At 42.8% G+C, this 58,008-nt stretch overlaps 2 protein-coding genes across 2 annotated transcripts; one reads left to right on the forward strand and one right to left on the reverse strand.

The window, feature by feature from the left end:
* Positions 1 to 13,859: 13,859 nt before the first annotated feature.
* Positions 13,860 to 18,226, forward strand: IL6 (interleukin 6). Its single transcript, XM_088457383.1, has 5 exons — positions 13,860 to 13,872; positions 14,938 to 15,131; positions 16,465 to 16,578; positions 16,875 to 17,018; positions 18,050 to 18,226. The coding sequence occupies exons 1-5, from the start codon at positions 13,860 to 13,862 to the stop codon at positions 18,224 to 18,226; spliced, it is 642 nt and encodes a 213-aa protein (XP_088313509.1).
* A 2,911-nt stretch (positions 18,227 to 21,137) lies between these two features.
* TOMM7 (translocase of outer mitochondrial membrane 7) lies at positions 21,138 to 43,869 on the reverse strand. The gene is made up of 3 exons (XM_088457357.1): positions 43,621 to 43,869; positions 30,281 to 30,329; positions 21,138 to 21,522 (listed from the first exon to the last, which is right to left on the reverse strand). The coding sequence occupies exons 1-3, from the start codon at positions 43,721 to 43,723 to the stop codon at positions 21,507 to 21,509; spliced, it is 168 nt and encodes a 55-aa protein (XP_088313483.1). The 5' UTR covers positions 43,724 to 43,869; the 3' UTR covers positions 21,138 to 21,506.
* Positions 43,870 to 58,008: the final 14,139 nt, after the last annotated feature.

Consider the following 58,008-nt stretch of genomic DNA (forward strand, 5'->3'; position numbering starts at 1 on the left):
CCTCAAATTAAATCTGACAGTCTGCAGTTAAAGCACATCTTGTTTGTTTCATTTCAAAGCCATTGTGGTGGTGAATAGAAGCTAAAATCTGAAAATTCTGTCAATGTCCCAATATTTATGCACCTGACTGTATATCCTTGCTTATATTAGCATCAATAGGTAATCCACCTTCCACCTATATTAGCATCAATAGGTAATCCACCTTCCGCCTATATTAGCATCAATAGGTAATCCACCTTCCGCCTATATTAGCATCAATATGTAATCCACCTCCTGTCTCACATGTGTAATGTAAACAAGGCGTTTAGGCCTAGTGTATATCAGGCTCAAATGGTATATGGTTTTATCACCTATTGTTAGAAATCATGTATCGAGCTGCACTATATCTCCTCATTCCCTCTCACCGTGTCATGGTATCATAGTTCAGAATAACATTTTCACAACATGTTCAACATAAACAACAAGGCGAGTCGGATGCTGTAGCCGCCGATATACGTTTCCCTGCATGGCAGTTTTATCAAGGCCCTTACTTACTGAAAAAGTATTTATTAAGTTAATTATGTCTCACACATAAGGACAGCGGCGAAATTGCCGTAATTAGCCATATCCCTACGAATAATATATAGTGCGACAAGATCAGCCATAGTAGGGTTACTCCATACTTGCCTACTTTTGAAAATGCATTTCAGGGAAATTGTGAAAGCAACACCTATAGGCGCGTGTTACAGTGGACGTGTACTGATACATCTGAGAGGCGCGTCATAATACTGACTTACATCCACATGTAATTGAGCCTCAAAGCAGTTAGTAAGATCTATTTGTTGATGAAAACACACTGATACTTTCAGAAAATGCATGTAGCCATAGGGATCATTGTGCCTTATAACCAATGCAGGGAAATGATAGTAATGATCCTATATGAATGTATATATCTCTGGGGGGTTTTATATAACAGCTTCATAATGGGGGTAAGCAGGGGCACCAAGAGGGGGGGGCGGGTACTGTTTACACAGGCCCGGGCTTCCTGAGGGGACCGGCGGGGGCCATGGTCCAGCGCCGCCCCCCCTCCCTTCTCTCTGTGCTGAGCTGCAGTGGGAGACAGCTCGTGGCAGTCTCCTTTGCCTCCTTTGTCTGTGGGGGGGAGCAATCACACTGATCGCGCCCCCCCTGGCTTTGCGCTGGGCTGAGGGGCTTACAGCGCCCCCCTCCCCAGCGTGCAGCGGCACTGCAAAAGTTTATTTTTTCTCGAGGGGGTGTGTGGCCACGTCTCCCGTGATTAGGCCACGCCCCCTCTGTACCTGGGCCCGCCAGGGCTCTCTACGGCCCTGGGGGTAAGGTGCAATCAAGGATATTGCTAGAGTCTTCAGGGAGTCAGGGAGATTGCTACTATTTCAGGGAGTGTCTCTGACAATCAGGGAGAGTTGGCAAGTATGTGTTACTGTGCATAGAGATAGTACGGTACTGTATAAACAATACGTGGTATATTTTACAGTGGTGATGCTGTACCTCATCTCTGCACAGAAATAAGGTGAGAGGTATAAATAAAGCCAAGCAAGTCCTGGTAGTGAGATCGATCCATTACCAGAAATACGATCTTTGAATATGAGAAATACTGGGAATTTCATCTCGTTCATCCTCATGTTCTGAGAACGTTACACATTTAATTACCTTTTGGATTATCCTACATATTAGACAGAATAACAACTTTGATAAAGTAATATCTCTTAACTAATAACATAAGTGGTATACTGTTTAGTAAGGGAGCACTAGTGCCTTATTATTTTGATATACAAGTGTCATGGTATGACATAACCTTAAACTTTGAAATAAATCATCACAACTGTGAATATAGAGGAAAAGCAAAAAACAATATTGAGATAAGTGACAACGAGACGAGTGGACTTCATATTTTATTGTATAACTCTGTATTAACAAATTTGAATAATAATAAAAAATGTTTTGTCAGATTATGTCTATATTTCCCTGGTGATATGAATATAATTTTTAAAAGTAATAAATAAAAGTTATATTTAAAAATTGTAACATTATTGTGAGCCAGCAAAAAAGACAATCTGTTTCTTTTCTTTTAAAGTGTGCATCCACATTTCTCTACTGAAACCTTTTCATTCACACCTCAAGTTTCATCAACCCAAGCTGTCTCCCTGGTCTGTTCTTAATAAACAGTAATACAAGGCTGCTGGTATCTTGGACTCCCAGAAACATAATGTATATGTACAGCATGTCCCACAATGGAAAGGTTATGTCCCGGCTGAATGTACCAGTAGGAGTGATGTTACGGGTTCTTCCCCTAAAGCCTATATCCGCCACCTTCAGCACAATACTCCTGGACAGTTATGGAGCATGTCTTTGTTATGGTGGGTACATGTTTGCCTGCTGTATCTTTACTTCTCTGTTAATTAACATTGCTGAGCTGACCACTCCCTATGGCACTTTACCTGGCTCCTCTCTGGCTACTGTATCTGACACCTAGGGGTATATTTATTAAAGTGCGGGTTTTTAGAAGTGGAGTGGTTGCCCATAGCAACCAATCAGATACTACCCATCATTTATCTAGCACTTTCTAGGGTATGCAGTCGGGAAGCCGGCGGACTTAATCCTGACAGCCGGCTTCCCGACTGCTTAATCCCGGCGAGGGTTAAATGACAGGCGCCTAAATCTAGACGCCTGTCATTTTACCAATGCCGGGAGACCGGCACCCGGCATCCCGGTCAAAGTGACGCCGGGCGCCGAGCGCGGACAGTCACGGGGGGGGAGGGTTAGGTTAGGGGCGCCCGGGGGGGACTTAGGGTTAGGCAACCCTAAGTAGGAGGTTAGGGTTAGGTTAGGGGGAGGGAGGGTTAGGGTTAGGCACCCCCGGGGGGGACTTAGGGTTAGGCACCCCCCCGGGGGACTTAGGTTTAAGCGGCGGGGATGGGGGGGGTTAGGTTTAAGCACTTAGAGGGGGGATTAGGGTTAGGCACTGGGGGGGAAGGTTAGGGTTAGGCACCCCTAAGGGAGGGTTAGGGGGTAGAATAGGTTAGTGAATACTTACCTGGGGACGATCAGGATTTTCATCATTGTCGGGCTGCCGCTGTCGGGATATGAGCCGCCGGGCAGGGGTCCGGCGGTAAATCATACTGATTCCCCTTCTAGAAGATAATAGCTAGAATCTGAGTGGCTGCTATGGGCAACAACACCAGTTCTAAAAACCTGCACTTTAGTAAATATACCCCTTGATCCTGGATGCCAACCTTTCTGCATGAGATGAACTTTCTGCTATCTCCTGCCTCTCATTCTTCTACACGGTTCCTTGGAAGTTCCTTATCAGAAGTTGCTAAAAAATGTTGAATCTCCATACTTACACCCACACTGATTTTGAAAAGCGTTAGGCTGGCCACTGACTTCAGCTCTGAACACAGTGTATTTTGTAATTCTATTAACCCAGAGACTTGTTTCTCCATCTCAATAATCTCTGAGACATAACCTAAAGCTGGGTACACACTACATGATATGTACTCAGCACGACATCACCAGCGACGGGACTGTCCATGTGGCAAGTACATACACGCTTGCCGCTGCCGGGTCCAGCAGGGGGGCCTACATGTCATGCTGCATTCTGTATGTCATCATTAGCAACATCCCCCGTCGGCCCTGCAGTAGGCCGACGGGCGATGTCATTAGCGACCTGCAGCAGCACGTATAAATCACGGGTACAACATATCTTCTTGTGTGTATCCAGCTTACTCTGCATGTTTCAGTTGTACTACAGATCTAACGTATTCACTTTTCTTAGAAGCTACTCAGCCTAAAGGATCCTCCTGGTCCCAGTCTTTTTGGGTAGATTTTGGAAGCCGTGGTTTGTCATAGAATCGGCGGCTTTGACTGATGGATTTAAAATGGTAACTATAATAAATACTAAACAAGCCTGATTTAGCGTTTATTACAGTTGCCATTGATCAGAGCTTTGATAAAATCTACCCCTCTGTCCCACACGTTTACTCAGTTGCTAGAAGACATTGATTTGTAATTTACCTTTATCCTTAGCTACTTTTACATTTTAACACATTTTGAAAGTGTCGTATCTTATCTGGCTTGGTGAAACAAACAGCTATTTGGAATGCATGTTCATGAATTAAAATAGCTGGGTACATACCTAACGATTTTCTGTGCAACCAACCAACTAGTTGATTGGTTGGAATGAAAATCTGGTAACGTATGGGAGGGAGTAAATGATAATCAGCAATTTGCTTCTTAATGCCAGAAAACAGATGAAAATGGTCGTTCAGACAAGTTTGTTAAATGTTTGTCAATCATATCATACCAGATTTTCATTCCAACCAATCACCTAGGATGGATGGTTGGACAGAAAATCTTTAGGTGTGTACCCAGCTTAATTGTATTCAGCACATTTTCAGACTTCTGATGTTTTACAGAATGACATTCTCAGAAACAATGCTCAATCGAAGATTATTTGAACACATCTGATAACACAACGCCAATCTTTGCTAGAAATCTGCAAAAACTATAGTAACACTTTAAATGTGTTAAATATAAACATGACGGAAATGATTACTGTGAATGTAATAATAAACTCTTCCCAAAACTGGTGTCAAAGCAAAAAACATGATGACTTAATAGCCAGTAAGGCAGACATGGAACTCTGAGGGGAAATCTACACATTCTCATTGGGGGATAACTTTGGAAGAAGTTCATTAGCCAAAATGTTTTGCACAAACACAGAAATATACAACATACAAACAGTACAATCAATAGACTTGTCAAAAGGGAATACGACCATCACAAAATCAAAAAAGTGTCAAGTAAAAGGAAACTTTGGATAGGACACCGTCTTTATAAATACAAACCAAAAATAAGGAAGGGGTGTTGTAGTATATTAAATTGTATTCTCAAGTGCTCATATAAATGTTTATATAACATAGGCTGATGTACATAAACGGATAAACAGGCATAGAGGCAAAGAGGTGGCAGTTGGAGAGAAAGGTTGGGTCAAGAAATGGTTTCTTTAGGATTGGTGAGATGAGCAGATGCTTAATGAGGGATTCAGTATGATTTACCGCTGGTTCAAATCCAGACAGCGCGAGCCTGGCAGGGGTGAAAATGCCGATCGTCCTAGGGAAGAATTTGCTAACCTAATTTTACCCCCTAACCCTCCCTTAGGGGTGCCTAACCCTAACTTCCCCAAGTGCCTAACCCTAACCCCCCCTTCTCCTAGCCTAAACCTAACCTCCCGGGGGGGTTGCCTAACCCTAAGTTCCCCCCGGGAACCCTAAACCTAACGCTCCTCTCCGCGCGGCTGGCCGCGCCCGGCGCCTGGCTAACCTTCGACTGGTAAGCCGGGTGTCGGGCTCCCGGTGTAGGGAAAATTATGCCTGTCATTTAACCCTTTGCACGGGATTAGACAGTCGGGAAGACGGCGGTCGGGATTCCGTCCATCGGCTTCCCGACTGCTTCCCTTAATGAGTATGGGAAAGTAATGGAGCGTACACACGGTCAGATTTGTCAGACTTGTCAGATTTGTCAGATGAACGACTGAACGATTAAACGATTTGAACGATTTGGACGATTTGACCAAAGTTTTGAACGATTTGAACGATTGAACGATTTTTGACTGCATTAAAATGAATGGAATCGTCCAAGTCTGACTGCAAACCCATCAGATGTCAGATATCGTTATCTGACAAACGGGAACGCGCATCGTTGATCGTCCATCGTCCAGGCATGTCAGATATGAACGATTTTCCATCAGATATGAACGACTGAACGATTTTTAAATCGTTATCGTCCATATCTGAAGAAAAAATCTGATCGTGTGTATGCACCAATATGGAGCGTACACACGGTCAGATTTGTCAGACTTGTCAGATTTGTCAGATGAACGACTGAACGATTAAACGATTTGAACGATTTTACCAAAGTTTTGAACGATTTGAACGATTGAACGATTTTTGACTGCATTAAAATGAATGGAATCGTCCAAGTCTGACTGCAAACACATCAGATGTCAGATATCGTTATCTGACAAACGGGAACGCACATCGTTGATCGTCCATCGTTCAGGCATGTCAGATATGAACGATTTTCCTTCAGATATGAACGACTGAACGATTTTTAAATCGTTATCGTTCATATCTGAAGGAAAAATCTGATCGTGTGTATGCACCATTACAGTGGAAGGAGACAGGATGAGCAGGGAAGCTAGAAGTATGCAGTAGGGGGAGAAGGTAAGATGGTATAGGGTAGAGAGGTTGGGGGAGAAGGTGATGAGTGCAGAGACTTTATCCTGTTACTGGTAAGTATAAAATGTATGGATGGTGGAGTGCAGGAGAGGGTGTTTGGGTGGGGTGAGGGCAGTCTGCATTAGATATTTAATTGAATAAATGTCCATTTTGGTTTTTTTTTAAGCAGGTGACATATTCATGGGCTGTGGAAATGGAAGTGTGAGGTGATACATTTAGGTAAAGAAGTGAGTTGAATGTGGCTATGAGGCACTGATAGTAAGTAGGGTGAGTGGATATTAGACAAGTGTAGTCGGTATGAACTGGTAGTGTAACAAGAGGAACAAGGGGAAGGTTTGGGTTATGTATGTAAGAAACAACAACCTGGCACTGGGCAGTGTAATATCTGAAAGCATATGCAGATATGTGGTAACACATGTGACATGAAGAATACATTGTAAGACACATGGCATTAAAGAACATTGTATAACATAACACACGTATGGTTACGTTGAACAATCCATTAACTAAACATTTGTTATTAGTCCTGCCAGGCAAGGCTTTTTTTATTTTAATATCCAGGTCTGGCACTCCGGGTATAGCACAACATTGGAGCAATATGTCGTACAGGAATGTGAGGTAGTACTTTGGCAAGTTTAAAGTCTGTTTGGTGTTTCATGGTTGGGGTTTGGAACACCAAAGATATTATGGGGTGGCTTGGGCTGGAAGTAAGTGTGGTGTTGTAAAAAGAAGCAGCCTGATCAGGGTAGGACAGGATAGTTGAGAAGTGGATTTGACAAGAGCATGTAGGTGTGCATATGGATTTGTGATTGAAGGAAAGCATAAATTGAATTTGTTGGAAGGAGTGCGCTGCCTCCCTCAAGCATCATGTAGGAGGAGCTTAGCCTGCGGTCAGTAGGACCGGCGCTGCTCAGTTGGGAGGAGCCCGTTGCCTGAAATGCGCTGTTGCGCATGCGCGGCATCTCCGCACGTCTTTGCCCCACAGCGTCCGTGAGGACAGGACGGACTCCAGAGGCTTCCACCAGAGTACATTCCAGTACAGCTAGTAACAATAACCACAAGTACCCTCATATACCACCACCATTCTACAGAGGGACTTTGGGGCTTTCATCCCCTGGTTCATTCGCCCAGCTCACACCCGGCGCACTACAAGATTGACTACTGCTGTTGCACATGTGATATCCCTGTGTCTTATGTCACTTGCTCTTCTGCCAGGTTACAATACATATAAGAACTGGTTATGCTGTACCACATGTGGACTAGCTGACACCAACACCAACACCTGCGTTACACAAATTATAGCATCAGCATATTGGCCAATACATGTGTACCTGGGTTTAACGCCATATCTGGAGGACTACTGCACCAGGAACAATCCGCTACGCATATTTGTGACAGTACGCACTGCTATTGCTATCTGCTGTCACCCTACACTTTGCTAATACACTTGAGGGTGAAGGGAAAGAGATTGTAGTAGGTGAATAGGAAAGTTAAGTTGGTTTCTCTTAAAAAATATATTTTTTTATTGATTACAAAAAAAAATCTGTTTATAAATACCAAGAAAAGTTAGTATGTATAATTGGATATAATACGTGACAGAGATACTTCTCATGTGTTTCTTGTTTGTCTTCTAGAATACTGTACCTGGCGGTAGCACATTCATGCATCAGATCACACCAAGGTATGGAGAATATTAATGCAATAGCAATGAAATAGATCAATACAATACTAGTTTTGGTGCAGGGCAATTGGTAAACTTTTGGAGAAACTAAAGATGGAGCAGTAGTGGGAAAAGATGTGGTCTACCACAATGGGTTAAAGAAGAAGTCCCATTAAACAATGTAATGTGGGCAAAATCATATCAGTAATGTATTCACCAAAATGTTAAGCAAAATAAATCCACTGATATGTAATCTACATACTTAATGAAATCTTCCCATCCACAATTTCCTTAAAACATGATTGTATTGTGGAGAATTCAATAAATTATTGGAGTCAATACTGAAACCACCTGTGCACGAGCATGGGTATCTAGCATTGTTAGGAGGCCAACATGATTATGGACAGTGCATTTACTTTTATACAAGTATAATAACTTACCATTCATATCTATTTTTCAGGTCCTTAACATCCACGACCACCTAGGCCGTTTGTCCTGGACGATAGATCAGGAGGAGATCATCCTGACTCCTGTTGAGCCAGTAGAGCCTGCAGATGGCAGTGGTGATTATGGAAAATCACAACAGCAGCAGATCCCTCCACAGCCCATAACCATACCTCAACGCACCCCAACACTAGAAGAGATGGCACAGTCCCTGGACACCTTTAGACAATTCCATTTAACATTCATGAATACACAAACTCAACAGATGAACGCGATCATCCACCAAATTAGAAAATTAACAAATTACACCAGAATGGCCCATAATATTGATATGCGCCTGCTAGACGTCAGTCAGGCATGGCTCCCAGCACATTAGGGATTGCTTAGAGCCTATAGAAGGCTACCTTCAGGTCCTGCCACTATGACTCACAACTGGGGAATGAGATATATGTACGTCACAATTTCTTCATTGCACATAACACTTGAGTTAAATGACTTGAGAAAGTGGCTTGTGTAATCCCCAACATCCTAGAGCACACAGACTGAAAAGAGCCTGTTGCACAAAAGCGCAGGGCACACATGCAGCCCAAGCACTGCATAGTTACTGCTAGACAAAGGTTCCAAATCATCTATCACCTGCTCATATAAGTTCATGTGGTTTGTGCGGTTCAAGCTAAAAAGCTGAACCACCTCATGGTCTGAGAGGGAGTCCAGGTCCATCCTCGCTCTATAGGTTCGTATGGCAGGTACCCTGATGGGGACCTGGATCTGGTGATGTTCCTGTGCACTCCCCCTGCGCAGCTCATCCATAGTGACAATCCCACACAAATACAGCTCATAAGAACTCAGCACAAACGCCATTGCTACACCCACACAGGTGAAATGGATGTAGGTGTGGTTTATATAAGGGTATAATTAGTAAAAATTGTGTTCTTTATGTTCACACGCCTCAGATGTTGAATTACAATTAGTGTCACACGGAACTCGCCTATCTGAAGCTGGTCTATTTTTTTCTGATTTTTTTGGTAATAATTTTAAGTAAATTTTAAACTTGCACCTTATTACATTTAAACGGGAAAACATCTGGATGCAAGTTTGCCCCATGCAAGTAGTGAAAATGCGAGTTTGCATGTCCTCGCAGCAGTGGCGTCCATCCCCGCGGTGACACCCGCAAAAAAGTGGTGTGGTCTCGTGAGTAGGGGTGTGGCCTGAACCCCCGTTTTAGTCACTCCGGGGGTGCAAAAGTTGCGGACTGCCCCTGGGGACCGTTCTGTGTACAGTGCCGGCTCCCTCACCGTGTCAGGAGCCGAGTGCTGCACATAATGTTACAGGGTGCGGCCCGCACCCCTCTTGTGACACCACTGTCTTGCAGCGTCTTATATGTTTGAGTTCCTAAAATATGCACGTTTTGTAAAAAAAAAATGGCACCATTTCAGAACTCGCACCCTATTACATTTAGCCCATCATATCAATACGCCCAGCACTGAGCTAGAAACATGAATGGAACTAACATGTTTAAACCCTGTAGACTTGACTGAATTAAGAACCAAATCTTGTATTTTGCCCATCCTCAATATATATAAATCTATATAAAATTGCTCATTCGTATGTATATTTGCAATAAACCAGAGAACTGCTGAACCGATTTTGATCGGGTTTTATTTGAAATGTTCTTTGAGATCTATACATACACACTAATCCTTTCTCCTCATCAGGAAGCCATTACAGAGATAACTTACTGTACTGGACTTCTTCCAGCAGCAGTTCCTTGTGTAATCTGGGGTGGGGCGGAGCTTGTAGGTAATATAATGTGATTACTAATCTGACATAACTCAGGCTCCACCTCCCAGTTCAGGATTGGCCAATAGAACATTGTGTCCTTTCTCCTCAGCACGTGAGTGGACACAGGGTGAATCCGGCCCCACCCCTACCAATGGGATTGGAGGTGTGTACCTCCCGTAATCCGCTATCCCCAGTCCGGGTGATGTCTGGGAGGTGTCAATGAGAGTCCTGGGGACGGAAGCGGGAGAGAGTGTACCCCACGGTAAATGTAAGCAGCCTCAGCGGGAGCAGGTGGACAGGGAGCTGGCTCTAGGCTGCCCTCTGTGAGTTGTGTGGTTGACATGGTGACCTGAGCTGCTGGCAAAGCTTCCCATGTGATCCCGGGATACACATGTGGGTTCCATGCATGTTTTATTTGTGCAGCATGTATGTTCCATGTACAATGGAACATATATGTTTTGTGTGTTTTTGTGTACAGTGTGGCACATGTATTTTCTCTGGGCAGCAGGTGTGATCTATGTATGTTCTTTGTGGGGACCATGTTACTGTGTTCTCTGAGTTCCATGTATGTTCTATATGTGCAGCAGGTGTGTTCTGTGTGGGACTCATGTATGTTGTCTACTGGGTCTATGTATGTATGTGCCCTATATGTTTTGTGTAGGACCCATGTGTGCTCTCTGCAGGATCAGTTTGATGCATGTTCTGTGTGCGCAGCAGGTGTGCTCAGTGTGCGTTCCATGTACAGAGTGGGTTCCAGGAGCCCAGGAGAGAAAAACAAGTTATGACTCCTGGGGTGTTACCTTGATATGTGAAAGTGACACACTTCAGTACTTGTGCATGTGAACTAATTGTGGAGCACCTATGTAATGTAGTTTACTTACTATTACTTATATTTATTATACAGGCCCAGCACATTACACAGTGCTCCACATACAGACAGGGACAAAACGCTTGAGAAATGTCCCAATGAGGGCCCCCCGACACCATCTCCGTTGTCATGTCTACTGGTGCCATGACTGTAGGATGAAATTGCTTTCGGGGTGGGTGAGATCATTGCCCTCCATGTACCTGGTGAGCCGAGATGGGAGTAACCTCGCTCCGAAATTATCAGCTCTACTTGTCATTTGATCCCACATGGGTGCAATTCCCCTCCCCCCTTCCTCCCCACGTATCAGGTGAGCCAATATAGATCCCCCTGCATCATTGAATAAAATTAATAATCACTCAGCAACGACAGGTAGACACTGCTAGTATACATCTCCAAATCAGGTGGCACTCTGGAGACTTAATTAAGTACATTTAAAGTGGTCCTTCATTGCATATTTCCAATGTTTCAGGAGTCACCCCATCGTCAGGGACAAAAAAGCTAATCAAATCCATACAATCCAAATACTCAATTACCCCCAACCTAATCTAATTAGCGCTGAAGCTTACTCATCAGCGCTAATTAGAGTAGGATGGGGGTATTTAAGTATTTGGATTGTATGGATTTGATTAGCTTTTGTCCCTGATGACAGAGTGACTCCCGAAAACTTTGTAAATATGGAACAAATATACTTGGTAAATTCTCCAGAGTGCCATACGGTTTGGATTTATGTCTATGGGCTGTTTGCATATCCTGGGAAGGTACCAGAGCATTTGAATAATGGTTGCAGATGGAGTGCCAAAGAACGACAGACACTGTTGTAGTGTAAACCATAATTAGAACTGTAAATATATTAATTCTTCATATAAATTATAAGACTATTATAGGTCACATAAAAGTTGCACGACTATATAATAATTTCACTTGTCCATTATTATTAAGTCAGCTACAGTATACAGCACTTTCATGTTATACAGTACTTTACTGACCACCTATGTAATGACCCATATCCATCATGCACAGTGGGCCTAATTCAGAGCCGGACGCTCTGACCAGAGCGCTCGCTCTGAATTAGGGACCTCCTACCTCAACTTGGAGCGGCCTCCTGGCCGCTTGCATAGCTGTGGGTCGCGATGGTCAAGACCATCGCGACTATCGGGCTTGCGACGAGACCCTGCAGTAGGGTCTCGGTGACCGCAAGCCCTGGAGTGATTTTGGCTCTATCAGAGCCAAAATTACTCCCACTGACAACACTAGTGATGTCAGTGGGGCCGGACCCAGACGGTAGGCGTTCCCATGGGAACGCCTCCGTCTTGCAGCCACGCCCCCGGCACGCCCACCAAAGGGGGCGTGCTGTCAATCAACATCGACAGCACGCCCCCTTTGGTGCGAGACCCATAACGACGGCTACCCCGTCGTTATTCGGGTCGCGCGCATGCGCACGACGGAGCTCCCTCCGTCGTGCGCATGCGCACTAGGGCACCATCAACTCGTTTGTGAGCGCTCAGCGCTCGCGAGCGGGTCAGAATCAGGCCCAGTGTCCCCCACCCTCCTCTCTGCTAGTACTTAACCATTCACAATGTTGCCTGCCTAATAATATATGCAGTACCCTACCATAAGGACACACACACATACACAATAGGGAATTATATCAGAAGCCAATTAAAATAAATATATATACACTGTAGGCTTACCATGTCATCCATTTAATTCAGGACACGTGACTTACCCAAGTTCTGTGGATAAAACCAGGTGAAATGGAGTCTTGGAGTCAGCCAGCCACAAATTCTGTGTCAGTGGCGTCCCTACCCGTGATGTCACCTTGCTGCGAGGAGGGATGCTGTGCGCGCGGTATAGCGGCATGCCGCCAAAAAGGGGGCGCAGCCTCGCAGGCAGGGCGTGATCACGTGCGAAGGGGCATGGCCTCACGGCTGAACTCCTGTGGTCTCATCACCGAGCTTATTACTGGGGGGCAGGGGGGTTCCGGAGGTGCAGACTGCCCTGTGTGCAGTGCCGGCAGGCTCCCTCGCGGTGTCAGGAGCCGAGCACTGCACTTCCGGCTCCTGTCACTGAGGGGGAGTCTGCACCTTGGTGTCACCCCTCAGCGGGTGCTGCCAGCACCCCCCTTGTGACGCCACTATTCTGTGTAATTCATATGTGTCCCGAATTAAAGGAATTATATGGCAAGTATATATATCCATATCTATCTATATGTATATATGATTGATAGATAGATAGATAGATAGACACACACATACAAAATAATCCCATCATTGTAATTTTGTATTGGCAGAAAGTAATTTTTTTATTTCATTTTTTTATATTCTGTACAAACCACTTTATATTCCGCCATCACAAATTGAACTTGACTTAATATTTTTTATATTTGTCATCCAGATCACATAATTGAACTGTTTGTATCTTCTCAATAAATCGTGTAACACCACTTACATAACTCACTGTAGCGTGTCCTTTTTACTATTTGTACCTTTACTGGAAAAAGACTCACGAGTAGAGAAAGTAAATGTTCTTCCCCTCTTGTATTTTTAATGCATATCAATAAAAAATAATGTTTTAATGAAACAATAAAATTTCAATCAAAAGAGCGCCCCAACAGAAAGTTTCCTACAGAAACTCATAGTACTAGCACTCTAATATTCATTAATCATTACACAATAGTTTAAAAATAGGTACTGCCCCTTTTTTTTTTCATGCAATAGATGGATTTTCCCCGTTTACAATCTCAATAAATACATGTTGAGAGACATGGAAGTCATTCAATCATCTGCAACGCTCTCTGGGGCTCATCCACTGAACAGTGTTGTAAAGAGAAAAGGAAACAGCAGGAGTCATGACTGGTACAAGTAAGTGAGAACCGACTGACTGACTGAGACTTTTCTGCTCTGACATCCTGTGGTGTAGCTACAGCTCTGCTACTCCTGCTTAATGCATTACATAACAGGCACTGCAGACACATTTTAACCCTATAGGCTAAGTGTTTAGAATCTATTCCTTTATTTCAGAGTTTCTCAAACCATTACAGTTCACATTTTAAGGATATCTATGCTTGAGTCCAGATGGTTAAATCAAATTGACTGAGGTACTACTTGAGTCATCTGTGTTCAGGCATCCCTGGACTGTAATGGCTGTAATTCGGTGTTTATAGGACATGAACATGACTTACACATTAAGATGAGTTGGTTACAGTTTATTCCTATAGACAGACTTTCTAGAACAATGAGAGAGTTAGGCCAGGTACCAACTATTATTTAAAGATGGGTACATACCAGACGTGACCCACCGACTGATTTGGCGAGCTATACACACTTAGCAATCTGGCCAGACAACACAACTGGACGGACATTTAACTTTGCCCGCCCAGTTGTGATGTCAGTGTCGGCTGTCCAGTGTACAGGTCTGTCAGCGGGTCGCCAATACACATACATATGCACCAATATATCTGCAAGACATAATGGCATCGGCTGAGCAGCAGAGCCAACCTGAAATGTCTGTGAACGACGTTGTTCACATAAATAGCGCCTGTAGACATGGTTAGATGCACTTAGCGATATGTCGTTAATCGGCTGTACAAACAAAATATCACACAGTGTGTACACAGCTTAAGGCAAGTTCCAATGCCAGTAAAGGTGGAAGTCAAATGTAAAGTCCTTTCACACGTGGTGTGTTACGTTCGGGAGCTCACTGCAAGTCACTCCATTAAAAACATTGAATGAAGAAGCCACAATGCTGCCGTACACAAGTTTTTGTGCCTGTTACTAGCACTAGGTCTTATACACTGCACACTTCATGTCAATTATAAGGATATTTGAACCCGCCTGTGGCCCACTGTCCTTCTAGTGACAGTAGTTGGACTCCAGTGACAATGGGTATAATGCAGCGTTCCTGATCCGTTTGGTTTCTTATTGCAGACTCTACATCAGCTCAGCTCCTGGCCTCTCTGCTATTAACGTTCCTTGTGAAGTTTGTGTGCTCAGCCCCAGTATTACCGCAGCCCACTGGCACAGCATTGGAGGATGAAAACCCTATTTCCAGGTCCGCTATTGAGAAGCCTGATGATTTGGCAAAAATGATAGCACTGATGACTAACGACTTATACAAAGAGGTGAGTGTCTTCCGGCTAAAATGGCTATGACCTCCTGCGGCAATCATGGAAACCTCTGCTAGACTACAGGACAGGTTTTATGGATATCCCTCTTTGACTACAGGTTCTCATGTAAGGATATATTCACAATAAGTCCTGCTGTTACGCAGATGAATGCTACCTGACAGCAATTATTCATTTCCCAATGCCCAGTGGTTATTAGACGTTAGCAGCCATTTATAGGAGTTACAAAGGAAACTTTTCTCCCCATCTGTGCAACTTGCAGAGAGAAGAAAGTGAAACTGGCCAGTGTAAAAACTTTCAATCATTTTTATGGTTTTACTAGCGAAATGTGTTCCAGTCCCTAAATAATTCTCTGGCTTTCCTTCAACATTCTTGCCAGTAAACGGTGTATTCAAATTTGCCTCAGTCCTCGCGGTGTCTGGGGGTGTTTAGCCAGCAAAGCACATCTCCTGTGGCAGTGTATGTACTAATGATACTTCATATCTGTATCATTTTCCAGTCATCAGAAATTCAGTCATATTCCCAGAAAATAGCGAATACAGTGCTTCAGACTTTTTTCATTTTCTATAGTGATATTACACAATTTCCCTGCAACACGTTCTAATAAAGTCCTTCTGCAAGACAAATTTCTCCTGCAATAACAGAATATCCTGTAGAAATGATGAGTAAATAGCTGCACATACATAACTCTTCCCAACCATACGATTGGGATTACTAAAGTGCAGGTTTTTAGAAGTGGAGATGTTGCCCATAGCAACCAGATTCTACTTAACATTTATCTAGCACCTTCTAGAAGATAATAGCTAGAATCTGATTGGTTGCTATGAGCAACATCTCCACTTCTATAAACTCGCACTTTAGTAAATACACCCCGTTATGTCTTAAGCCATAATAGTATTAAAGTGTACCAGCCAATTACACAGAGGCAGTCATTTTGTTTGTGCCCCATGGATCTGTGATGTCACCAATTTTAATTGCATGTTCATGAATATGGCTTCTACTGACAAGGTGATATTGTATGTAGATGACAAGTACAATCCTTAACAGCTAAGGAATTATTACTCTTGTTAAAAGTGTATTTTGGGACAGATGTATCGAGCATTTTTAAAGAGTGGAGACATTGCCCATAGCAGCCAATCAGCTTATAGCTAGATTTTATCAATGAAATGCTATAAAATGATGCTAAGAGCAACTTCTCCAATTGTCCATCTCTCTACTCATAAAATGGCTTGATAAATCTCCCCCTTTGTGTGTTCCCTATAGCTTTGGCAATATTTAGTAATATGGTCCTGGTCGTTGTTACTAAGCATCAATTTCTTTATCCTTGTAGCTCTGCAAACGTCACAACCTCTGTGGCAGCAGTATGGAACGTCACTTGAAGAAGGAGCTGAAACTCCCCGAAATCACAATTTCAGATGGATGTCTGAGCTCGGGTTTCAAAAAGGTACATACACATCTATAGGATACAAAAATGTATTTTCCTGATTATTTTCAAGGGGCTAGAAAGCTTTAAATCCAGCCAAGAACAGCCACATTAACACACTCATGGGGGTATATTTACTAAACAGCACTTTTTCAAGGCAAACGCATCTTCGGTGGTTTCAGTTACTTCCAAGACCACACGCATTTCTCCACTTATTTAGAAAAGGCTTGTTGGGAGGAGTTCATATGTAATTATGTTGTGTGCGCACACAACTGGTAAATACAATTCTCAGAAGTAACACGACCATCTCTTTCTAGGAAAAGTGCCTGCACAAGATCCACCGTGACCTCATGCGGTTCCAGACCTACCTGGTGTTTTTGAAAGAATCTATCAAAGGCAAGAAACAAATTGTAGAGTTTATACAACTGAAAACAAACACACTGGCAGAAACTGTGAAAAAGGTAAGTTTCGGCACAATATTGAAAACAAAACCCCCACTGTGCTATCAAAGATATAAATCATATTTTACACTAATCAGTGGGCACCAAAAAAACATTCTGTAATAAAGTTAGTGTTAGATAATGCAATTTTACTCAGCAAGGAAAAGCCCTGCAAGTGTTAATTTACAAGATATCTAAATATGTTCAAAGCAGCAGAGCATGAACGGTATTGTGCAGCAAATTCTAGTTTGTGGAGTTTCAGCTGAGTAATAGCGATCAAGGCTTATGGGCTATTACCAATACATATAAATTCATTTTATAGCTGTTAACACAGCTTGATATTGTCGTGTGAGTCATTTTCAATAACTGTTAAGCTGCAGACACACGTAACGATTTTCTGTCCAACCATCCAACTAGTTGATTGGTTGGAATGAAAATCTGGTAATGTATGGGAGTAACTGATGATCAGCAATTTGCTCCTAAATGCCAGAAAAGAGATGAAAATGGTCGTTCAGACAAGTTTGTTAAATGTTTGATCTAAACAATTTGTTCAAACAGTATTTGTCCATTTTCCGACATTTGGGAGCAAATTGCTGATGGTCATTTGCTTTCATTCATACCTTACCAGATATTCATTCCAACCAACTAGTTGGATGGTTGGACAGAAAATCTTTACGTCTGTATGCAGCTCAGAGCTAAAAACATGGGCAATTTAGGAGTGGTTGATACTGCTGTAAAATCCTCGGCATTCTCCTACTTTTCCTATATGGTTAACTCGAGAACTAATCGTTGATGCAGAATAAGTATTTTCATATAACAGGTGGTGTTGATAAGTAAAGTTCATAGGCTCAAACGGCAAGGTACCCTGGGTGGACAAGCTGCTATTAAAACAAATACTTATAAAAGATGTATTTGCTCCATGATCCCCATCCCCAGTAAAAGCAGCTATTTTCAGGGGGAAAAATACTCACTAGGCTTTAAAATAAGAAACTTTGCAGCATAATCTCCTGTACAACACAAGTGTAACTTTTTGTTTGTTTTTTGTTTTCTAGATGAAACAACACCCAGAAGAAGAGAAAGAAGAAACCAGCACTGGCATCTCAGTTGATGAATTAAAGAGTAGCGATCCCTGGAACGAGGAAATAACAACCTATATAATCCTGCAATCATTCAAAGATTACATGGAAAAGACAACTCGAGCCCTGCGTAAAAGTGTAAGCATCCAGTGATGAACGCACTTACTCAACCTCACTACTGTGTAGTGAAGACTAATTGTTCTCATTTTAGAACATCGAGCACTATTTAAAAGATTGTTATTTATGTTAATTTAAATTTTTATAACATCTGCTAAATTATTTGTTTGAACTATGGAAATATTTATATTATGCAATTTGATATTTGTTTTATGAAAGGGTTTTTATTTATTTTACATTACTACTGGGGCCATACCTTAGAACAGACCACGTATTGCCTGTAAACTTCAACCAGTGTTCTTATACCAGGTTAGTATTGATAGGGGCAGAGGCAGAATAGCCTTGGGACTGGTCCCAGCCTTGTCTAATAAGTATTTACAGTTGTCTGCAATTCCTTTACATGTTATGCACACGTGAAGAATGTAAACTCACATTAGTTCACTGAAGTCTTGGATTAATCTATATGCCACAGTGTTCATTAAAGTAAACCACAAATGGAAATCAGGCCAATGGGCTGATATGAACGCATGCTTGGCTATGAAGCAAGTACCAGACCCGTAAATAATCTGCCAAAGTTAGATTGGTACATTACCAGGCCCTTTGGAAATGCGACTAATATAACCACACACCTTATTGATGCAATAATGTTCTTCTGTGTGGCCCCAGCAATCCTGTCATACATAATGAAATTGTTAAGTGAACCTTTCCTTGGGTCAATAACTGTCTCAGACTGGGGGGAATGCAGTACTAAGTGCCCTTAACTTAAGGAGGCTGACCACGCCCCTTCTGGTGGACGACCACAGATATCAGATGTTTGAATAACAATTAGGCAAACCTTAATGTAGTTTCTATAGAAGGGAACCAAGCACCATGTTGATCAATGGTCCTGCTCCACCAAGTAAATGACTGCCTAATAGAGAAACAATGTATAATTCAGAGGATGGGGGTGGGGGGGGGGCCCACTGGGGATTTCCCTGTACCCCTGTGGGCAAGTCCAACCCAGGTCAACAATATCACCGTCTTTGTTGCCAGCTACAACCAAAGGAAAAAGGAAGCTGAGAGCACCCACTTTAACCCGTTTTACAGAGCCATGATGAGGATAGTTACATTTCAACAATTTGGCTACTGCACCATGTAGTTAAACTACCAGATGCCAAACGTTTGCAGACCCTACAAAAAGATACTTTATGGCGTTCCAGTACTCTCTTCATAATAATTAACACTCTATAAAAAAAAAAAAGGGGGTAAATATTGATTTTTAAGGTTCATGAAGATCACTGTTAAATGATGCAGTGAATGTTATTTGCAGTGTTTAGAAACCCATAGGAATAAAAAAAATCTGGCAATTTAGTTACTTTTTTGGGGGCCTAATGATGGCAAAATTGTACTTCCCACAAATAGGCTCCTCAGCAACCTGCATCGCTATTGAGTGCGGCAGCCCATGTTTTCAATGAAAAGGAACAGCATTATGCATAAGTTTACAGCTATCACCTTCCGGATAAGTGTTATCCCTTTGTGTTATTTATTTTTTATATTATTTATTGATCAAAATAAACTGTTGAATTATTTTCACATGGATGATTCTGGTGTCTGATATTTTAAACGCGTCCCTGTCACACTCTGACTGCGGTGCTTTATTTATATGGCGCCACAAGGGTTCTGCAGCACCTAACAGAGCACATAAACAAATGAGCAGAACAAGAACAGTGACTTAAAGTACAAGACAATGCAGGACAAGTACATGGTATATAAACATTGCTGCATCCGCGACCATAACACTCAAACAAGCAGCAGATGGCAGAAATCATTGGTTAGGTGCAGTTGTAGGGAGTATGCAGTAGACGATAGTGAGGGAAGGATAAACACATTTGGGAAGAGGGCCCTGCTGGTGAGAGCTTACATTGTAAAGGGAAGGGGCAGACAGACAGGGGCGACACAGATGGGGTAGAGGGCGAGCATGGGACAGAGGGTTAGGAGGAGAGATGGATGTAGCCGAATATGTGCATGGAAATTGTGTAAAACATATCAGTGAACTAACAGTAATGTATTACTTATAGCTATCTGCCTTTATGTAAAATTAAACAGATCTATTTGCTGGAGAAGTTGAAATTAGGATTTTGTTTATTACAGTTTTTAGAGATGGGACAAACCATCCACATTATTATACACAGCACTTAATTAGACACTATTTGGTATTATTTAATACTCGCTCACCCCAGTAGCACAACACTAAGCAGCACCTTTAATGGATATAATATCAGTTTGCATGCACCATGACATGGAAATTCTGGTTCCAGTTAACATTGAAATTAATTAGGTGAAGGTTATGATTTGTCCAATGTATGAGGACTTATAACAGAGGAATAGAGCTTCTCTGAATTGAAAAAGGTGCACCCATGTGATAATTCCCTCACACACTTGTCCAAGCTTAATATGCTCAATAATCTAGGTCATAAGATCTCATCTATACCCACTAATTACGCCAGTACAGCAGAGAATCTCATATGAGTGAGGGACTACTACACAAACAGTATTTCTCTGGCAGTGGAGTCTTTGATAGGGATGGCTATCGTTCAACATCAATGGCAGCAAATCACTGATGGGAAACAATTGATGATGTACAACATCGATGGCCGTCACTACCTCTCACACACGCAGTTCCAGGCAGCAGCTGTGACTGAGTAGTCAGTGGGACACAGCAGACCAAACCAGGGAAGGTGGGTGGGGCTATGCAGGTAGCACCAGGGGCGGAGCCATAAGCTAGGCCCCCTACACCAGATTAAAAAAAACAACCATTACCACACTCTCTGCTACTAATGGCTGAGAACCATCGGACCTCCACCACTGATGGTCAATGGCCATCTCTAGACAACAATATAATATAAAGATCTTGAGACATTTTCGTTCATTTTCCTACCCAAAGTTCCATTAACACAAGACAGAATAGTTAATAGTTAATTTTTTTTTTCTTTATTACTGCCAGACAGTAAGACAAATGATCAAGTTAGAAAAATGTACAGCGTTAGAACATCAGCATAGAAAACAGAACATGAAAATGTAACAAATGCCTGTAACATGAACAAGGCCTTTACAATTCTGCTGCTTGTTCTTTTTCATTTCTTGTTTAAACTGTATTCGCTGAATATATCCAGCTGATATCCTGCAGTTCTGCTGCTTCATTGTCCTAAGTAAGCAGATCTATATACCCAGGCTGCAGAACATAACAGCTCGTAAGTCACGGCACCAGGTTTCCTTGTTCTTCCGACCCACCAGTGATGAATATTCACGTCTTAAACTGCTTGGAATGCGGAATCCTTCATCCCCATAATAAACTGAAATAAAATAAATGTTTGTTTCATATTACATCCAACTACTGCACTTTAAGCTTGTTGTGTTGTTAAAAGGAGGAGTTCCTCCAAAACTACTGTTACTATCCCAGACTACAACATTGGGTCTAGGTCCCTCTACAGAAAAGCCTAAAAGAGGTTTCCAACATACTTATTCAAATAACAAATTATCTACCACAGCTCTCTAGCAGCAAATCCCAACTACAAGTGAACGGTTCACCTTCTCATAAAAGAATAGGAAGAACAAAAACAGATTAATACATTTAGGGGCTCAATTATGAATGAGTGATCATACACAATAAGTTTTAAAACTGTTTTAATGATAAAAAAAAATGGATCTCGCTTATTATATTAATATTGTGAAACATTGCTATGTATTAGAAACCTTGATCAACCATGTTTTAATGCTTTCTAACATTAACAACCCAAAGCTATTACGTTTTATTATCTCATCAAAAAGGAGCCAGACTAGGAGTTTTTAGAAGTGCAGATGATGCCCATAAAACCAATCAGATTCTAGCTATTATCTTCTAGAATGTGCTAGTTAAATGTTAAGTAGAATCTGATTGGTTGCTATGGGTAATATCTACACTTCTACAAACTCTCACTTTATTAAATATACCCCTAGGTCTTTCTTCCTTCCACTCATCTCAGTAGGACTGAAGGTTTTGAATTGAAATAAACAAAAAGGAGATTAAACGGAGGTTTCTCTGTGTATTGCCTCTTTATTGTGTTGGAGTCGTTTACCTACTTTAAGATGGAGAATGTTAGTTGTGATTTTCTCCCGTTACAAAACGACGACATCACTTCAGTGTGTACCCAGCTTTAGCTGATGCTAGGAGGAGTCTCTCTCTGCTAGGAGGATACCTCTCTGATCTGGTTCACCCTCCCTATTATAATACCAGGGGGATTCTCTTATAATAGGATTTTTTTTTTTAAGAAGTCATAGCACCATGCCTGTAGTCACAGCATAATAAAATAAAAATGTTACTTTTTTTTTTTTTTTTTTTAAACTATTTGGTTTACACCAAGGTGGTTTAAACCAGCCAACCCTGTGTGTAATCTACTTATATAGTGCTATAATATATTGCAGCTTACTTATATTAAGCAGATATTAACTTTTTGGCAAACATTCTAGTAGCACTACTGTACATGTCAAGTGATCTCTAAATAAAGATAATTCATTACAAAATCTGTTTTTCTGGCTTGAATGAGGTACAATTGCTGATCACTGCAACCACTTTACTAGTAAATGACACAAGATTACAACTGCAACCAATCAACAACTGGCTTTAAAATCGTTCTAGATTAAGTTATATGAAAGAAAAAGAAAAAATAGATTCTGGTTACTTGTTTAGGATTGCAAACGGAATTATTTACATCAATTTTCCCGCCCTCTTGGATGGACACATTACAAAACAAGGGTTTCCCTTCTTTACGGAGGTTATTCAGAAAAACAGTAGTTTCCCTTTGTCAGCTAAAATCATGTAAAATACTTTGGCAGTTCCTCATGTAAGCGGATATGCAATGTGGAGATTTTTACATATATCTTCTAAATGCAGAACATTAATTTGTTTTTAAAATGTACTACTTGTGCCCGGACACAAGGATGACGTGAGCACGGTATTGGCATTAGTGAGAGTTCCTACAATATCATCAGTAGGGGGTTATCACTACAAGGGCATGGTTTCCTCAGAAACCTAAAGCACGTGATATTAACATGCATGACTATAGCTGCAAAAATTACACCAGGGGTAGGCAACGTGTGGCACTCCAGCTGATGGGGATCTACACATCCCAGCATGCCCCGTCACTGTTTTGCTGTTAGCATGCCCTAACACTGTAGCAGGACATGCTGGGATGTGTAGTTCCACATCAGCTGGAGTGCCACACGTTGCCTACTCCTGGTTTAAATTTTGCAGATGGCGTGCCACACGTTGCCTACCCCTGGATTATACCATGTAAAGCAAAAGGAGGCATCTGTTAATTGAGGAAGAGGGGAAAAAAAATAAAAAATAACTAAAAGTTAAAGTGACTTTTCCATTAGTGTAGACTTGAACGCTAATAATCAAATTTATAAATAAACAAAAAAAATGAGTGAGCAATTCAGAAGATATAAAAAGTAGTTTTCAGTAACAAACATTTTGCCCAAGTTCATCGTTAACATGCATTTTGTCAGGTTGCATTGGATGTGTATAAAACACACACAAAAAAATTAATGAACACAATTCCTGATCCATTTCAAATCTTAACATTTATATATAATACTCCTGGAGAGTCCTCTAATCATAATCTTGTACTTTCATTCACTTTCCTGCTCCCCACTATTATTTCATTGACATGTTTCTAATCAAACACACCAAGTGCCAGCTCTACTGTACTCTAAAGCTGGGTACACACGTCAAGATTTTCTGTCCAACCATCCAACTAGTTGATTGGTTGGAATGAAAATCTGGTAAGGTATGGAAGAAATTGACGACAATCAGGAATTTGCTCCCAAATGCCAGAAAATGGACAAAAACTGATAAACAGTAATCTTTATTAGCGTTCGAGACAGACACACCCAGGCATTCCTTAAGTTCTGAGAAAATAATGACCGATTACACCTCTCATGCCATTAACTCAGAAGAGCTTATCCAAATCTCTTCCACGGAAGAGAGACAACAAATTAAAGACCTTGAACTTTATATCTAACAAACGTTATTAGCACTACACTAATTTTAAAACATACAGCAATATTCTGGTCTTCAAGGGGTAGCTTAAGCAACTTTGCGCCACTAAACCTACCAAGATCCTGTAATGACTACATTAAAAACACTAGGATAGATGTGACAGCTTCCCTAAGAAGGGATGGGATACTTCCATACATACCAGTACCTGGCCAACTCATTATGGAATGTAGATCCAAAACTTTTCGCCAAAATTCTAGCAGTTCAATAGGCCTTTATTATTTGCTCTCTGGTTTACACAGACCAGGTTGGTTTCGTTATGGGTGAGCAAGCCACAGACCTCAAAGTAATTGACCATATTCATGTAGCGAATACACAAACTCTCCATGTACTGATAGTCGCCATGGAAGTCGAAAAGGCCATTGATAGCATGGACTAATTTTTAATACGTCTTACCCTCCAGGTTTTTGCTTTCACATTGCTTTTGTACATGGTACTTTTATTTTAAACTTTGCGTCTGTTCTAGCGAATGGCTTTGCTTCTGCTTCATTTCCCATCAAGAACATTAGGAGGGAGACCAGTCCCATATCACGTTTTATATGCTGGAGCCTCTTAAGGTGCATACACAAGGTACGGTCTGTACTACCGACGACTTGAAAGATCTCTTTCAAAAATATCTTTCAGTGAAGTCATCCTGCCACATCTCTGAACAGGCAAAGTTGACAATATCGTGCAAGTTGGCCTGCATGTACGGGACGATCATAGATATCGTTATCGGTCATGTGGGAACGCGCATCGTTACAGCATAAAAATGAACAATATATCGTTGAACGATAGTTATCGTTCAAAGATATCGTACCTCGTGTATGCAGCTTTACATCTGGAAGGATCTCTGTATATCGTGGACAGGATGTATCAATATAGTTCAAATTAATATTCTGAAGAGGTTTTATCAATATCTTACAGACTCACCAAGTTCGTGTCCAGTTATCCTTCCTAAAAACTCTCCAGCAAACCATTTCCATATTTATTTGGTCAGATGCCGAAGAGCCCATTTTCTGATCTTGTACGAGCAGATTAGTGCAGGTGGTTTGTGTCTACCAACTTCCAGAAATATTATTTGCCTCTTATTTTTCTCAAGCAATTCTTACACCCACCTTAGGAATATATTTACTAAAGTGTTGGTTCTACAAAAGTGTAGATGCTGCCCATAGCAACCAATCATTCTACTTATTTATCTAGTACCTTCTAGAAAATGATAGCTAAAATCTGACTGGTTGCTATGGGCAACATCTCCACTTTTGTAAACCCGCACTTTAGCAAATATCCCCCATAGAGCAGGGGTTCCCAACCACGGTCCTCAAGAGACACTAACAGTCCAGGTGGAGCACAGGTGACTTAATTAATACCTCAGTTATTTTGATTTAACCATCTGTGCTCAAGCCTGGATATCACTAAAACCAGAACTGTTAGCGTGTCTTGAGGACCAAGGTTGGGAATCACTGCCTTAAGAGTCTGTGCAGATCTAGAAGCAGACTTTCCCAAAATCTTTTTGCTCCCCACCATTAGATTTACGTTATCTATCTAGGACTGCTAATGCCAGAGTATTCCAACTCATCCCAAATCCTCAAAATATATCCCCATAATTTATCCACTGAACCCAGAATATTGGATTCTGAAAGGATATTGAGTCATTGCATACTTTCCCCAATTTCTCGGACCTTCAGGATTGCTTTTTCAACAGCTCCAGGTCAGAAATTCTTGCACATCTCATCTAGTGGGCACTGAAATCAGAACTCATAGAAACGCTCTGCCTTCAGTGCTCTCCCTCCCATGATCTGAACTCATACAGCATGCTACTTGGCCACAACCAACCCGTAAAAGCCCCGAAAGAGGAAACCTGGGAGATGGACATAGGAGGAGACCTTGTACCCGGAGGAGTGGGTTAGGATTTGGAAGGGCATTGCAAAAATAAGGAAAACGCTTATAAACTGATTGCAAAAAGTTCCAACCCATCTGCGAGCCATCTGTCCTTCATCGATAAGATGCTGGAGGGACTGTGGTTGGGATGGCTCCCTGGTCCACATATGGTGGTCTTGCCTCAAACATGGACCAAACTGGAACTTTGTCCACAACTTGATGTATACTACAACTGGGATCTGTCTCCTATTATGCCCATCACATACTATACAATGCTGCCAACTGCTCAATAGCTGAAAACTGGAAAAAAACAGAACCACCTTCCATCAACGCATATGGAACACATATCACCCGAGAACATCTCACAAGACAAGAATGTTCTTATAAATTTAAGTGTGTTTAGTCTAACTAGATCTTGCATCACAACACCCCTACTCGCATTCAATTGTGGTTCGGTGTAATTCTCGGCAGGCTTGGTCATCCAGTTGTTTCCTTTTTTTTTACCAACATCCCCCCCCACCATATGTCCCTACTCATTCTTCCACTTTATCCTAGCCCTTTTGCTTCTCCTTTTCACCCCCAACCACAAACCTCAGACTTCTATTCTGGCTGTTCAACACCCACCCTGAGATTTTTAGGTCATCTAGGACTATATCAGTGATCGCGGTGAGCGACAAAATTTGTGGGTCCCAGGGACCCACCACTTTAAAAAAAATGGGGTCCTACCGGACCATTTCTGGGTCCCATCATAATTTATGCTTTAGAGCTCCCCATATGCCTCAGACCTCTCCACATGCCACCACACATCCCCACATGCCTCTAAAATGCAGATCTGATACCCCCAACAGCATCAGATATCCCCACAAGCCCCTTAAATGTATGTTTTAATGCCTCCATGATCTTTCAGGTAATGACTTGTCTGTTCACAAAACCCATAGTGAATAAGTAGGCTTACCATATCATCCCTTTAAACTGGGACACTCATGGATTACACAGGTTCTGTGGCTCATTAAAACCAGGCGAAATCTAGGCATGAAGTCAGCCAGTCACAGAACCTTTGTAATTAATTCACGTGTCCCGTTTTGAAGTGATATTATGGTTAGCCACTTTAGGTAATAGGCATATTTATCAAAGGATAAATGCCCGGTCTTTACACATTATTTCACACATTAATGCCCTTTACACATTATGCCACACAGCAAAGCCCAGCCTTTACACATTATGGTATGCAGTAATACCCCTTACAAAATTATGCTGCATATGAATGCCCTTTAGTCCCCCTGTGCAGTGCCCCCAGCAGCAGTCCCCCTGTGCAGTGCCCCCAGCAGCAGTCCCCCTGTGCAGTGCCCCCAGCAGCAGCCTAGTGCCCGACAACCCTGGTGGTCTAGGAAGGAGTAAAATACCGGTGGCCCAAGGCCGCCTACTGGTATGGTGGAAGAGGCTGCAGGGGGAGCTTCGTTAGCTCTTTTGCTTTCCTCCCCCGCAGTCCTCTTCGGCCCTCAGCTTCAGTCTTCTGCCACTGGCCCGTCCTGGCCAGCGGCACCGCCTGTTCCTTCTTGATCACGCCGTCTTCTGGCCTCTTGCGCAGCAGCCGGAAATGTTGCCGCGCCGCTCTTCTCTTCAGGAGGTCCTCGCTCCTCCCCTCCGCCGATGGACTGAACGTTCCCGCTCAGCGGCGTCTATTCAAGACAGCGCGAGTGGGCGGGCCTATGATGCGGCGAGCCGCGAGTGGCTCGTCGCGTCTGCCTCCTATTGGCTGCTGGACAGCGAGCCAAAAGCTCGCAGACAGTGCCAAACAACCGCCGCCGCTATTTGGCTTCCGGGCAGCGAGCTCCGCTCAGCTTGCGCCCGGAGCCAAGCTTCTCCCGCCACCACTGGTGGAAGGGACCAAGCGGTCCCTTCACCAGGTACCCACCGCTGGGAACAAACATTGTCCCAGCGCCGGGCCCGGACGCTGTGCCGGTGCTGGGATCAGACACTTGATCCCAGCACGGCTTTCCACAGCAGCAGCCAATGAGAGTCTATCTGACTCTCATTGGCTGCTCTAACAGACAGCGTTGTGTCTGTCTCTGCAGGGGGACGCGCTGTGCTGCAGCCAGCTGTCAGGGATTGGCCACAGCGCAGCGCATCCCCGGGGACCCGGTAACTTTAAAAAAGTGGGTCCCCAGTGCCCAATATCGGGTATAATACGAGATATAGCGCGTATTTGCGAACACTGCTATATTTTTTGCCTCTCCATTTGCTGGACTTGTAAGTGATTGCAACAAAGTTCGAATTGCATCACTTGTTATATCCCCATACCCCACGCTCCATCCCCGTTTATATTTAAAAAACAACTTGCGCTTTGTTGAAATAAATTAAAAAAAAAAAAAGTACAACAAATTTACAGAATTGGAAAGTGAAAAATGTGACTACAGTATAGTATATAAGACTTAAGAGTAGATTTTGCATAACAAACTATTTACTCTTTCGGATTCCTTTTTGACATATGCGATAAGCAACAATATAGCCCCAACCAGGAAGAAGTGAAAAGGAAGATCTATGTGACATGACATCAAACTCTTTTAAATTGAAGCCAGAGCTGCATGCGCCAATCACCCTGTGCTATGCCAGTGCATGGGGTTCATGGCCCTATTACATAAAATATTTTAGTGCATAGCTAAACTACCCGTGGTTGAAAATCCCACTGAAAGTCTTAGAATATATTATATATCTGACCTCAAGTATAGATTCTATCAGGAAATACCACTTTTTGGTCCCAAAAGAATAGCACACTGGTACTTGGTGACAAAAAGGTGTGCCCACTGGTTTAGTGCAGATTTTCAGAGTTTATATGCGGTTAAGGAGCCAGAAAGAAGAGTGTTTATAGACTGTGCACCAACTGTCCCATCTGAGATGCCATAGGTTTTCACTAACAATGCTTATCAAATCAATGCGGCAATGCAAAATCGCCACATCTTGTGAAATGCGTGAGCTTTCGATCAAAATAGAAACTGCACTTGAAATCCTAGCAATTATACATCATTTTGATTCTGTATTATATGAAATATGTGCAGTTATCAGCCAATATCATTTGCATTCCTAAACAAGAGCACTCCTAGGGAAACCTCACATGGGAAACTATAGAAACGCAATTAAGGAAGTCAGTAATGCAAATAAAACTCCTCTGCAAATTGATTAAGAAATACAAGCAGGGTATCCCAAAGGGAACTATATCATAAAAACACAAATTCCACCCACAAAAATGTTTTGTTTTATTCAGATTTATGTTTAGAAAATGACCCACCTATTGCACAATAGTGCTGAATATGCAGACACATCACCAGTTGGGCGCTTATTACATTACTTGTTAAACTGCAGATCTGCTTTTTACTAATTATTAAAATTTTATGGAGTTCTCAAAGCCAATTGGCTAAATATTAATACCTGGAGGTTGCGGTAGCCAACCAGCTCAGAGAAAGCTACCACAATATGAGTCACTGCTTTGGTGATGACACCAGCTACAGAGCAGCGTGACAATGGTTGGGCTTGATCCATTCCTGAGACATGTCACAGCGACTTTGTATTTTCTCCCTGTTGACCTGCAGCACCCAGTCTCCAGATATACTGAGCCGCCGATAGGCTTTGGTCAAGTCTATTATACTGATACTGCCCTGTCGGGCAAGAATGATCCAGCTGGGTTAAAATCCATCTGCACTGTCACAAACCTTCAATTCCTCCAGCAAGGACATTATTGGACACTATTGACCTATTACTAACCTATTCTGAACAAATTAATAATTGAATAATCTATAGAAAATTTTGCTTAATGGAGGACTTTTATGAAAATGTATATTTAAAAGTGTTACGATAGGATTCACATATTATTCTAGTTTGAAAGCGACCTGAACATCGGTTACTACCAGCTACCTGTACAACTGAATCGGCTCCCAATGTGTATAGATTTTAGTTAAGTGCCACATCAGGATATTTACTTTATTCGCAACCTGCTTAAAGCATTCTCAGGGGCGCAATGAATGTATTAAAACAATTAAGAAACATGCAAGTTCATGACAGAGCAGTATAATTTAACTTATGGATCAAAGAAGCGTTTAAGTCTTCCGAATTAAAAAGAAGTATTGCAATGTGCACCTTTAGTACTCTGCCATAATTACCTTAGTATTGAGGGCTCCGGCATTCCAGGGTCAGCTCCTCTTTTGAAACCTAAAATAGAAGATAGTGATGAGATTTTAGTAAATGTAAATCAGGCAGAGGGAGCTTGCATTAGGTGACTATGTGAAAAACATTACGAAATCTACATTAGTTCAATGGAGGCAGTAATACCAGGGACATAAAGGTTACTGTATACGGGCCAGAGTTTTTGATGTTTAACCTAATAGGGCATCAAAGACTTTGTTTTTGTACACAAGGGGGCATATGTATCAAAGCTTGATGTGAGATAAAATAGTGAAATATATATCACCAACCAATCAGCTCCAAACTATAATTTCTTAAACACAGCCTGCAAAATGTAAATTAGAAGCTGATTGGTTGGTGATCTATATCTCACAGTTTTATCTCACATCAAGCTTTGATACACATATGCCCCTAGATCCGCACGTAGCAACCATTAAACTGAGTATCTATTCACCCGGTAAGCCTGGCGGGAACACTAAATAAATCACTAAACAAAATACCACTGTTCACAGCGTTACTGCACCACCATAATCCAATGGGAGTTCCTGAACCTTTTAATCCAGTGACATTCTTGTTTTTAATCCAATAGCAAATGTGCTTAATTTGCAGTCCAAAAGAGAAAACTAACTAGATGGTGACCTAACCCACAGGGAAATCTACAAGATGATCACTTTTTAATCCAGGGGTAATTTTTTTATAACGCACAAATTTACTAAAGGCAAACTCAGGTGAGAAATCATGAAACTTTCTGCAAAACTCGGGTGAAAACATAAATAGAAATAAATACACCATCGGCCAAACTCGCAGGTACTTTCCATAGACAGGAATACAATACCGGAATTTACCAAGAATTAGGATTATAATCACAAGTGTAATCTAAGCAAACTCGGTCCAAAATAGAAGTTCTAAATAGACTACCTCCTGAGCAGTGTGTTTAGCACAATCATGCACAGATCAGTGTGATCCGTGCATGTTTCTGCCAAAAAAGGGTGGCGTTTTTTTTTTTTTTTAAAATGACGTGGGGTCCCCCCTTAAAAGCATAACCAGCCCTAGGCTCTGTGAGCCAGTCCTGGTTTAAAAATACTGGGGAAAAAAATGGCATGGGGTTCCTTGTATTTTTAAAACAAGCACATGTAATGCAAAGCATTAACACCCCAAACTAGTCAGCCCAGGGCAGGGATCCCAGGCGAGATGGGGACCCCCCCTCTCCTGAGCACCCCAGGTCTAGGCTGAAACCCAGGGCTCTTCCAAGCAGAGTAATAGTTATAATAGGGTAATATTGTTTTTTTTCACAGTGGGACTACAGGTCCTAACGTGCCTTCCCTTTGGCACTTGTAGAATGACAAGTGCCAGCAGGCGACTGGTACCCCCACTGTAAAAAAAAAACCATTAGAATAATCACAGTACACACACACACACATCATAGACCGTAAAAGTTTATTACATACAATCACACTATACCAGTGTTGGCTAACCTTGACACTCCAGCTGTTATGGAACTACATAACCCAGCATGCACTGCTACAGTTTTGCTATTAGGGCATGCTAAAACTGTGGCAGGGCATGCTGGGATATATAGTTCCACAACAGCTGGAGTGTCAAGGTTAGCCAACACTGCACTATACTCACCTTGTTCCCAGTGTCCAGTCCTGTTCTCTAGTAGCATCCTGTTTTTTTGGCTATAAAAAAATAAAAATAAAAAAAACCTCCCCTACCACTTGGAGTAGGTAGGTCCTCTAGTCCAGTAGTGTCCCCGGCCATTAAAATAAAACAACTCCATGTCTCAAGCCATTTTCAGACTGAAGAGCTGTATCAATCAACAGCCAGGTTGCTGATTGGCCTGTTTGCTAGCCAATCAAAAGTGGCCGGTGTTTCAGCAATGCTGTGCTTGTTTAAACTCAGGCAATCTGGGACCAGACACGATTCTTATTAAAAATGTACCCCTTAGGGTTAGGCTATGGGAGGGAAGGATTAGGGTCAGGCACTAGGGAGGGTTAGGATTAGCTATATATTCACCACCGGAAGTGCCGCAGGATCCTCCAGAAGTCACAACAATCCCTAGAAGACACCGATAGAACTGCTGGGCCCACCATACCAAGTAGTTCACTGCTAGACCACCAGGGTTGTTTTGTCGATATTCTAATAATGTTGACATGCTCAATGTCAACATTATGAATTTTGACAAAATATACTGCGCCCCCTACAGATGTAGGGAAGCTACAGCTATGTTTGTTGCTCATTATTGCTATAGTCCATTGAAATAATTGGGCTATAGGAATGAATAGGCTATAAAAATGGGTGCATTGAATATAACTGGTTCTATTTCAGCACACTGTTGCATGCTCTGCCCTAGGAGCAAAACACATAAGTTGAGCGCAGAATTTAAAGGCCTGATTGACAGCCAGGCAACTCACAGCCAATCAGATGTCGCTTACTTTGACAATCGGATCACAAATACTACTACTACTGGCACTTACAGTATATTAAATACTTATATTGTATGGTAGCAGATACAGCCATTTCTTATTGAACATACTAAATTAACTACACTTTACTTATTGGACAGTCACAACATAAAAATGTCTCAGATCATTGCGCAAATGAAGACTGTACATTTACGTAATGATACCTAATGATGATGCTACAAGTTATTTCTGCACTGTGATAGTTATGTGGTCACTTCCTCTGAGGCAGGCTACAGTGCCCAGATGCTGACAGTTTATGTACCAACAGAGAGAGAGAACCACAGACGTAACATCGGAAATCTCCTCTAGTGCTGGGTGTAATGTTTCCCCAGTCACCATGCGTCATCTACTATTAACCCCTGGACCTCGGCAAGAATAGTTCCTTTACCCAGTGTCAAAAAATTGGTGTATCTATATTACTCTCTGTATGACAGAGATTTGTATTGCATTCAGGAAGAGAGGTACATAAGTCCTGAAAAGTGTGTAATCAGACAGAATGGCAAACTGTATATAGATAAAGCGTTCCACGCTAGGTACAACTAGATTTTAAATGAAAGTAGAAACACTAAGCCTGATTCACTACGGATCACGTAGTGGTTTCTCCGACCACTCCCCCGTCACCACCTCCAAATGCCGATATCCCATCACTCACTCTGCAACGGTTTCTTTCTGCATACGTGATCGCAGTGCTACTTCACGCATGTGCACTGCATTAAACTGTGCAGTGCCCACACCAACTCACACATACCACTGTAATACCAGTCTATTGCCCGTATTCAATTTGAGGCAAAGTGTCGGAATCGGCGATAATTTATCGCCGATGACGTCATTTTCGCCGGTGCGAAGAGTCAATGTAAAAAAAGGGGACAATTTTTCGCCAGCCTTTAGCAGGCGAAAAAAAAATGCAGAATTGAGGTTTAGGGGTGCAGGCTTAAAAAAAAAAAATAGCCTGCACCCTTGGGAATGCCCCCTTAAAACAAAATGTGCAAAAAAAAGTTTTGTTTTTGTTTTTTGTTTTTTTAAATCGGGACACCCCCAAAAAAATAAAATTTTTGGGAAGAAAAAATAAATAAATAGGGGAACAGTGTTTAAAAATAGCAATGTAAGTATGCGGCAGGTGCTTTTTTGCAGAATTTAAAAAAAATTAGATTAGGGACTTAAAAATATGCTTGTACCCATTTTCATGTACCCCAAATTTGATGGGACCACTTTTAAAAAATAAAAAACAAAGCTAAGTGCGGCTATTTAAAAAAGCAGAACACATTCTGCAGGGCTAAACGGGGGTACCACGACTGAACCCCCATGTCTGGACATCTTTAGGGGGGTCCTAGGAACAAAACCCGAAAATTGACATTACTTTTCGCCAATCCAGGTTTCGCCGGTTCCCGATTTCGCCTACTTTGGAATTGAATACGGGGAATAGCGGGCACAAGCGCGATACTTTTCCGCCTGGAAAACAGGCGAAAAGTCCAGCAGGCGAAAAGTCCAGACAAATTGAATACGGGCCTATGTCTAAGTCCAACTGAAATGTAGCATAAATCTACACTGCTTATGTGTACAAATAACATGTTCTGACATTCCTATAAACAGACACAGGATAACGAATATCAAACAGAAACCGTGAAGCTCAGTGGTCTTGATAAAAACAACAGAATGCCCAGAGTTTAAGAAGGAAAAGCGGTTTCAACGGCAAAGCTTTAATATTCACCTGTAAAAGGAAAACTAAACCCAAACTACATGGGATATATGTCCAAGTACATTTTTGAGATGGTCTTTGTCCTGTGGAAAAAACACATCTGATCTTGTGCACACCACGCACTCACATGGAACATATTATGTAGGGCGATTAAACAAATCACTGGACAACACATTACAAACAAGGACCGTAGAGAGCCGTGATGGGCCTGGGTGCTGGAGAGGCGTGGCCAAATAGTCTAGGCAAGGCCACATCCCCTAGAAAAAAAAAATGCATGCAGTGCCGAGTGCTGCACAGGGATGGCGCTGTGCATCTCACAGCCAGGGGCAGATGCAGCAGTTCAGCGGCAGCAGCCTCCCTGGACCCTGCACAGCTGGGGCAAGAGGCTGCTACTGCAGAGAGACAAGAAATGTTACGGGGCTGTTGACCAGGGCAACGGTACTTAGTACCTGCTCTCCACCCCTCTTGGTGCCCCCGTGACAAACACATTCATGTTCTCTGCTAATGAAGAGTAGGCTGCAAGTAATAAACTGCAAACTTTAGTCAGCATCATTATTTTTAATTCCATGATAAAATTATACATGTAATGTCTGCATTTGCATGTTACTGTGGTGCATCGGACCCCATTGTTTGACCCGATAACCTGACTACTAATGATTGAATAAACAAATAAAATGTGACTAGAAGAGATTACACTTTATAAGCGTGGGTTCTATATGTAATTTAAAGTCTGAGCAGATGCCGAAGGGCCACATGCAGCCCCCAATACACTAATTTGATAGGCCTGTTTTCAACATGGGTATATCAATTGGAGAGTAAATGTAATTACTAGTAGAAGAAGGGGGGTGTAGAAGCCTCACACACACACAAAAAAAAAGTTACGTTATTAGTAGCAATCGTGACAAAAAAGAAGTACTACAGACATGAGGGAATGGAAACCATAGAAGAGGTGTAAAAAGAATCTAAGACAAAAATGTCTTATGGCACGAAAAGAAAAGGGGAAGTAGTTACTTGAGAAATGTATATACAGCATCACACTTCCCACTAATTAAATATGAGCACTGTTGCTATTAAAAGAAACGTTACAGTACAGTACAACCCAAACTGGCTCCTATGTGTTCCATAGGTTGAACCCGTGTTGTGCTGCATTTCCCCTTTCGATTTCTATTGACCATTCATTTCAATGGATCCGTATGCTACATGTGGAAACTCCACTGAAATGAAAGGGCCATGGACATCAATAACACTGCACAGCACTGGCATCCCCCACCCCAACAGTAATAAACATTTCATTCATTTTCACTGATGTGCGATCAAAGGAGGGAGTCAGGAGGACTTCCATTGCTATCAGCTAATAAAACGGCAGCTATGTAGGAAAGCAGTTTATTGATTGGTGGAAGAGATAAGGGTAATCACCGTCAATTGGCTCATCTCTCATTCTGTGGTGGAGTTCCGTGGAGAAACATTTGCATCACACTGAGTTTGTTTGTTTTTCTCTTGAATTACCTTTTGAATTAAAAAAACATCTGTCTTGGGAATCCCTATGTATCAAAACACAAGTCTTCGAATTCCCTTTGGATTGCAAATGAGGAATATTTTACTTTGGAACAATAGAAGCAAAAGAATGACGATGAATTGAAAACAATCCAATCTTCTCTTTGTATTATGGAGGTGCAATAAATCAGCCAGTTCTAGAAACTAATTGCACCAGTGTTTTGGTTACTGTTTTTTTTTTTTTTTTATCCACACATTTAATTATATTTCTATAATGGTCAGGGATCTTATGGACTATGTTTCCATTATACTTAAAGTCCAGGGGTACTGACTTGTACAGTTAACCTGGTGTGCAGGAATCGGTATGATTTACTGCCGGACTTAGAATCCAGACAGCGGCTGCCCGACATGGGTGAAAATCCCGATCATCCCTAAGGCAAGTATAGACTAACCAAATTCCCTCCCCTAACCCTCCTTAGGGGTGCCTAACCCTAACCTTCCCCCCAGTGCCTAACCCTAATCCCCCCCCCTTCCCCGCCGCCTAAACCTAAGTCCCCCGGAGGGTGCCTAACCCTAAACCCCCCCTTCTCCTAACCTCCCGGGGGTGTGCCTAATCCTAAAGCCTCATACACAATAATTTTTTGAACGATTATCGTTAAACGATATAATTTAACGATAATAGTTTGAAAAAATCGTTCACTTTCTGAGTCAAACGAACGATTATCGTTCATGCGCGTTCACGTTTGTAGTTTAGTCAGACTTGTCAACTCAACGATTTTCATTAAGGGAATATGCAAACATCGTTTGTAGTTCAAAAAAATAGTTCATTACACTTTAAAAAAATCTGACAGAAAATCATTCATAAAATCGTTGGTAATAAAATTGTTGTGTGTGTATGCAGCTTAAGTCCCACCCGGGAGCCCTATAGCTAACCCTCCCCTCCCGCAGCTGTCCGTGCCCGGCATCACTTCGATTGGGATACCGGGCGCCGGTCTCCCGGCGTCGGTAAAATGACAGGCGTCTAGATTTAGACGCCTGACATTTAACCCTCGCCGGGATAAAGCAGTTGGGAAGCCAGCTGTCGGGATTAGGTCCGCCAGCTTCCCGACTGCATACTGCAAGCACAACCCAGGGGTACTGAAAGGAGCCAAATCACTATTCAGCAAGAAGCTGGTAAGCCTCTAAAGCAGGGGGGGGGGGGGGGGGTTTATAAAATGCGGGTTTATATAAGTAGTGTTCAGTTTAGAACTCTGCTCCTGTCACAACCGGTACAATTCCTCTTCCCTGTCTGGGGTGTCGCTCTCTGCTGTGGTGCTTCTAGCCCACTCAGCTAATGCAACAAACTGCTGAGATACAGACCAGGGTGTGCTAGAAGGTGCAGGGTGCTAGAATGAACGCTGTATAAGTGGAGGTGCTGCCCACAGCATCCAATCAGATTCTACTTATTTATCTAGCACCTTCTAGAAGCGAATAGCTAGAATCGGATTAGTTGCTATGAGCAACACCTCCATGCTCGCATTTAGTAATTATATCCCCAGGAGAGGGGGGCTGAACAGGATGATGCAGGCTTCTGTGTTACCAGATCGGCCTGTGTAGACAAGTGTTCGTTCTTCGTTTAGAAAGCATATACACTCAGTCCAAAACATGCTGGCAGGATACCTGGCCTCACACAAAATGTCAGTGCGTGCTAAAGAGTTTAGGTCTGTAAACTCTGACGGGGAAGAGACTAGTGAATGATTAAATATTCTATGCACAGTGCTGCATGTGGGGGCATGAGATAAATCAAAGAATAACTGTCCCCATGTTTAGTCGGGAATAGCCCAGACTAGTTGTGGATGTTAGACAGAGCCTGTTTATTTTGCTTTGCTTACTAGTGGAGATTCTCCCATTCACAATTCATTGTTGTGGAATGGTAGTGAAACAATTTTCCATTCAAATGTAGAAACTCCTTATGATGTCAAGATGAGGACACCAGATCCGCCCTCAAACCAACGAGGAAGATGACTAAACACTCAGGAAGTACAAGAGGTCTGAATAGTGCTTTTCCTGGCGTGAGCATTGAGAGTTAATGCATTGTTTTCAAACCACATAGAAAAGAAACATGTACAGATGTGGTTTTAATATCTGAACAATAATACATACCCATATTATTATTATTACAATTCGCTGCCCTGTATTAAGCTATGAAGTAAAAACACATAGCACTTTTAGCAAAGGAGTGTGAAATACACCCACATTAATTACCACAGTCGTGGGGAACGGTGGTTCCTCACTTCAGCCCACACGGGTTCTTTACTGTAATTCCTTAGAATTGCATCATGTGCAAAGACAACTGGTTTCATTATTTTAACTTCATGGCCATTTACTTCCGGTGTCTGTATTAATAATAATAATAATTTTATTTATATAGCGCTTTTCTCCCATAGGACTCAAAGTCGCTTTACAGACATCAGAAAACATGGTACATTGTACAAGGATTTGGTGTTGCAAAAAAATAGAAAACCACACCGAGATAATTAAAATCAACCAAAACCTAGAGAGCACAATAAGCATATTGCAGGGTTGGTGCAGACATTTTGGGAAATAACTTCCATGGGTTATATATTCCACCCACAAAGGTACCAAATGAGGCAGCCATCTTGGGTGCACTACGTAGGATTACCCTGGGAGGAATAGGTTACGCCTAGAAGAGATGACACAAAATGGGTGGTTGCAGCATCCTGATGCTAGGAGTAGGGTCCCAATATAATAATAAGGTCCATGTATTTTTCATCCCATCCACGAGTGTACCAGGTGAGGCAGCCATGGTGGGCGCACTACAAAGGTTGTATTGACCTGACCAATATCAGATGTGGGTAAAAACGGAGAATTCAGAAGTCTGTCTTATCTAGAAGCATGCAATGTATTTTAAGGAGTTGGGGAATCACTTGCACTAACACTGGGCCTGATTCAGCAAGGATAGGATCGCTGCTGCAACCGTGCACGCAGTTCTGCTGTGAAAGTATGCTTATAATTGCAATCGCAAAGCGCTCGCATGCAGATACCCACTTCCCCTCTCGCATATCTATAATAGCTTACGATCCATCCAAAACATCGGTAACATCGAAGCCTCTCGCACAATTATGGCAATTCAGGCCTCACTTTTAAACTGCTAACTTTCCTGTACACAGTGAGCACTCAAGCTAGGTATGCAGTCGCAGGGGCCAATTTATGCACGCCCCAGTAACGACGTTCAAATGCACTGGCATGCCTATGTTTCTCTGACCCCCCCCCTTCCGTCACCACCCCCAGATGCCCTCTGCCTGTCACTCACTATGTGATTGCTCTGCGTGATAGCAGTGAAGCATTCGCGCACTGCAATGTATACGCATGCGCAGTACGCAATAATCGGCCATCTGCGTACACGATTGCAATAGCGATCCTTGCTGAATCAGGCCCACTGACATAAGCAACTTCTAGGTGCCAGCAATAATCTAGTACCTGCTATTAGTACAGGTGCGTGTGTGTTTACATACACAGCTATTAAGCCAAGTTCAAACGCAATACATGCAGTTGTTATATGTTGTTAGATCAATGGAGATCACTCTATTGACATCAATGCATTACATACATTGGGGAGAATTAAATTAAATGCAAAGTGCAACGCACGCCACCCAGTTATGGTAGTGCACCTCTATGGGATACGAGGGAAAACTACCAATGGCGGCGGGAATTTTATAGGTGTGTCATTGAATTTCTTGCGCACACAGACACTTAGTCGCTCACATTGGACGCATTATTAATATGGAAACTCTGCCCCTACCATAGTGCCGCTGCAAGTTTCAATGGTGCAATAGTCTAAAGACACAACAAGCTGTATTACACCATCTGAAGACATTCAAAGCAGGCATCTCAGTCCTTGCACAGTCAGACACACGCTTGACAACAAGGGTAAGTACTATTACCCGTTTCCACTGAGCCTGGCCAGGGTTTTACCCGCATAAAACCATGCTCAAGACCCGGGAAGAAATGCCGGGTCGATCAACCCGGGATTTTTTCCTAGGACCCTTTTCCACTGAGCCACTGCCCGGGTTGACACAGCAATAACCCGGGTATTTTGGCCAGTGGAAAAGGGGTATTAGTGGCTGATTACGCTTCTGCCTTGCAGGAGTCACACACATTCTCCTCATCAGCTACACTTATTATAATGTATGAATCAACTGCTCCCCCCACCATAAACTAAGTTATATGTTGGCATATTATAATAATCGTTTATTGGCTAAAGCAAAATGTGACTAAATGACCATATAGATCAGTGGTTCCCAACCTCGGTCCTCAAGGCACACCAACAGTCCAGGTTTTAGTGATATCCATGCTTGAGCACAGATGGTTATCAAAATAACTGCGGTACTAATTAAGACACCTGTGCTCAAGTATGGCTATCCTTAAAACCTGGACTGTTAGTGTGCCTTGAGGACTGTGGTTTGGAACTCCTGATATAGATACTTTATGCAGTATTCTGACAAGTTGACTCCCTACTTACTTTCTTTTCCACAAAGTGCTCATTCAGGTTCTTGTACTTTCCCTTTCAGCCCAGATATTAATTCTGTACTCTCCAGTCTATTTTAAATGCAGCTAAAATAATTAAAACAAGTTCCCTTTCTACATCTATCTCCCTTTTATTCCAATATCTCAGCTGTTTCCTGTCACATCTATACTAATATAATAAGAACATTGTGTCAGTCTGTTTATTCCAAGTTGGCGCAAAAACTACAGAACAGATTTTCATGAAATCTGCAACATTTTGTAGTGGAAACTCCTAGAAATAATCTGCACTTTGTATTCGTCTCGATACGTCAAGTTAAATCTGAGCAATAACAAAAAAAATGTATTGACATCAATGCAATATATAGGTGTGGCACCATGCGTGCGGCTGGTAAGAAGTGTGGGGGTGGGAGAGCTGCTTTGGGCCCACGTTCACTTGAATAGGATAGGCCACATAGCAGTCTGTGCAAGGGGCACACAGTGACATTGGTGTGAGTGGTAGGTGAATAGGATAGGCTACATAGCAGTCTGTGCACAGGGCACACAGTGACATTGGTGAGAGTGGTGGGTGAATAGGATAGGTTACATAGAAGTCTGTGCACAGGGCACACAGTGACATTGGTGAGAGTGGTGGGTGAATAGGATAGGTTACATAGCAGTCTGTGCACAGGGCACACAGTGACATTGGTGTGAGTGGTGGGTGAATAGGATAGGCTACATAGCAGTCTGTGCACAGGGCACACAGTGACATTGGTGTGAGTGCACAGGGCACACAGTGACATTGGTGTGAGTGGTGGGTGAATAGGATAGGCTACATAGCAGTCTGTGCACAGGGCACACAGTGACATTGGTGAGAGTGGTGGGTGAATAGGATAGGCTACATAGTCTCTGCACAGGACACACAGTGACAGTGGTGTGAGTGGTGGGTGAAGGAGCTGCTGCCACCAGTCTGTATAGCGCTGCTGGTCACATGGGCCACTCCGGAGACAGGGTTCCTATGCAATGCAACACAACTAGAACGCCTCAAATTAAAAGATTGTGATTTCATTGTGGGTGAAGCCGCGGGCAACAGATAGTTTTGTATAAAATGTGAAACTGTACTTCTATCTGTGTTCATCGTTTCCTTGAATCCTTTACACTAGTCCCATAGTCCTCCTAGCCCACATTCTATGCGTTATGTGGTTGGTCTGCTCTAGAAAACTGATCTCTAATGCCACATTACATCGTTATAACCCTTGTGACATAGGGGGAGATGTATGATGTAGTGCTAAGTGTCTAAAGAGCTAGATCCTGCGCAATTTGAAACTTACATCAAGCATCCACGTATTAAAGCAGAGACCATAGAGAAAGTAAATTTTCTCTACTGTATCTGCAAAAATGTAACGACTTTGCCATCTCCATTCTTTTGAATGGCGAAAGAAATCCGGCAGCTATTACTACAAAAAGCGATAAAACAGAAATCCACTGAAGTTTGCTTTCCACATATTTGCAGGATTGTTATGCCGGTATGTGTTATGAGTTTTGTCCACACTCCATCGATACGTGCTTGTGCATTAGGGTCATCCAGGACGCAGCACATGATCACTAGGCTGAAGCACTAAGGGACTTACAGGGATCACCGAAGGGAGGAGTTTTCTCTTCCTTTAAGTGCAGCAAAAGACTGACCAGATCAAAAATGTCTAAAAAAAAAAATATATATATATATTCTTCTCTCCTCTCACCCTCCACAAAAAACAAGCATAGAGACTGCCATTGAACAGTTTGAACCATTGCTGGGTGAGCCAATCAGCAAAGGAAGGAGGGGGGATTAAGGCCAGATAACGGGAAGGTGGGGCTAAGCGACGCACAGGGGAAAAAATTGCAGAGGCACAATCAACAAACGATGGCAGAGAAACATTGGAATTCCACCATCATCAATAAAAAGACATCGACCATCTGAAGCAAACCATTGATGCTCGCTAAACATCAATGGTCAATGTCCATCTCTATACTAGAAGCAGAACCAGGTGTCACACACACAGTGCTGTTGCTCAGCATCATTGGCAAGTGGAGTTGTAAAGAATGAATTACAAGGCAGGATGAAGGGGGCTTAGGGTCCCATTTAGTAATGAACCTTAATACCAGCAATACTAACAATATGCCACTGAAATTTAACATTACTTTACCCTTCCGGCAAGATCCAGCGATGTCCCCCTACTCGACTGTATCCTCCTATTGCTGCCAGCAGTGGGCTGTTCTGTCACGCACATGTGCATGGCACTTTCAGCCGGCAAAGGACTCTGCAATGCCTGGTAGGCTTCGCTGAATGGTGCAAGCGATACAGTGATTAACACTTGTAATCTTAGTTTACCGCTGTTTGTTAAATATTGAACGACGGACATATCTTCTTTAGCGAGTGCTGAAGGGGTTATGTCTCCTGGATAAATGGGTCCTTTAGTATGAATTATATGGCGTTACAATGACTTATGGGGAATAAATTACAGGTGAAGTGAGAAGAATGAAATCAAAATGGGAAAGGATTTGGATATTTAAAAAAAAAAAAATGGGGGGTGGGTCTTTCTCAAGATAAATAAATTAGGAGGGCGATAAATTAATAACACTACAGGAGAGGGCGGTACGAGATATATATATATATATATATATATATCCTGATTATGTAATTAGTTGTAACTATGTGTACGTGTGTCACACCTAATTGCATAATCAGCCTTCTAGACACGGGTGTGAAGGTTGAACCCCGTCCCAGTCTTGACCTATTACAACTACACCCTTTGCTAATGCTACTGTTAAACCTGTGACCTTTATATTGTACATAAGTTACATAACACTCAGTTCTGCTTTCTTACAAACGTATCTGCTGCTGCACTATATGACTTTCTTTATGGCATATGCACAGCACACAGACAGTTACAGTGTGACCTGACTGATGACTATATCCACACAAATATGCTCCGAGATCAGATGCAGCCATAGAGCACCACGGAGGGTGAGCTACATACACAGGAATATCACAGCATCCGTACAGTATACAGCCCGTGTGTGTGTGTGTCAGTGTCCTGCTCTTGTGGAACTACAAACCCCAGCATGCACTGCCTGCACTAGTGGTATAGCAGATGTGGATATAAGACATACTACTAACCTAAGTACAGGATGAGGGGGATGAATCCCCAGCGGACGGTGAACTGTCCGCATTTGAACACCTTTTGCAGGCGCTGCTTGGATTCCTTGCTGAGCTCAGGCATGGCCGCTGCAGAGGGCACCAGCAGGCAGAGAGGAGAAACGCTGCAGCACACAGCGGAAACGTAGCAGCAGCACTACCACAGGCCGGCCAGAGAAGAGCGTCAGTCTGGCGTGCTGAGGTTTCAGAGCGCCACCTCGTGCTTCGGGTGCAACTGCAACATTCACACAGGAAGCCTCGGCAGACATATTTGATGAGGTCTGGAAGACTTCTCTGTACTTGGGATTCGTGATTGCCAACTATGGGGCCCAATTATCAACAAATTATAGCTTTGCAGCTCGCCGCGTATTGTTTTTGTACATGTATTAAACACTGACCTGCACGCTGGTGAGTGGTAGTGTTAATGAAGCAGCCAGCGGGGTGTCGTCGTCGTCGTCGCCCCCCCCATGTAATTTGTTGATAAATGGTTAGGTCTAGACTAGAGAGCTCTAATGGACCTGTGACGTCACACCCACCTGACCCAGCATCAAAGGGGGGGGGCAGGGAAGCTAACGGGGGACCAAAAGTGTCCCCTTGCGGGTTGGCTATGCTTCGGGCACAGTGGCTTGCTACGCTCACCACAAATATTTATTCCCCCTCTATGCCCACGTGGATGGTAACACAGGAGCGGTCCAGCTCTGTGACGTATCAACCACGTATCACGTGGTTGATACGTCACAGAGGTCCTTTCTCCACATAGGATCTAGCATCAACCATTGATAAATGGCCCCTATGCAGGGGTGTAGAAGGTATTACTGTACAGCCGGCGGTTCAAATCCCAACAGCGGCAGCCCGACAAGGGTGAAGATGCCGATCGCCCCTAAGGTAAGTATCGCTAACCTAATCCCCCCCCCTAACCCTCCCTTAGGGGTGCCTAACCCTAACCTCCCCCCCAAATGCCTAAACCTAACCCCCCTTCCCCGCAGCCTACACCTAAGTCCCCCGGGGGGTTGCCTAACCCCCCCTTCCCCGCAGCCTACACCTAAGTCCCCCGGGGGGTTGCCTAAACCTAACCCCCCTTCCCCGCAGCCTACACCTAAGTCCCCCGGGGGGTTGCCTAGCCCTAACCCCCCCTTCCCCGCAGCCTACACCTAAGTCCCCCGGGGGGGTTGCCTAACCCTAACCCCCCCTTCCCCTAGCCTAAACCTAACCCTCCCGAAGGGGTTCCTAACCCTAAGTCCCCCCCAGGAGCCCTAAACCTAACCCTCCCCCACCCCGCTGCTGTCCACGCCCGGCTTACCTTCGTTCGGTATGACGGGCGTCGATCTTCCAGCGTATGGCTAATGACAGGCATCGAGTTTTCGACGCCTGTCATTAGTACCACGCCAGGATTAGAAAGTCTGGAAGCCGGCGGTCGGCATTTAGACCGTCGGCTTCCAGACTACATCCCCTATCTATGCAGGGCTGGATTAAGGTCTGTGTGGGCTCTTGAGCAGCAAACTAGTGTGGGTCTCAATCAATAAAATGATCAAAATTATATATGGGCGATGTTATAAAAAAAAGTATAATGTATCAATCAGCATTGTGATTGTTTTCAATCCCTTAAGAAAGATGATATAGGGGCATACTTACCGACTTCCTGTGAATGCTTTCCAGGAGCAGCCCTCCTGCAGTGCCGGTTTGGGGGGCAGGGCTATACTGGTGATGTAATTAGGCCCCGTCCCTTTCTAGAGAAAGACCTCGATTTGCAGGTCTTCGGCGAGGGGCGGGGCTAAATGATGAAAATCGCACCATTTAGCCCTACCCCCTCCTTGCGGACACGCTAATTCCCCAGAAGTCTCCCCATCTTGCCCGCTTCACTAGGAAGTGGGCAGGATGCGGGAGATTTGCCTACGCTTCTAGGGGTGCGGGGGCCTCCAGCGACTTCTGGGAGTATAGACAAGTATGTATAGGGGGCTTATGTATTAATCGGAGAACTGTCACGATTATTAAGGTTTCCGTATCATGGGTAATATTTTCATTTACCCATCGCTTATCGCTATAAACCAAGGGGAATTTGCAAGGACAGCGGTTGCGGTCATGGGCGCCGAGAGGTTGAGGGTGTACAGTTTCCCGGGCCCAGGCTAGCCAGCGGGGCCCGGGTCCGGCGTCGCTCCCTCACAGCAGCTCAGCACACAGCTTGTGCTGGAATGCAGTGCGAGACTGCTCGCGGCTGCTGCAGCACCCAGAGCAGTCTCCTATGGCTGTGGGGGGGAGCAATCACACTGATCGTGCCCCCCCCACTTAGCGCACAGCGGCGCTGCAAAAATGATTTGTTTATTTTTTGGCAAGGGGGCGTGGCCACGCCTCCCGCGATTAGGCCAGACCCCCTCCTTTACCAGGGCCCGGCCGGGCTCTCTACGGCCCTGGTTGCGGTAACTGCTGTCCCTGTGAGTTACAGTATATGCACGGATTTTGTGGACGTCTATTACGTTTGTGAAAGACTCCTCCAGGGGAAGCTGATACTGCGCATGCGCACAGTGTCGGCTTCTACCACTAGCCGGAGGCTGCAGGTGAGATTGGAAGAATAAGCTTGATAAATAGGCCCCATTGGGCCGATTTCATTTCAGTGCAATGTTGAATAGCCGCGGGAGGGAGCTCCAGCAGCTATTCAATTCAACACGGTGTTTGCCTTGTCGGGAAGCAGGTAAGTCTGTGAATGCCGGTTCGCACGACTTAACCTGGGTGTTAAGGCGCGGTAACCGGCATTCTCCATCTAAAGTGCCAGGCGTGCGGCTGTTAGCGCCGCGGTAAGCCGTCAAACAGCTGCACGCCCGGCACTTTTGTCGGATTTCTCCTCGCATCCCCAGGGGGATGCAAGAAGAGATCCTTTAGCCGCCCAAACAGCGTGGTACATTGAATAGCTGCGGGAGCTCCCTCCCACGGCTATTCAACATCGCACTGAATTGAATTTGGCCCATAGTGTTTTTTGAAAATCACAACAATACAAATATCACTATACAAAATGTATTGTACTGTTATATTTAACTTGGATTTAGGAGTGGCCATTTCAATTCTGCGATAGATAGATAGATAGATAGATAGATAGATAGATAGATAGATAGATAGATAGATAGATAGATAGATAGGAATCGATTCTATCTATCTATCCGCTCTAAAATTGTCGCTATTTAGTGTTATGAGTCACACAAGAAATAATTGCTTTCAGACTTTGATTGTGGTTCCAAAGCACAAAAAGTTATTATTCACCATAAAAGCAGATAGTTACACGCTGTGATCTAAATACAATTAGCGCAAAAGATTATACATAAACAAGGTACAGTCAATACATTACGCAGGCGCATCTGGATCCAGATTTCCGGCATCAAAGGTGAAGCCTCCGTCAACAGAAAGAATATGATGACTGGCATCTAGTTTCAGAGAGCCTGCATATATACTCTTACAGAGATAGGCAATACAATAGGACAGGTTGGCATGATTCCATTGGTTCTTCCTGGTTCTTCTGTTACAGTACAGTTCATAGGTCAGTGCGTATGATCAGAGACCAGCCTCCAACAGCTCTTTGTGTCCTTTTTCCCGCTGAATAAAAAATTTAAACTGGCTGCATTACATAGTACATTTTAATGCCTAACTCTCTATGATTCATAATTCCCAGACACGTTGCGATTTCTTTGACGATGGAACCGGAAGCCTGTAAATACACAGTAGTTTAGAATGACACCAAACACTGTCTGCTTATCATGTACTAAACCTCAGATATCAAATAGCATGTATTCCACAACATTGCTAATAATGAATAAAACCTTAAATATGAACCTTTATGCTAGGGAACCTTTTTATTTAAGTGTGTAAGGATATTGCATAGTTTCGCTAATATGTGTGGTGTGTTTGTGTTTTGATATATTTATATGTTTTATTTAATGTGTGTATGCATGTAAGTCTGTGTGTGTTATGCAATTCAGTCTATGTATGATGGATTTTATATATATATATATATATATATATCCCTCGCTTTATCTGTTTACATTGCTTGAACCAAATTCTAACTTGCTTGAAGAGCAAGTTTATTTCTAAGTAGGTGGGAAGAGAGACCCACAGCTGCTTGTAGGTGCCACTTCGTCTAATAGCTAATTCAAAGGTTTTCCTCTGCCCATTTTAGAATACACTTGTCAGTACTTCTTAAGTAAACCTCCGACCATTGTTCCTGACTTCTCATTCAGACAAATGCAATTGTGCATATCAGTGTCTGGTTTATATTTCATTTGCCACAGCCATACTTGTCTATATGCGGAGCTTCTCAATTTATATGTGAAACACTCGCAGTATCCTGATGTATTTAATTACTTTTCTCAGACATGTATACAGAAGCTGTTTCTCATTAATAAATAAACCCTGCATGAATATTGTGTTTATCAGTGTGAGAGTATTGTATATTATTCACTATTTAGTGTTGTGCGAATGTGTAGATAAGTGCGCATACTGGGTGTGTGCGCACACAATGGTGCATCATGGATTGTACCAACATAAATCGGACAGCGTATGATCAAATCGTTCGATAACAGGTGAATTGTGGTCGCATGCAATTATTCGAATTCGACAGCCCACCCTATGATAGCAAACAAGACGCTATCACAATTTTATCCTAGTTAGTCATACATAATAAATTATCTAGTGTCCTATACGGTATGACACAGTTAGGTCATTGAACCATTAGTAATGCTCCTCGGGAAGGGGTGAAACAACCCTTATATGCGCTCAGCGGATCTATACGGGACCATGGGCAGGATGTGGGATCTCATCGAACCTATGAGTGTAGTGGGGGAAATGGAAACTACATTAACTAGGATGTTTAAAGGAACATTTGCAATATTTTATCATACATGACCAAGCCTAAGCAATCACCTGATTGTACACTCTTAATTCAGGATTGTAATACAGTGTGTCATTTACCTTGGTATCCATATTATAGCTACTAAACACCATCATGATTTCATTCTACCTGTTAGTTTTAGAAGTACCATATCCACACTTCATCACAGTAGAAACACACCTGACACATAAGCCAGTTACTAAGATGACACCACTATGAGAATCAGGAGTTTACCTACACTAGCAACCAACTCCTGGACCCACTTTCCTAGACCGGAGAACCATTTTACGGGGTTCAACAAAGAGAACCACTCTTTTACCTTTTCCTCTACTTCAGCCACTGAAGCATTATGGTTCTTACGAAATTCCCATTTCAGCTGCAGAATCTCATCCATCTTCCGGTCTATCACCTCCTTGGGGTCATTAGTGTAATTGGTGATGTATGTGCAACACTTCACACCAAATTGGGTGGCCAAAGTTACGCAATACCCTCCAGTGACAGCTGTTAGGTAATTTAACACTAGTCTATGTTGCACCAGTTCTTTCTTGTAAGCTTGCAACTCCTTACCTGTGTACCTAAACGTGCCATCATACAGCTCGGTGATATTATCTATTAATTTAGCAAGGTCTTGGACATATCTAAAATTTTGTGTACCCCGAGCGATCCTGGTGGGGTCCAATGTGATTAAAACTTGAAAGCCAGTTGTTTCACTAATTAACTGTGTGGCTTCATGTACGTCACCAGGTATAATATTTATTTTGTCTCTGTATTCATACTGTTTGTGAAGATATGGTGATGATGTGTTTTTATGAATACCAAGCATTTCATCATATGTAAGGGTCATAACCTCTGGGAGTACTCTTCCCAGATAACACAAACCTTCGGAACTCGGAGAGAGCCACTTATACGCTTTTCTACCACATATAAAATATACATCATCGGGTGAGAACATAAGGAATGGTAAACTTCAGTAACCCACATATTTCACTAGCAAGTGATCCTTTTTCAGGTTCTCCCACTTAACCTTATTGTGCGTAAAAGTTCAAGATTTAACGGTTCATTATCAGCTCTTAGTGAAAAGGTCATCGTCTGGTTGTTCCCAGTCACCTCCCAACTTCCTGGTTTATTGAAGTTGGTGATGTTCAAACATAAAAGTGATTTATCTACTTGGTACTGGTGGAGTTTAAAATGGGGTGGTTTGGTGTTAAGAAACTTTCCATCCAGTGTCTTCCCTTTTTGTAGTTCTAAAATCTCAGACATTTAATGGAAATGGCACTAACCCTACATTATGCTGTCCTTGAGGCACGAGAGAGCACACCCAACAGTCAGTTTGGTTTAAAACTTTGCCCACCATAGTATGATAATCCTCTAAAGGATACCCACCCCAATACTGGTTATACTTAGGTTGGCACTGTTGGATGCATCTCTCATCGACTACGGACCCACAGAGCTCACACAAACAATAATCCTCTTACGATAGACCTTCACACTGTCTCAGAGTATCCAGAATAGCAGATCTCTTAGCAATTACTGTACTGGGTTTGGTCAGATACTCCCCCGGTTGGTTTAGCACTCCTTCTCCCGACTCCACTCCATTGATATCACCATCAGCTCCCCTCTCCGTCCTCTGTTCTCCGTCACAGAAACCAGAGATCCCGAAACAACCCAAGATAATGATTATTCTGGGAGAAAACACAAAGATAACCACAGCAGACCACTCCATCGCTGAAAACTAGGATCTACAAATTTCTTTAGCTCAGGTATCTCACTGTAACCTTTAACCCTCCCGGAACAGGCTTGCAATTGACAGGTCCATGTTATCTGCCTCGATTCCGCCTTGTCTCTCCACCGGTTGGTTGACCTTCTTACAGTGAGTGGAATGGAACCAGGTATCTCTCTCCGCCACCTTCAATGAAGTTGTACTCGTCAGCAACACCTGATACAGACCTTCCCACCAATCTATCAAACAACCTGAACGCAATAAATTTCTGATCACAACAAATTCTCCAGGTTCAACATCATGACCGTTTGTTTCAGGAATATCATGTGATAACAATTTCAGTTTCTGCTGTTGCTGTTTTAACTGTTTACTCGTTGTTATAAGATACCTTACAGTTACCTCGTTGTTACTTTTCAAATCGTCTTGCGGACTTACAATCAAATGAGGTTGTCTACCAAACAGTATTTCAAAGGGGGACAGATTGAGAGGGGGTCTAGGAGTTGTCCTGACGCCATTATTACCCATCAGCTTACACATGTTCTGGAAGACATCACCTGTGAAATGAGTACCCCTATCACTTTCAATAATTCTAGGGATACCGTATCTGCATACAAACTCCTGTACAGCCTTTTTGCAAGTGAATACAGCAGTATTAGTGGCAGCTGGATATGCCTCTTATCCAATTAGATAATCCATCTGCACAAACTAATACATACTTAAGATTCCTGCAGGGTGGTAATTGGATGAAATCAATTTGTATTACCTGAAAAGGTCCGTCTGTCGGAGGTAGGTGTGATGACTCGGACAGTATTGTTCTCCCAACGTTTTTCCTCAAGGTCAGAGTCAGACCGTGCGCTGCCTCAGCCAAGCTTGGGTAATATGACTTGAGAGCCACTAGCTTACCTTGTTCATCTCTCCAGAGTCCAGAGGACTCTGGGCTCACATCCGTTTGATCTCCAGACTGCCTTTTCCTGAATGGAACACAAATTTTGCATCTCAATTAATTTTTGCATATCATCAGTTTGAAAAAAAAACACCCTTTGATCAACCGTCATATTTATTCTTAAACCTGCTGCCCCTTTTTGCAGCTTCGTCTGCCCTGTTATTGGAACAGCTGTTAACAGTAATGTTGTAGCCCCTGGATTTAGACAAAGGGCCTGATTCAGAGCCGGACGCTATTTGCGCTCGCTTGTTCAGAAAAAGGGGCCGGCTATTTAAATTGAGCGCTCGCTCTTTGCGGTCTGTTGACGCCTCTATGTCTAAACGCGCGAACGAAATATGCGCTCGCTATTTTTTTAAAAACGCCCCCTGGCCGCTCGCATCCTACGTCATCTCCGCTATTTATTAGATTAATCGAGTACATCGAAAGGCATATGAACTGCTCGCAGTGCTTGTGGTAGCATTTTCCTACCGCAATCATGCGAGCAGTTCAGGCTAAGAGACAACCAAGTGACGTGGTCGATGACGCTGCTTTGTTAATTATGCACACCCTTAAAACGCCCGTTTTGACCGTTTGGCACGCCTGCGTTCGGATCTCCACTCCCCGTTTTCAAGCACCTTCCCCTGTTACCACCCACAAACGCCTAATCCTGTCACTCAAATTAGCAGGCACTCGCTATTTTGCGAGCACACAATTTCCGACCGCAATGACTGGTTTGCGCATGCGTATTACAACCCATACGCATGCGCAGTTGTGCGAACATCGCTAGGAGCGAACGAGCGGCTGCTTACGAGCGGCTCTGAATCAGGCCCAAAGTCCCAAGTATTTGACCCAGGTCTGGCATGGCCGTAGTTTGTCCTTTGCAATCTTTGGCCCTGTTTATTAGAAATGCAGCACAACAGTTTAGTATCATTAAACATGACAAACAAAATCAGAGTACAACAATAAATCATCTACATATCAGATCCATTGCTTTAAAAACATGCCCTGTATAGTTTCACTGCAGATATACTGCAGGGGTTAGTGTGCTTCAGTTCTTAATCTCAATGTTTACTGTAAACAAGGACACTTGATTTTACCACTTGAGGCTTACACACACTTATTACATTTCCTTAGAGGTGCAATGTCCTAGAGGTGACTTAAAACCCATGATATTTTTATTTATTTTTTTTATTGCTGGACTTACTCTTTAAGTATTAATAATATTCCCCCTCCTGCCAGGCTCTCCACTACTCTCACCGGTTTCAACTGCTGCCCTGCTGGTTGCAGATTAACAGTTTGGGCAATGGCTGAGTTTACAGTGGATTCATCATCATTTATAATTAAATTTTCCTGTAGGTGACTTAAATCAGGGTATAAGTAACATATTACGATTTTTTTTTATGATTTTTTGAAATTAACTGTACCTTTGCCCCCATCCGCATAGGGTGGAGGTAGTGTGCATGAACTACAGACATTACATTCCACAACGCTACCTTGCTATGTGTGCGCGCTATTTTGCGGCGTGCAAGCAACGCTTGTTCAATACCTCCTTATCAAAGCTGCCAATTCTGGGAAACTGTTTCACACACTTCATCGTCATTTTAAACCATACCTCACAGTACATAAGCACCTTTCCAAGTATGCATAATATGCCGTGCCGACCCAATCGGCGCTTCCAACAGCAGCACATCACCTAACATCTCTACCGTTTGTTTGGCTCCCATCTTTGGGAAAATAATGCTAAACTTTTCAATAGAGATTTAGATCGGTGAAAGAACGTCAAGGCTACTTTCACTTACCTGTGAACGATATTAACAGGATGCGCCCACACACCTATGGATGAATAACCAGGCTGCTTCCACACACCTAATCCCTTTTTGAGTACTTTCCACTGCTAGCATTTAGGTATTCCAATGACACCTACCCTTTTCAGTGATTTCGTCCACCCTCTGCTCAGTTCACAATCACAATTTGCCACAACTGTGCGGTTCAATCACAATGCCCAATAACCCTAACTGATCACTGAATACTGCAATCACGCTGAGAGCCGATACCTACAAGACAACAACTACAACTGCTTATGTGTATAGGTTGTGGTATCTACTACTGAGCCACATACCGACACCAGGCGCCTAGCACTTAAGGGTTCTATGATACCCTTAACTAGGGAACATGTTACCCCTACCAACACACGTTCACTGTTACACACTCTTTTCCTGCGCAGAAAAATAAATGTTCTCCCAGATTTTGGCAACACCGACAAAGATATTTACAACAATGTTATCACTTTATCAATATCACAATGCAATCTCAACGGCTTTGTTTAAAACACGTGGCAGCAATACAGGAAGTACGTATACGCTATTGTGCTACTAGTCGCATACACAATAATGCGACTGCTACACAAAATTTATTATTACCCTTACGCTATTGTGCGACTTCTCCTTTTATCATGAAATTCTATCAGCGAAGGAGAACAAACTTTTTCCTTCCTTGTCCCTGGATTCTAATCAGCGCTCCTTGAACTCACACAATAATGGGTAGTGGGCTCTCAGCAACAAAGTGGTAGCAGGTATTCGAAAGCACAATGCGTTCTTTCCTGCTTATGGCGCCTCCACCCTTTTGCTGAGAGATCACTGACCGCGTGTTACCGTGTGACCGGTAGCATGATTAACTCTGCGAGCCCCCAACTATCGATTACTACCTATCTATACACTCTAAAATTGTCGCTATTTAGTGTTAAGAGTCGCACAAGAAATAACTGCTTTCAGACTTTGATTGTGGTTCCAATGCACAAAAAGTTATTATTCACCATAAAAGCAGATAGTTACACGCTGTGATCTAAATACAATTAGCGCAAAAGATTACACATAAACAAGGTACAGTCAATACATTCCGCAGGCGCATCTGGATCCAGATTTCCGGCATCAAAGGTGAAGCCTCCGTCAACAAAAATAATTTGATGACTGGCATCTAGTTTCAGAGAGCCTGCATATATACCCTTACAGAGATAGGCAATACAATAGGACAGGTTGGCATGATTCCATTGGTTCTTCCTGGTTCTTCTGTTACAGTACAGTTCATAGGTCAGTGCGTATGATCAGAGACCAGCCTCCAACAGCTCTTTGTGTCCTTTTTCCCACTGAATAACAAATTTAAACTGGCTGAATTACATAGTACATTTTAATGCCTAACTCTCTATGATCCATAATTCCCAGACACATGTTGCGATTTCTTTGCCGATGGAACCGGAAGCCTGTAAATACACAGTAGTTTAGAATGACACCAAACACTGTCTGCTTATCATGTACTAAACCTCAGATATAAAATAGCATGTATTCCACAACATTGCTAATAATGAATAAAACCTTAAATATAAACCTTTATGCTAGGGAACCTTTTTATGTAAGTGTAAGGATATTGCATAGTTTCGCTAATATGTGTGGTGTGTTTATGTGTTTTGTGCTTTGATATATTTATATGTTTTATTTAATGTGTGTATGCATGTAAGTCTATGTGTGTGTGTTATGCAATTCAGTCTATTTATGATGGATTTTATATATATATATATTGTGACACAGTCAGATTAGGGGTCCCTCTCCTGGGTAGAGGTCTCCTTCCTTACACACACAGCAGCTGGGAAACAGTACGCCAGACTGGATTCGAGTACAAGCTGGTCGGCGCCAGTCTTTATTGTACAATGTCAGAAATAACATAAAGAAAACATAAACATAAATCCTAGCCCTGTCGGGGCACTAACTTCACAGGTAGTTCCCTCACTACCAGAACCTGGCAGGGCCTAATGCCCTCACCAGCAACCAAGGCACAGCACAACACTTACAGATAGGTTTTCAAGTGTCTCTGAGCAAACTCCCTGCCTGCTCTCCCAGGTGAGACAATCAGCCCTCAACACACTAGGCTTATATTGGCCACTCTCAGGTGGAAACCCTAACAAGCCTGTTACCAGGCTAAGAGAACCAAAACCTGGAGTGGCCGTGGGTGGAGCCCTCCCTCTCCTCTCACCTACAACCCCCAGGTCCCAAACCGGCTTTTCAAAAAGCCGAGACTCAAGCCTGCTACACTGCAGACTTTCTCCTGGGGATTTTAAACACATAAGACAGGAATCTGGGACAAATGTACCTGCCACAGACCACTTTACCAGTGATCCTATCACAATATATATATATATATCCCTCGCTTTATTTGTTTACATTGCTTGAACCAAATTCTAAGTTGATTGAAGAGCAAGTTTATTTCTAAGTAGGGGGGAAGAGAAACCCACAGCTGCTTGTAGGTGCTACTTCGTCTGATAGCTAATTCAAAGGTTTTCCGCTGCCTATTTTAGAATACACTTGTCAGTACTTCTTAAGTAAACCTCCGGCCATTGTTCCTGACTTCTCATTCAGACAAATTCAATTGTGCATATCAGTGCTTGGTTAATATTTCAATTGCCACAGCCATACTTGTCTGTATGCGGAGCTTCTCAATTTATATGTAAAACACTCACAGTATCCTGGTGTATTTAATTACTTTTCTCAGACATGTATACAGAAGCTGTTTCTCATTAATAACTAAACCCTGCATGAATAATGTGTTTATCAGTGTGAGTATTGTATATTATTCGCTATTTAGTGTTGTGCGAATGTGTAGATACGTGCACACACTGGGTGCGTGCGCACGCAATGGTGCGTCATGGATTGTACCAACATAAATCGGACAGCGGACGACCAAATCGTCTGATAACAGTTGAATTGCGGTCGCATGCAATTATTCGACCTCGACAATAGATAGATCTAAAACTGCATATTCACTACACAATTTGCTCAATCACGATATCGTTCAGTGACGTTACCCTCCCTCATCCCCGTACTTGCAGAACCTGACAATATCGTCAGGTTGCCCTGCAAGTACGGGAGATGGTAGAGGTCGTCAACGAGCAGCGGGAGCACGCATCGCTGGTCGTTGATGGCATATCCACTGGCCGATATAATGAACGGTTATCGTTAATTTTATTGGCTAGTGGATACGCAGCTTTAGATTACAGGCTTCTGGTCCCTTGATCTTTTTCGATTTATTCCATTTCCATATACATCTATATATAGTACAGTGCAATAATATATACGGTATATGTTTGGCTGTGTGTGTATATATAGTCCAGATACCCGACACTAAACCTTTCAAGTACAACTTCTGCCGGTGCCCTCCTCCACAATATGCATGTATACAGACATCAGGTGGCACTCAGGCAATTGATAATAATAATTCCCCCGCAAAGTTTCAATTCAATTGTGAATTTTCATTAGGACAATAATACAAAAAACTTGATTTTCCTATATACACCTCTCACCAGATACACCCAAAGTGAAGTCCAGCCCGTCTTAGGCTACAGGTGATCAAGCCCAGCAGTGGTGAAACGTAGGTCCTGCCTGTTCTATCTGTGGAACACAGGGCTCTCCGCTGCATGGGGATGCTGTGCTCGGCATTAAGATTCAGCAGTGACTCACGATCTGCACTCCTAGTAAGGCATCTTCTTTCAGTGTGAGGGTGTACCTTCCGACGGCGAATCTGGCCCCTGCAATGCAGTCGTAACAGGGACCACCTAACACCGCCACGGGTTAGGCACTCACACACCTCTCTATATTTCTCTGGCTACTGCCTCCGATCCCTCTCTCATTCACAGTCCACTCCCTGAAGACTGTAAAAAGCAGAAGGGACACGGGATGCGGTTAATATCCCTACGATTGGGATGGCGACTGCCAAAATCCTGGCTCAGGAATCCCAATCACGAGAGAACACCGGCCCCGGAATCCCGACATGACTGGGGATGCCGGCGTCAGAATCCCGGCAGCCGGCATCCTGATCGTAAGGAGGCAACATTTCACCCACCGCCCCTGCTCCCTCCAATTCATACTATGCCACATATTAGTGATACTAATTTATAATATGCCACACAGCAGAGCCCCAAAATCATACTGTGCCTCATAACCCTGCCCCAATTCATAACATAGAGTAGAATAAAAATAGAGTCTCACTACGGCGCTGTCCACAACCAATAAATCAGGAGAACAGCGTCACACCCAAGGTCACGATGTATTCTTCTTTCAGTTAATTTCACCACTCGTTCCACCAGGTTTCTTTATCACTCCAAAGAAAAAAGAAACCAACCTCTCTGGGACTGAAAGACATACTTTTTTTTGTGGACTCTGCGGCCCCCTCCAGTGGCCGGCGCCCCTAGGCACTGGGTCTTTTGATGTTGCTGAGCTCTCCGGTGCGTTCTTTCTTTTTAAGAATGTTCCAAATAGTTGATTTGGCCACACCTAATGTTTTTGCTATCTCTCTGATGGGTTTGTTTTGATTTTTCAGCCTAATGATGGCTTGCTTCACTGATAGTGACAGCTCTTTGGATCTCCAAATGCAAATGTCACACCTAGAATCAACTCCAGACCTTTTTCCTGCTTAATTGATAATGAAATAAGAGGGAATAGCCCACACCTGTCCATGAAATAGCTTTTGAGTTGATAGTCCCATTACTTTTGGCCCCTTAAAAAGTGGGAGGCACATATAGAAACCGTTGTAATTCCTACACCGTTCACCTGATTTGGATGTAATTACCCTCAAATTAAATCTGAAAGTCTGCAGTTAAAGCACATCTTGTTTGTTTCATTTCAAAGCCATTATGATGGTGAATAGAGGCCAAAATCTGAAAATTCTGTCAATGTCCCAATATTTATGCACCTGACTGTATATGCTACACCAGTATGTTAAGCAGCACACCCGTTTTTTCTATTCATGATTAATTGATTAGTTAGGTTTTTGTTTACTCCTGCTCCATATACATTGTAGTAGTGCCACCCATAT

This window comes from Taudactylus pleione, unplaced genomic scaffold, assembly GCF_031769625.1.
Source record: "Taudactylus pleione unplaced genomic scaffold, aTauple2 ptg000758l, whole genome shotgun sequence".
NCBI classification, from domain to species: Eukaryota; Metazoa; Chordata; class Amphibia; order Anura; family Myobatrachidae; genus Taudactylus; species Taudactylus pleione.

Coding starts and splice junctions, on each gene's coding strand:
- IL6 (XM_088457383.1), top strand. Junction 16,579..16,874: donor TGAGCTCGGGTTTCAAAAAG/GTACATACACAT, acceptor ATCTCTTTCTAG/GAAAAGTGCCTGCACAAGAT. Junction 17,019..18,049: donor TGGCAGAAACTGTGAAAAAG/GTAAGTTTCGGC, acceptor TTTGTTTTCTAG/ATGAAACAACACCCAGAAGA.
- TOMM7 (XM_088457357.1), bottom strand. CDS start 43,723: ATGCCTGAGCTCAGCAAGGAATCCAAGCAGCGCCTGCAAAAGGTGTTC. Junction 30,330..43,620: donor CCCCCTCATCCTGTACTTAG/GTTAGTAGTATG, acceptor CTTCTATTTTAG/GTTTCAAAAGAGGAGCTGAC.